The sequence below is a fragment of the Channa argus genome, chromosome 9, assembly GCF_033026475.1.
Source record: "Channa argus isolate prfri chromosome 9, Channa argus male v1.0, whole genome shotgun sequence".
NCBI classification, from domain to species: domain Eukaryota; kingdom Metazoa; phylum Chordata; class Actinopteri; order Anabantiformes; family Channidae; genus Channa; species Channa argus.
Window position 1 is genome coordinate 5,142,897 of NC_090205.1, and position 69,451 is coordinate 5,212,347.

The 69,451-nt window shown below is 40.3% G+C and overlaps 8 protein-coding genes across 17 annotated transcripts in view; 7 read left to right on the forward strand and 1 right to left on the reverse strand.

Annotated features, from left to right (window-relative positions):
• Positions 1-13,558, reverse strand: part of raph1a (Ras association (RalGDS/AF-6) and pleckstrin homology domains 1a) — a 58,010-nt gene extending 44,452 nt beyond the window's left edge. For 2 of the 5 annotated variants that reach the window (XR_010915172.1, XM_067515506.1), the window contains exon 1: positions 13,222-13,558. The gene's annotated coding sequence lies outside the window, so the exon portion shown is untranslated. The other 3 variants (XM_067515508.1, XM_067515509.1, XM_067515507.1) reach the window with 3 other exon arrangements.
• Positions 13,559-16,427: 2,869 nt separating this feature from the next.
• On the forward strand, positions 16,428-23,666 carry LOC137133504 (T-cell-specific surface glycoprotein CD28-like). Of its 3 annotated transcripts, none has more exons than XM_067517172.1 (6): positions 16,428-16,596; positions 18,553-18,667; positions 21,311-21,438; positions 22,332-22,476; positions 22,578-22,747; positions 22,830-23,666. In XM_067517172.1, the coding sequence occupies exons 1-6, from the start codon at positions 16,570-16,572 to the stop codon at positions 22,911-22,913; spliced, it is 669 nt and encodes a 222-aa protein (XP_067373273.1). In that variant the 5' UTR covers positions 16,428-16,569; the 3' UTR covers positions 22,914-23,666. The 3 variants fall into 3 exon arrangements, with proteins under 3 accessions (XP_067373273.1, XP_067373274.1, XP_067373275.1); XM_067517173.1 differs by having other exon boundaries at positions 16,447-16,596; positions 18,525-18,667; XM_067517174.1 differs by having other exon boundaries at positions 16,494-16,596; positions 17,420-18,667.
• Positions 23,667-32,569: 8,903 nt separating this feature from the next.
• cd28 (CD28 molecule) lies at positions 32,570-37,647 on the forward strand. The gene is made up of 5 exons (XM_067517340.1): positions 32,570-32,737; positions 34,494-34,744; positions 35,890-36,046; positions 36,359-36,501; positions 36,800-37,647. Exons 1-5 carry the CDS (start codon positions 32,665-32,667, stop codon positions 36,899-36,901), a joined length of 726 nt encoding a protein of 241 aa, XP_067373441.1. The 5' UTR covers positions 32,570-32,664; the 3' UTR covers positions 36,902-37,647.
• Positions 37,648-41,885: 4,238 nt separating this feature from the next.
• Positions 41,886-46,024, forward strand: LOC137133389 (uncharacterized). 4 transcript variants are annotated; one of them, XM_067516953.1, is made up of 6 exons: positions 41,888-42,086; positions 42,535-42,655; positions 42,870-43,078; positions 44,810-45,063; positions 45,341-45,406; positions 45,642-46,024. In XM_067516953.1, the coding sequence occupies exons 1-6, from the start codon at positions 42,008-42,010 to the stop codon at positions 45,735-45,737; spliced, it is 825 nt and encodes a 274-aa protein (XP_067373054.1). In that variant the 5' UTR covers positions 41,888-42,007; the 3' UTR covers positions 45,738-46,024. The 4 variants fall into 4 exon arrangements, with proteins under 4 accessions (XP_067373053.1, XP_067373054.1, XP_067373055.1 ...); XM_067516954.1 differs by having other exon boundaries at positions 41,889-42,086; positions 44,810-44,958; XM_067516952.1 differs by having other exon boundaries at positions 41,886-42,086; positions 45,341-46,024.
• Positions 46,025-50,458: 4,434 nt separating this feature from the next.
• On the forward strand, positions 50,459-51,717 carry LOC137132957 (trace amine-associated receptor 8a-like). Its single transcript, XM_067515993.1, has 2 exons — positions 50,459-50,736; positions 50,856-51,717. Exons 1-2 carry the CDS (start codon positions 50,459-50,461, stop codon positions 51,715-51,717), a joined length of 1,140 nt encoding a protein of 379 aa, XP_067372094.1.
• A 2,314-nt stretch (positions 51,718-54,031) lies between these two features.
• On the forward strand, positions 54,032-55,193 carry LOC137133355 (trace amine-associated receptor 13c-like). The gene is made up of 2 exons (XM_067516882.1): positions 54,032-54,204; positions 54,377-55,193. Exons 1-2 carry the CDS (start codon positions 54,032-54,034, stop codon positions 55,191-55,193), a joined length of 990 nt encoding a protein of 329 aa, XP_067372983.1.
• A 3,737-nt stretch (positions 55,194-58,930) lies between these two features.
• LOC137132958 (trace amine-associated receptor 13c-like) lies at positions 58,931-60,054 on the forward strand. Its single transcript, XM_067515994.1, has 2 exons — positions 58,931-59,091; positions 59,244-60,054. Exons 1-2 carry the CDS (start codon positions 58,931-58,933, stop codon positions 60,052-60,054), a joined length of 972 nt encoding a protein of 323 aa, XP_067372095.1.
• A 5,408-nt stretch (positions 60,055-65,462) lies between these two features.
• LOC137132959 (trace amine-associated receptor 13c-like) lies at positions 65,463-66,605 on the forward strand. The gene is made up of 2 exons (XM_067515995.1): positions 65,463-65,671; positions 65,789-66,605. Exons 1-2 carry the CDS (start codon positions 65,463-65,465, stop codon positions 66,603-66,605), a joined length of 1,026 nt encoding a protein of 341 aa, XP_067372096.1.
• The last annotated feature ends 2,846 nt before the right edge of the window (positions 66,606-69,451 follow it).

The window sequence follows — 69,451 nt, forward strand, 5'->3', positions numbered from 1 at the left end:
CCGGCAACACACACACACACACACACACACACACACTGGCTAGACAAGGCCAGCCGTCAGGTCACATTACGGCACGCCTTCCCTCACGCTGCCCTTGGGGTAAAACTGCAGCTGGCTTCTTTATTCAAATGGGGCACAAGCTGGGGGGGGGGGCAGAAAAATAGAGAAAAATAGGTTGTAGCTGATGTTGTAAATCTGAAAAATGGAGCTTGACTGAGAAAATGAATGAGAAATTAGACCCGCTACCCACAGAGCTACAGATTTGCAGGTCACGCACTGTGTTACGTGTTTAGTTTTTGTACCTGCTGATGTCACAACGGACGCTTTGGAGAAGTTGTGCAATATCTCCAAATTATGAGTTTGTCAGGAAGCAAAGAGGCGTTTACACTTAAAGGCAACCTAGTTGATGTGTCACGGCATTTCCTCTACATCCATCTGGCACCAAATAGATTTTCTGCTGACACGCTACATCTGTGCACAAGATTTCTTCAGTTAGGGTTAGAGTGTACCAGCACGGTATGTATCTGTCCATAAATAAATGAAGTACAATATCATTTTTTCCAGGAAAAAAAACCAAAACCATTTTCCTGTTTCAGCTCCTGAAACATGAACACTGATCACTTTCTACCTCTTCCACAATGCAATGCATTTTTTTTTTTTTTTTTAACTGCTTTCAGAAAATAATCTGCACATTGATCAATAAGACTGGTGTTTCAGTGAGCGCAACTTCACTACTTATTCCACAAATGGCATAGCATTGGTCAGTGTGGAAACCTCCAGCCGCGGCCATGCAGCCAACTGGCACAGTTAAAGTACAGAAGTCTGCGTCTGCATGGCTGACATCTGATGGCTGGCTGCTGATTGTGAAAACCTTGTGTCTTCAGTGTGTGGTTTCAGCATAACTGTGATCCTGCACACAAACCCTAAAAACCAAGTCTGGTGTGTTGAGAGGATTCCACATGATCACTGTTCAGATTACGAGTACACACACACACACACACACACACACACACACACACACACACACAGGTTGCAGTGGAGTCATTGCAGTGAAGTTGGAGTAATCACAGTCTGGTGCACTCGATACAAGGTCGCTGAGCTACTGGGTTAAACTACTGCTGGGAGGAAAAGGAGGAGGAGGAGGAGGAAGAGCTGCAGGAAAAATTAGTGACAGTAAGACTGACGGGTCGGCCGTGTCTGTAACCACTGCATAGTTTGGCACAAAACGCAAAGAATGAACCTGGGGTCTGTATATCTATATATAGATATAAAGATATAGAGAGAGTTTTTTCCCCCGCTTTGGCTTATCCAGTAAGTTCAGGGTCACCACAGGGGATCAGTGGTCCGCATGTGGATTTGGCACATTTTTACATTTAGGCATTTAGCAGATTCTTTTATCCAAAGTGACTTTCAAGCGAGGTACAAGGCAGCAAAAATAGAAGTCAAGGAGAAAAACATAAAAGCAAAGTCCAATTAGAAAAGTATTTACATTTCATGAGATGCAAGTGCAAGAAAGAGCCGAAAGGAAGTTCTTTTAATAGAGTTAAGTGCATAGGAAGGTGCAGAAGTTCTGTTTTCAGCAGTTTTTTGAATGTTGGGAGGGAGTTTGCTGAGCGTGCGGATTTTGGTAGGTCCTTCCACCATCGTAGGATCATTGAGCTAAAGAGTTCTGCTTGGTTTCTTCTGTGCGGTGCTGGGACCACTAGACGTCGTTCATTGGCGGACGGCAGCGGACGGGAAGAATATTAGACCTGAATGAGGGAGTTGAGGTAACCAGGAGCTGTTGAGGTGATCACCCTGTGGGTGAGAGACAAGAGCTTTGAACCTGATGTGGGCAATTACAGGAAGCCAGTGTAGAGATGTAAAGAGTGGTGTGACACGAGTTCTTTTGGCTGATTAAAAATGAGGCGAGCTGTTTTGGATCATCTGCAAGGGTTTGTCTGTGGATACCAGTGACCCCATTAACAAAGCGTTGCAGTAATCAAGACGAGATACGACCAGCGCCTGCACAATGAGTTGGGTTGTATATTCTGTGACGTAGGGTCTGAGCTTTCTGGTCTTTCATAGGTCTTTCTTTCCCTAGAGACTGAGGAGATTTGGACCTTAAAACCCCAGATTTTTGGCCGACTTAGTGGGGACAATCACTGTAGATCCACTGTTGATGCTGATCTTGTGTTGCGTTGAAGGTCTGGTTGGGAAGAAAAGGACTTCTGTCTCGGACAGGTTGAGCTCATCCAGGCAGAAATGCTTAATGAGACAGTGGAGTTGTCCGGTGGAAAGGACAGGAAGAGCTGTGTGTCTTCAGCATAGCAGTGATAGGAAAGACCGTGAGTGGATGATAGAAGGGATTTAGTATGGACAGAAAAAAGAAGAGGACCAGGAACTGAACCCTGTGGCACACCAGTAAAGAGGCTATGAGAGTGAGACCCCGCGGTCAGTGGTTGGCCACTCTACCCACTGAGCCACTGCCCCCCCATTATTTCTTAATGTGTTGCAAATATTTAGTTAATTTCATATGTACCGCATCTCTTGACATTTGAATGAGAAGATAGAAAACACTGCAGCAACTGTCTGTCCTCACTGTGACTATGGTGCTACAATCAGACAGTTAGCCTAGCTTAGCATAAAGCAGGGGAACAGCTACGGTATTTTGATTTTGTCCAAATGACACAAAATCTCCTTATGCTACAAACAAGATCATCACTGATTATTTTAAATGTATATACATGTATATTGGATTATATATTATTTTATGTGACAATGTTATAGTATATGAATGTGGATCCAGCAGGTGTTTGGTATTTTTGGTTTAAACAAGTAATCGATAAAACTGTTTCTGATTCTTGTTCTTTTAGATGCACTGATTGATTCTGCAGGTCTGACTGATACTAAACAAGACAACAATTGTCACTTAGGCTGGGTTGAATAATCACTATATTGTAGTGAGAATCAGTTTCCAATACTGGATAGTGTTTCTCTCCATCCATCCAACCATGTGAGCATCCGCCCACTATTCTGCCAACATTAAACACCCTCAGAGGAAAAAAAACCCCAAAACAGAATAATTTTGGTTCCTATTTCATGGCAGCGGCTTAAGAGTAGTATTTTCCTTTAACACACACACACTGACACCTACAGCAGAAGAAAGTTTCCACGTTTGTCTGTCCTCAGCTGAAATGGTCCTGCCAGAAACAACATCAGTGGTAGGAACCAGTGACCAATCCTTTCGACGTAAAACGGTAAAAGTGACCAAATAACGGCGACGTGCACATTCTACGCACATTTGTTATTACTTGTGGGCACATTTTGACCCTTGAACAGCCAAAAGCGACAACATTGCAACATTCACTGAGAGGATTTTGATATTGGAGCAAGAGGAGGAGGAAGAGACATGCAGTCTGTTACTGCTGAAGACCTGCTTAGACACACATTCCCATACGTAGACATGACACATATATGAAGGGCTTTGGAGCTAATGATATAATCACAGAGCAGAGAATGAGCAACCGAGTCTGACTCAGCTAAAAACCATCAGATCAGTGCCAGTTTCAACAAGTCCTCAGTAAAGACAATGGGCTCCAAGCCCGTTTCACCTCTCCAACACCTTTATATGCAGCAACAGCGTTGGCCTGTTGCTCTGTTGAGTATGTTTGACACAAATCGTGGACCATTTCACTTCCTACATGTTCTGGCGTGAATTTTGGATTTATCCCATTCATAATTCAAATTTACCACACAACTCTCTGACTGTGGACAGACAAAAGGGAAATCGTACTTTTTTCCTGCTAAGACATTAAGCATGATATGATCCTTTCCCACATGTCTTATTCTGTTACATGTTGCCAGAGAAACTGCCATTAAACCTGTGGAGTCTTTGTACAAAACTAAGAATTCTGGTTATTAAAAAATATTTGTGTCCCGTTTATAAAATGTGGCTCCTCCATTCATTTAAAGCGCTCTGTAACATTATGGAGAATATCCTGTGAGATTGCACTGTACCTTTTCATCAGCCTCTGGCAGGCAGAGTTCTCTTTGTTTCTGATTGTTTATCACGTATTGTGTCTTGTTTCATTTATTGTTGGTTTCTGTGTTGACTTGGCTGCTTCTTTTTTTTTTTTTTTTTTTTATTATGATGGTTTGTTTTTTTAATCTGAACCGCAGATGAAAATTTGCCTTAAACTAGTTATGGTGGGATGCATCAGATGGAAACTTTAAACTTTAATATTGGACATTGGCCATTTTTCAGAAATAATTAAAAAGAAGCATCAACACAACTTTACAGCTTGAGGATCAAAATGCCAGTGATTTTAACAAATTTCCCTCCTGCCAATCTGGACATACTGCATTGATTTGTTCACAGTGACTGTGACCCTTGACCACCAAAATGTAATCAGTTTATCTTTGGGTCCAGGTGGACATTTGTGCCAATTTTGAAGAAATTTCCTTAAGGCGTTCCTGGGCCACACCTTCCCAAATGTGGGACGGACGTATGGACAAACCCATAAACACGATGCCTCCAGCCACAGTTGGCGCCGGTGCAGAGTCATTACTCAGACATATTTTAACAAGCACAAGAAACACTTATGTTATATACGACTACCCAAAGGGCATCACTGTCTCCAAACTGTCTATTGTAAATAAATCTAAAAATCTGCTTATAAGTCTATAAAAGTGCTTTACTGAGGACAAACAGTACTGAAGACCTGTCACATCTTTAAGTTTTCTCCAGTATCACAGTAATCGTGACACAAATGGTGATCTAATAGTGAATAGGTAATTTTGAAGGCCAATTTGCCAAAAGTAAACAAATATAGGTTAGAAATACCTAAAAAAAAAAAAAGAATCTCAGTGCGTGTCCAGTAGCCACAGGTAGTCAAAGTACCCAAACCTAATACTGAGGTAAAGGTGCAAGTTTTCACCAAAACAGTAACTAACTAAATAACTAACCTCCACTAGCATATCAAAACCTTTATTTTAGTTGAAGTATAGGATTAAAATTTCAAGTCCCACATTTTAAACTTGTTCAAAATACTGGAAAAAGCTAATTAGCATCTTGTGGAAAAAGTTTTTGTACTGGAAGGATTAATCCATAGCAATGAATCATTTCATTATTTATTAATTAGATTTCGTATCAAGAATCTAAATCTACAATATTGATCTCTGACAGTAGCCTAAAACAAAAAATAGTACAGTAAAGTACAAGTACTGCACAAAGGAGTCAAAAGAAAAACTAGTAAAGAAGCCCTGAAACTAGTCCAAGATCTGAACTAGCAAAGCATTGCTCTGGTCAGGATTTCAATGATCCACCCCGTCACAGGGAGAGGTTTTCAGGAGCTGAAGAGTTTTGGGCAGAGTGCTCCTCGCTGAAAGACACCTACACAATAATTTGGTGAGGTGGGTGAGAGTATTCCTCATTCAATTTCCATCCCCACATTTTTCCAAACCAGTCAGAGTATTTGAGCTGGCGTCTCCCCAGTTAAAACTCAACCGCATTTGACTCTTGTGCAGTTACTGTGTAGGCGAAGTCCCACAACACGAAGTCAAATTATGTTCAGTAATGTCTGTATCTCAGAGGGGCGAGTGGTGGTGTAACTCTGAACCGTGACCTCCGTCACAGCTGATCCAGTCCCCTTCATCCACACTGAGACAAGAGTCGGCAGACGGCGAGAAGCCTCACATACTTTCCATCACTACTGGAGAGCTGTCTGGATACGGGAGGTATCTGTGGTTTGATCTGGACCTGGTTCACGAGTGAGTGTCTGTTTTCACATATGTAAGAGCCAGCACAGAAAAACAGTAGCTGTTCCAGGAGTACTCCAAGCCACAATGTTAACACACACACACACACACACACACACACACACAGGTTCAGTGTCTTAGTAAGAGCAATGGAAAACAGACCAGCTTACAGTATCAACGGTTTCTCCAGGCCAACGGACACCCACACACTCACAACTTACTGCGTCAACAGTTGCTTCCAATCAGCCGACAAACCCCAAACACACTCGCACTCTGTTTCACACTGCCACACACTTTATAACAACATCATCGCCCTTACACATCAATGACACACACAATAAAGGCTGCGTGGCCGAGCTCAGGGTATAATTAGTACTGCTTCCGTGACTTCTTTCACTGTGTTGTACTACTCTGAAGCTATCAGGTCAAGAGACACCAGCTTCACCCTTTCCGTCTGTAATTATCCCACTAATTCATACGTGTTGATTACAGAGTTTGATTTAATAACAGATATGTTGCCAGGATTAGTTTTTACCATGATAACACGATAAATTAGTGTCTTCCACTTGTGTTTCTCTGCTAACTGGAAAGGTTGCACTACATACAACTACGCCTGTTGCAGACATTGAAAGTAATCCATCTACCATATGTATCTGGTGAGCTAACCACTTCATCCAGCTTCATAATATGCAGCTATATTGTCTATATGATTAGTACTTCTACCTTTTACCCAAATACTTTTATTTTTACCTCTACTCTACATCATTTTGTACAACTATGCTCCTTAATTTATTTTATTTAGTTTTCATTCTGCACCTGTGAGCCGTGTCAGATGTCCATTGCCTTCCGAGGGACATTTGCCTGAATTTTAATTTGTTCGTAAGAGATTCGAATGAGTCCTTCACCAGTCCTAAGGCAAGCTGTTAAAACCAGGGGAGACAAAGTCCATCTGCACTGAGCACAGTCAAAAGGAGAGTCCTGATTCCCAGCTGCACAGCCGGCCCCTGCATCTCCACGAGGGCCAAGGGCCATACAGAAAGAATAAGAGAGAAAGAGAAAGTGGCTTGGCTGGAGTGATGCAGCTGAGAGGAAAAACACGGAAGGGAAAAATAAAAGAATTTAAAAAAAAAAATTAAAAAAAAAAAACTAAAAAGAAAAATGAGATTAAATTTTCCAAGGACGAGGGCTGTGCACAGCAACAGCAGCCAGAATGACTCTACATCTGTGTGGAATTAAAGAGAGACAGAGACGGAGGCAGACAGTGCTCCTGTTGGATAAAAACTGCATTTGAACTTTAGCTTTAGCAGTTTTCTTCATATTACAGGCAAACAAAGCATCCTGCCATAACATATCCAAAATGTAACACTAAAGGAAACTATAAAAATAAATGTATGTTTCTTTATGTAGAAACTATGTGTTCAATGCAGAACAATATCATTTCTGAATTGGACTGCTTGACTGAGAAATCCTAACACAGACCAAAATGTATTACTGCTGTACTCCTGCTAAAGTATTGAATGTGTAAAAAGTGTCTTTTATACTTCAGTTTTTAAAATTGTGTTTTTGCTGCTTGTATCAAATAGCTGGCTGGGTTTGTAAAAAAGTGGCAACTGTGACAATAAAACATTGCTACTAGTTTGTTTTCCCAAATGTAATTGTTGTTTGACCTCATCACAAAGACTATGAGAGGAATGTGCCAACACCAGCTTTCTAAATAGCATCCCCGACCTCTGAACCGGGGTTTACTGGCTGCACATACCATAGAAACGCACAAAACCTGTCCTCCACTGACTGGTGAAGTCGTATTAGCTTTAGAATTATGCTAAAATATTGAGGTAGTGTCTGTGAACTTCTGAGCATCGTGTTTAGTTTACAGATCAACAGGGGACACAGAGGTATCAGAAGTACTGTTACCTCATCTGGATACTCCATCAGTACTACTAGTGTCTGTGTGTGTGTGTGTGTGTGTGGGAGGGGGATAAACAAACACACACACACACACACAAAACTTTTTCCTCTCTTTTTTGGACCAATTGTGTGGAAACCCGTTGCTTTCATTACTTCCGCACAACACACTCATTGAACATTAATAGGATATAAAGGGATAATAGATACAGAAGCAACTTCTAATGCCAAAATCTGCAAAACACACACAGCTGCTATCACAATCTGTTTAGTCAACACAAAAGCACCAGGAGGCTCAATGTTTCAAACAATAGAGTGTGACCTTAAAATGTCTTTAAATAGCTTTAAACCACGATAACCAGTCGGTGACTTACACTTGTTTAGTTACTGCTTTGTCACCTTCATCACATTTGTGTTTATTTACATAAAAATGTTAAAGCAATGTCAAATTCACTGTAGGTTTTTGTGCAAAAACACTTTCTTCAGCTACTTTCAAATGAATCCAATCTCAACACGGCTTCAACAAGGCCATTGCAAATATGGAAACATAACCTGCTCGAGTTCCCGGTCCTAAGTCCAGGTACCTTACCTGGGGTACAGCCTATTGAATTGGGATTTGCATTTCCACAGCATGGCCAAAGTCCTGGGAAGGTTAAGCAAGTTAAACCATTGATGCTTAAAAAGTACAGTGGTTGTTTTTGTGTGTGTGTGTGTGTGTGTGTGTGTGTGTGTTTGCAGCAATCAATTTTGGACCATCGTTCCTCTAGTGAAAATGCAGGTGGACGAACTAAGTTCCTCAGCGTGTTGTGCAGTGAAAACCATTGCTTCCCTACGGCAGCCAGGTCAATAGCTAAAACCCTGAGTCACAACTAGAGCTGCCATGATTAGGTGGCAGACTAAGGTACGTCAAAAGGTTTAATTAAAACCAACTAGTTGGTAACTGTGATGAATGCAGGATTTGTTTAAGCAGTCGGTCATAGTTTAGTGAACCCAATAAACTGACAACTGACAGTGTGTTTGCACAGCAACTGTTATAACATTGAGAAGGGCTAAAACTTACTATCAAATTCACCAGGACAGATGAATATCAAAGTATGAAGAAGCTGGTTTATCTGCTACTAACTAAAATGACTAAATCTAGACAAACAGTATGTAAGAGACTAGTCATACTAGCTTAAATGAGGTAACTAAGCCACGAAGCCTTATCCGCCCCTGTTCTGCTGAACTAGACAGATAGATGTGCATCATTGCCAGCCAGGCAAACTTGTCAGCAGTGCAACAGACACAGCCATGAATGGAGAGCACACACACACACACACACACACACACACACCCCATCTCCAGTTTCTTGCTTCCAGTCCTAATGCTTTTAATGTGTGTGTCTGCAGGATTAGCACTGACACAGCAAAACAGACTGCACTATAGACAACAGTACTACACAGTAGTGCTGCATTACACTACATACACACCACCCTGCAGCTGAATGCGATGCACTGTGTGTTACTACTTCTTATCCAGGTGTGAAATGATGATTCAAGTATGATAAGTACTGTAAATGGTGCAGCAGGGAAGATTTCTTAGGAGCCAAATGTTAAATCTCATATGTTTGAGCTTTCTTGAACGCACCATGCCTCCGCACAGCCCCTATTGACAAGTGCATTCAAATGCTAGAGCTAATTTATCTTTCACAACAAAAGGAAAATCTTCTGTCTTCTGTCTTTGTCTGTCCCAACCCATGGGACAAAGAGGAATTTCCTGCGAAAAGGAGGGATGACTTTTCCATGCACTTGGCGAGAGATGGAGGCCGTAAAAAAAAAAAAGACAGACAGAAAGGGAGAAGAAAACAACACCACCATCAGATGGTGACACTGTTTGACCTCTCGCAACCACCAGTGAGAACATACCGGCAAACTGCACCACAGCGAGCGGTACAGATGTAACCAGTGCGTCGAGTGTGAGGTTTACAAGATGACTGCAGAGCTGCCAGAGGAAGCATACTACTTAATGCTTTCAGGCCAGTGGATGGATGCTGATTCTTCTGTTTCCCACAAGAGACATGTATCAATTTAAGTGCCCCTGCACAAAACAGTGACATCCTGAACAAATCGAATGGCTCTGGATCCACAAACATGCCCATGACAATGAACAGATAGATCTGATAGGACTTTGCTTTGATGTTTTCTCCTTGACTTAGATTCTTGCTGCCTTGTACGTCACTTGTAAGTCGCTTTGGATAATTTTTGGATCTGCTAAAATGACTAAAGCTGGACTGAGCTAGGAAAAATCAGGAATTCAATCTGTCCTCCACATTTTGTTGACGTTTCCAGTGTTTTTCATTTACTTGATAGTGGTGATCGAGGAAAGACCTAAAGCCCTTAGAGAACAGCAAGGATTCTTGAGCTGGAGGCTATTGCTTTGCCCCAATTTCCTAAATTCGATGCAGGTTTGGTGGGTGCATGGTGTCTTTATAAGGAAACGGTATAAAAACAATCCTTAAAAGTGCCAGGCTTGATTTCCTACTAGTTCCCACAATGTTGTATTACAATGCTGTGCAAGAAGAAAAATCACAGCTGCAAAGATTAGGGAAAAAAATGTAGATGGGAATAAAAAGACAGTCCCAGGAAACCATGAGAAAACAAAACAGTAACACTGTTGGACTGTTACATAATTTCCTGTTTGTGCAGCGCAGCACTAAAATCACTACACAGTGATATACAAGAAAAAATAACCTTTACTACAATTTGTGCGCAATGTAAAAATCGGTATTGAGGATGGAAACAAAATCCACTGAGAAAAAACCGGGAGATGAGGCAAAAGTGTGAGAGCTTAGCTTGTTGCCAGAGAAAAGATTTGGGGGCAACTGAGTAGGACGGCATCATTCTCAGGGAACCACACGTAGCCCCAGCATTTTATCAGGTAACCTGATAATCTGCAACAGGTCGAAGTCACTAAATGAAACGACTACCTGCGTGCATAGGTAAGGTTTTACTCTGCAAAAATGGACGACAAACCGTGGTCTTTCCTGTCCGTCTTGTTGATCAGCGACGAAAATCTCTGGGGCTGGTCCACCCTGGTTAATGTCAACCACAAACTACAAGCGAAGCAACAAGTGTTGGTCCAGGGTTTTTTGTAATGTAGGGGATGTTTAACAGTGATGTAAAAAAACCAAAAACCAAAAAAGATGCAGGAACATCATCGGCTGTAGAAACACCTGTTGTCAACGGGTGAAAACAACGTTTTAAAGTTCAACCAGCTCATTGCAAACACTGCCTCAGATGAGTGGCTCAGGCTGCTCAGACACACTGAGAGCAGCCTTCGAGTGGAAGTAGGGCAGTTTTTTTTTTTTTTCATACTTCAGTTAACCCTGAACACTATCAGGAGATACCGAACTGTGCCCCAGTTTGCAGCAGAGTGGGTTTCAGAGGTGGGAGGTCTCCGGCCTGTCAGATTGATTACACGTCAACTCTGACGGCCATCGTTACACATTACAGCACTGACTAAAGGTCTCCTGTCACTAGGGCTTGAAGAAGGATTCTCCAAGCAAAGTACTTAAAGTTTGAAATGTTTGTTTAAAAAAAATAAAATCTTCACGAGCAGATCAGTGTGATGTACATCAATACACTGTGTGTCTACATCAATATCAATGCAGAAGTGGAACAAATTGAAGTCTTGGGGGAATTGAACTGAAGGCACTGATCCGTCTATTTTTATAGTATATGTGTGTGTGTGTGTATTCCCATTTTCCTTAGCAGTGAGGAAAATGGAGCAAGGAGCATATGGTTTCAAACAAAGATGGTGGACAACTAATCAATAGTGAGGAAATAGACATTAGCCGGAAGCTGGGGGTTTTTTTTGTAGAAGATGGATCTCAAGACGAAGATGGTTAGACTTATGCGGACTCTTGAGCAATGCTGGTATTTGTGTCCACACCAGGCGCGTTTTCACTCAAACACATACAATTTAGTTAACATAGAACACAGAGGAGCCTACAGTGGGACATAGGATATGAGGAAGCTGCCGTTCGAAGAACCAACATTAGTGTCATCAGTGGCCAAGACGTGTTTGTTTTTACTGGTTAGATCATGAAAAGGTGCTTTAAAACAAGTTGATGGAGCACACACACACACACACACACACACACACACACACAAACCTCTAAAATGCTGCAGGTGGCGTTCAGGCGTAGCACTGATGTGGCAGATATTGGTTATTTGGTTACACATCTACACACACACACACTACAGGAGGAGTGACAGGAGAGCCAACAAGTGGACTGGGGTTCAGGACTGGGGTTCAGGACTGGGGTTCCCTCGTTAAAACCACCGTTTAGAGTCACTTTCTGCAGGGCCGAACATTCAAATACTGCACGTCGTACAGCAAAGAATCATTTAAACGTCACTGTCTGGTTCAGTTGATGCAGCCAAACAAAAGCCGACTGACCGTACTCACCACTACAACAACCTGAACCCTGAACATAAACGTGTCCTTTCCACTGCTGAAAGTAAATTAAGAAACAACAAAGAGGAAAAATGGCAGAAAGACGTCAGAGTTTACCTGCAACATATCCGTCAGCAAGTCAACATAGGGCTAGACAACCCTGGCCCCCTGCCCAACCTCCCGCTGATTACCTGGATCAGGTGTTTTCAGTCACTCAAAAGCTGGAAGATACCATCTCAGATGAGGGTGGAGTGGGGGCAAGACAATGTTCCAGGCTTGTTATTGACTGAACACAACTGATCCAGGTAATCAGCAGTGGGTAGGGCAGGGATGCTTGGAAAACAAGCCTGGCAAACTCCAGGACCCTGATTTAAAGAGATCTGGACGATAGACCAGCTGATCGGCAGGAAGACAGACAGTCAGAAGGCCTGCATGTCTGATGACGCTGAATTAACAACGAGACCCGCTTATTAATTAGACTAATATTGAAAAATAACAACTGCACACACTGACGGAGTCACGTGTGCAGTGCGTGAATCTGGAAAACCTTTAAAAGTCAGTGAGGCAGCTGCGGGGGGAACACGCCCATGGCGCTGTAGAGGCTCCATGAACGCCACGCCTTGCCCGTGTCAGCTCGGCACGCCTGGCCTCCGGAGCTGCAGCACGAAGCGCAAATATCCCGAGTGGAAAGGCGCTGTCAGCCGGCTGCTGCTCCCCGGCGAACCTGCGCATCCAGGCCGGGAGTGTGCGCTCTGCAGGCCCTGCGGCGTTTAAAACAGCGCACATGCACAATGGGAAAAAAGCGCGTCCAGACACATGATGCGGTCACGGCTGATATGCGTTCAAGCAGCTGGAGTGAATGAAAGCCCCCATTTTTCTGTGAAGCTTCTCTGACACCCCCACCGCCAGCCCTTCTCCTTTCTCCGCACACACATGCAGCCACTAACCGGATTAATTGGCTTCTATCGCAGCGGATGTTCATTAAAGGTTCCGCTGTCTGTTCGCGGCGCACAACAAAGGTAGAAATGTGTCGGTTTCGTCTGCGGGGATCTGGATCCCGGAGATGAGCCGACGAGCCGGATCACGGTGACTGTGCTGGGACAGAGATGCGTTTGAGTGAAGGGGAATCGGGCGACTTACTGTGCGGATCCGGGAGGTTTCCAGGAGGAAAAACCGCAGCCAGAAGCGGGGAGACTGCGCAGGTGTGTCCGGCGGGAGCCCCGCGCTGTAACAACCGAGGCCTCGTCCGGATTTCTGCCAGTTTAGTCCCCCCGATATCCCAGATTTCCCTGATTTCCCTGCTGCCACTGTGAATCCCTACACGGCTGACACTGGGCCAAGTTAGAGACAGGCAGAACAGGTGACTTCCGGGAGGGAGTTTCACAGTAAAAGCACCTCTTTGTTTTAACTGGAGCTGTAAAATAAAAGCACAAATCTTATTTAACATAACCAAGAGAACTTTTAAATAAACTAATTTAAATCATGTAGTATTTTATCTACATTGTCATAATATCAAAGTAACATAACGCTGCGTGTGTTCAATTTATAATTATGCCAATTTTTTGTGGATTAAATAAATAGCCTGAGCTCCATATTGTAAATGGAATTATTATAATTATAACCTCTTTTTTTGATCCATTTAAATGTACAATAGTGACCACTAGTGTAGTTTTATTTACAAAAAATATTTTTAAAATAATAAAAATATTATAGCTTGATGTGAAAAAGATGTACACACCAAGCAATCAGATACTGAAGACGTCATAATTAATGTGTATTTGTGTATCACAAAGCTGTTTTTGTCTACTTCCCAGTTTCCTTTATGACTTCACATTCTCTCTGTGTATTTACTGATCCTCCCGATTCTTATGCTGCAAACTCCTCCTAATAATAATCAATCAATACTTTATACAAATGACAAGAGGAAACGTGGCTCCAACCTCAATTCTGAAGATGAAACTGCCTCACTTCCGGAGTGTGAGTGTCTGCCTTGATGCATCTCCAGCTCCACATCGGATCCCAAAAACCTCAGCGGGGGCGCGCATCCGTGTCCTGCGCGGTCCCGGCGCCTTGTTTCCTGTCCTGCCCAACCCAGAAATCGGCCTCAGCCAATCAGCCCTGATGAGGTCATTCAGTTCTATTCTATGTTATTCAATTTATCTTCTGCTCTGATGGGAAAGTTGATGTTCTCTAACTGCCAACCACAACCTTGACCATCACAAGCAAGTCTGAACGCTTGTAATGGGACTTGTGAGTTGTGAGGACTGGTCAAAATGCCCCCATAACTATGGCTTTTAAGTGAACTGTATAAGGGCAACCAAAAAAAGACACACACACACACACACACACACACACACCTTATCCAGAACTTAAACCGCTTTTTCCACCAAAGTCTGACCTCTAGTGGCCTGTGTGGGTACAGACACTTGTTACAAGTGGTGAAAAACAAGCACCATCAGCTGGGTCTGTCTCCATCCAAGCATTACACGTAATAAATAAAGGAGATGTTCGTTTATTCATTTACAAGAGGAGATTTTCATTTTGAGATATTCCAAATGAGATATGAACCAACATTGAAGGCCACTGCATGCTTGTGAACATATTTCATATTGTATTTGTTTTTTTTTTTTCCTTTTTCACCTTGTGAACAAAGTCAACAATATAAAATAAACTGCTGTGTTCAAAACTATTGTAACATCTACGTTCTGCTGCAGCAGACTGCCGACCTCCAGAGATGGAACCAAGTACATTTACTCAAGTCTCGTGCCAAAGTATTGCTTTCATTTCAGTTTTACTTTTATTCTTTTACAGTTCAGAGCGACGTTTTATTTCTCCCAAATCTGTCAAATAAAAGGGCTGCCTGAAATGCAGTCGGTTAATAAATTATAATGCGTTTTTATGAACTTTTTATGGCAGCTAAACTCAGCAGCTACTGTTCTTCCACACCAAATCTACATAGTAACATTACTAGAAATTTCCACCATTTTCATCTTTTGTCAAACAAATCTGGACCAGAGCATCTCATTTCCAAAAATATACAATTATTGCATTTTTGCAATTTTAGTACTTTCTTGAAGAAGTTATAGTGGTTTGTGTTGTAGGAGTATTGGTTACACAAATACTTTTGCGTTTTAGCCGCCAGACTGTCACAGACATTGTAAATACATCAAAATACAATATATTGGATGCAGCACACAAAGTTGGTAAAGCAAGATAAAAAGAAACTGGCCTCTGCTACACGGTATCCAGGCTCCTGAGACTGAGAGTGATGCCGTTATTTAACGGTGGATACAAACCTGCCACCCAGTGGCTTACGGATGTGTTTGAATTACTTCAAGGTGAGAAGATGCGCTTCTTGTCTACAATATTCAAAACAAATGAAATCAGCGGCTTTGTCCTACCATTTAATGAGACAGTGGAACAGCTCCGGTTGTCGAATTGGGAGCCTCAGCAAAGTGGAGGAAAGATGAGAGAGACGGCAAAAAAAAAAACAAAATATATGTAGAGAATCCACTTACAATTAGTAGCATATTATGATCACGTTGTTTTTTTGTAAATGGGGCCTGTTGGGCCCTTGGCGTGGAAACACACGGGAATCCCTGGTTTAACATTTTGGGGACAACTTTCATTAGTGACCGTGAGAGTCAAACGTCACAGTGAAATAAACAGTGCTTATTTTTAATGGCATTTGAGCTGCATTCCTCAAAAGGTTCAAAGTCTTCGAAGTGCATCCATTAATAATAACCTTTTAGAATAATGTTCACCACTTGTTTTAATACTGGTGCAATATACTAAGGTGGTTTTCTAATGGGTTATCTTCACAGTTAAAGTGAAATGTGAGGGCTGGAAACACACGGCAGGAGAAGCCAAACAGCAACCTTAAATCCTGGGTCACCCGCGAAGAAAACATATCACACACATGCATATGAGTGTGTTGAAGGTATCCTGCTGCAGAACAATTGGGCAGAGAGCAGTCAGGAAGGAAGCGGAGGTGATACAAGCTGCAGCTGTGAACCACAGGGCTAACAGCGCGTTTGTGTGCTGCGTGTTGCACTGAGTAGGTGGGGACGATCATCGCACAAAACCTCATGGGTGCTGACCTTTTCACTGCAAATTCATAAGGATAATTCTGATGTAAAACCTCGACCGCAGCTTTCAATCGTCCTAAGGTTAAGGCACAAACAAGGACGTCATTATTTGCCTTATTGTAAAAACCTGCCTTTGACAGGAGCACAGATGAAACGCGCAGACACAGACACACACTGAGAGGCTGAGAGGCAGTTTGTCTGGAGGTGCAGTCAGTTGAAATGGGGCGTCCCCTCTTATCTGAATAAGAAAGAAAGAAAAAAAAAAAACGGAAGGAAAATTTCCACTCCAACCAAACCTTTAAACTGTTGTTTGCATCACATCTGACTGAGCCTTCACAATCTTTCCAGCCAACAGCCCAGGTGACGATCTCTCATGTGTTTGTGCAAAGCAGTCTAATGGATGAGTTGTGTTTCCCCAGGGAAGCAGGTAAGATTTTCACCATCAGGAACACAGTTCGTCACCTCGAATATGATCCATGCGTCACAGTGGCTTGTGCGAAATCAAGCAAAAAAAAAAACCAAACAATTACATTAAATTGGTTACAAAGCGAAAGTGCGGTGGTCTGACGTGGTCTCCTCGTTTGACCACAACCACCGTTTAATGTACAAGCTGATTCACAGCTGTGATCAGGCAGAGACACAGTTTTAACACGTTTCATTATTATTATTGTTCTTACAGAATTTGGTTTCCTACTTCAGTACTTTAATTTCATGGTAAAACAAGACTTTTTATTAACATTGTGTAGTAGCAGAGTTCATTTCGAATGAATCTGTGAAGGACACAACATTGTTTTATTTTTTTAATCGAAGCAGTCCAGCGTGTCAAGGGAATGGGATCCAGAAAACAGCTGGTGGGCGGAAAGTGTCTAGTTAGTCCAGTCGGATCTTATTTTTTTTGTGCTACTGAGCCCTAAAAAAACTGGGTTATATGTTGCTTTCCAAAATCCTAAATCGGGGGACAAATCAAAGAAAACATTTTTCATCATGACATTTTGTCCCCATTTACTGGCAGAAATGAGCTTCCATAGCTTTCAGTGCTTAGTTTAATTAGGCAAACGCTTTTTCTAATGAGAGATTATTGTAAAAATGAAACAAAAATTGTCTTTTCAAGTGAAATCGGACCTTTCTGAGTGGAGTTTGGATGTTCTCTCCATGCTTGAGCATGTTAGGGTAATTGGTGACTTTAAATTGCCTGTAGGTGTGAATGTTTGTCTGTCTGTGTCTGTTTCTCTTGGTTGGCCCTGAGATAGACTGGAGACCTGTCCAGGGTGGGCCCAGCCTCTCACCTAAAGACAGCTGGGATAGGATCCAGCCCCCCGTCGGGACTCTGAACAGGATAAGCAGTTACAGATAATGGATGGATGGATCTTAAAACTGAAAATTAAACAAATTAAAAAAAAGCTGCTAATTCCTTATTGTAGACTTCTCATATTTGAAACATGCTTCTCATACATGTACTTTTATCTGACACTTTTCTGTCACTGTTTCCTCCTCCATGCTTCCTGATCTCCCCCAGTCACCACACACACACACACTGACTGACTGGGCCCCACCGTGTGATGAGGCTCAGCCACACTCAGCTGTTTCCTCCTTGTAATTAGTCTCTTATAGAATAACAGGCACCTTTATCTGAACTTTTTTAAATTTCGTGTTTATCATCCTGTTTCCCTCCACACTGGTTACTGTTCTCTGCAGGTTCACAAGAATCACACTGTGACTTGTGGCAGACATTGTGCAGACTTTTTGTCCTGATTGTTTTATTTTAATGTATTTTTTCTTTTTCTGGATGACAACCCGTCCTAACACTAGAGAAAGATTTGAGACAAACCCCCTCCCATATATCAAATATGACATTAAAAGCACAAATTATAACAGATTGCATGAAGTGATTTACTGTAAACGTCTGGCAGTCAATTTATGTTCAGCCCCAAAAACGTTTCTTTAAATTATGTGAGGGGCGGGAGCAAAATGTGGGCATTTTTGTGGCATATGAGCCCTTTTGATAAATGTGTGTGCGTTGGGAGACTGTTTTTCTGTCTTGCGTGGTCATGGATGTGCATATGCATAGTTATGCTGTGCATGCATGTGTGTTTCTAGTTGTGTGTAAATGTTCATATACTTTTTGTTCAGACGTTTAATGATCATACGAGTGTTTGCAGGTTTACCTGTGAGCCTGCATCTGTTTGTGTTGCACATGTGGGTACACTGTGAATAATTTGGTTTCACAGCTTCACACAGGAAGTGTTCCAATCTGATTCAAACAAAGTCGCACATTTCTACTTCTCTGAACGTTACAGTTTTATTGCACAGATATGGCTTGTGTTAAAGTTTGCCCCCTGATCTCGCTGCACTAAGGGTCAATCTCAGTTTCCTGACTACACAGAGCTGTCAGACGCACCGATCGGCAGTGCCAGACAATCCAGAGGACGAGATGACGGCGTGGCTCCTGTGGATGGTGTTGGCTTGTCTGAGTGATGGAGCAGTCGCAAAGTGCTCGGGTAAGAGGAGAACATTTTGGTGAATCCGTCCTTTCAGATATTTTTCAATCAACATTAGAATTTTCAGAATGAATGCGAGGAGGAGGAAGCAGTTAAAATAAAAGGGTCGTTGGGGTTATTTAAACATGCACAGTGCGAGTGTTCTTCATTAACTGCACCATGGTAGTTGAACTACAGCAAAGCTACTATTGTCTAGAGCGAAATACTGTAAAGCTCCTTAGAAATTGTAGTTTAGTTCGAACCAATGAAAACAATGATCGAAATGACATGTGATACGAAATTATAACAAAACACAATGAAAAATTGTTGTTGACAGGTCAGATATATATGTATAAAGAAATAAAAGTAGGATTACTCAGTGAACCAGCCTGCAACAAGGTGTCGGAACATTTGTTGATGAATTGAAAATCTCCGTACTTAAGATCGACGTTTAATATCATCAAGTGTAGTTTAGCAAATTCAGATACAAAACGTGAGAAACTATTGACAAACGTCTTCTCCACTCGGGTTGAAAATCCAGCTGGAAAACTCCTGAGACACAAACCCGTCCTAAATAAAATGTGGGACAGAATTACAAGTACTGTTGTATTTTGATGGGATTTTGCATATATTCTGAGGGCAACTAAAGCATGGACGCGTGTCCATGTGTGCTCGTCACATGGACAGTGTCTGAAGCTTTTCCTTCTAGTGTCCGTAGTTAACTGCACAAAAACATATTGAAAAAAGTTGTTGAACTACTTGAAGGATAAATGTAGTTTAACTACCTGCAAGCTACTGCAAACTGTAGTTAAACTACTAGTTTAATTCCATGTGGCTCATTTCTCCCCAGCACTGACTGCGTGAACCATTACGTTGCTCGAACAGCTGCCTAAACTAGAAAAACGAGTGGAACAAAGACAAACATCTTCATTCTGCAACTTTTTAAAGCAGTGGGTGTTGTAGTTCCTGATATATATATATATATATATATATATATATATATATATATATATATATATATATATATATATATATATATATATATATATATATATATATATATATATATATATAATATAAATGATCTATATATAAATATGTAAAGTAATGTAGGGCTCATAGCTACTCATAGAAAAAGAAATATGAAAGTGCATCACGCTAAAGTTATTTTTAGATTGACGCAGCAACTATTGACAAGAATCAGCCTGAATCATTTGACTTTGGCTCTACAATAAATAATTTCCCTTCTGGTTCCTTCTAACCACAGTCCTGCGTAACGTGCATTTCAATTCACATAGGCCACTGATTGTTTGCAATAACTTGGCCTTATATTTACCATTTGGTTACTTTTGGTTACCATAGTGAAAAGCTACATTTTGATGCTTTATTCTCATCGAATGAACATGAAAACAACAACGCAGGACGAAAAACCCATTTTAGTTTGTTAAAACTAATCGGTGTTTTTTTTAAAAGCTGTTCCAACTCATTTCCTGTCACCTCCCCACTGTCCCTGTCTAATAAAGTCAAAATATGTCAAAGACAAAACAACGTTGAACGCAATTGTTCCAATTACATAAATGAAAATATGTCGGGATTATTGCGTATAAGAATTTAGGGTCTAAATTTTGATCCTTTCCCAGTGTGGGGACGTGGGTTACTTATACTTATACTAAGTTTTATGTCTTGAGTGGATTTTCTTTTTTATCACTGATGCAATAATGTGTGTGCATTGTTTTATTCTTGATTTGGGTGGAGGAATTTTTAATTTATGACATAACTACAGTGGCAACTGCAGTTTTTAAATAAAAGTATTGAAGTAAAAACTACTCTGTTTCTTACTCAATTTATTAGAATACTCCATAAAGTCCAGTTCATTACAGTTATATTATTATTATTATTAGTAGTAGTAGTATTAGTATTAGTGTTAGTAGTAGTACCTCACTTCAAAACATTTAGAAGCGAATATCTTTGCACCGCTGCAAATGCTGGTGAATGATTCTGTGTCACTTCCACAGAGCTTCTCCACAATAAGATTCTGTGGGTCGTATTTCTATTAGATATGTTTTTAACAAGTTGCTGAGAACTGGAAACATGAAATCATGACTAAAAACTAATCCACGAACCACAGACATGCATGCAGATTTAAAACAGACCTGTAGAATATTCACTAATTCCCTAATTAAATGAGACAACAACGGTGACCTGCGGTTACACGATGACACCATTTACTGATTGACTTTGTAATTTATCTGACACTCAACGGCTTTTTGCTTAATCATGGCCTATAAACCACATTTCAGCTTTCGGTTCCTTCTTCCAAGAAAAGAGTATCATGTCATCAGGTTCAACCGTTCAACTGAGGGCTCCTGGTCTTACTCCATCTTTTATTAGTGTACAAGTTTACGCTTGAACACATGAAACAGTTCCGAGCAGAACAGGACTGACCTTACTTTAGGTTTGTGAGTCATTCGCTTATTCTACACATTCTACAACTGCACCAGTGTGAATGATGGCGATTGATGTGTTGCAGCTTTAAACCTACTGTTCTTCCCACGACCAATGCCAAGTTACTATCAGTGAAACTAGGCCCGTCATCTTTGTATTTGTTTGTAGTATTGTTCATTCCCTGACTATCTGCTTCTTGTCTGTGCGTTTGTCTGACAGTTGAGTCGGTGAACGAGGGATCAGATTTCAGGAAAGTGTCCTGCCCGCCGCTCATGCCAGGGCCCCAGCAGTTAAAGTACCTGCTCCTGTTCAACGACAGCAGAGTCGCCCAAATGCAAATCGAAATGGTTAGTTCAAGTGTGTCTACACGTCGTTACACATCTAGTTTCAGCGTTTGCCAGATTTTATCGACTCCAAGAAACAAATGATATAAATGTAGGAAACTGCACTATTCTCTCCCTGTGCAGAACCACATTATCATATTATACAAGTTTTAGCAGGATTTACTGAACCTTACTGACAGGTTACAAGAACTGATGCACTCAACCACATTGGGAAGCCACAAGATCTCACCTCTGCTCCTGTGCTGCTCAGCACTGAAACCTTGCGCAAGTGGGGGCTTTTTGTAGATAGCAAGCAAAAGAAGACATGGACGCTCCACATGACGAGCGACCACTTGATTGGCAGCTGAAAACTGGAGATTAGGCCAGGGTGGTGTTACTCTTTAAAGACTTAGTCCAAGAGGTGTAATAAGGCTGGATGAGCAGCCTGTGACTCCGACATCACAGCTGGACGCATGTGGGTGTCTGTGATGTGGCACGTTGCTGTTCGTCACTGCCGCACAAGGCCGATGAAGCTGCACGGTGCCGCCACCAGCCGGCAGTGCAGTCGAGTTTTTTGGACGTCTTCACGGAGCGAGTCAACAGTAGCTGTAAATCCTGTGGTTGCTGAACGCCAGGTGTTGAAATTTGCTGCTGATGTTTAAATCGTACTCAGGATGTGGTTTATCACGTTGGAGTGACTGAGGAACATGTGACATTATATTACACTGCGATAAACAAAACATACATTTGCTGCATTTCTGAAGCACGTGAAGGAAAATATTATATGTAACTTACAATTATGAAGACTTCATTCATTCCTAAGGGAAATTCACTCATTTGCTTTACATCTCATTTATCATTTGAGTCTCTGCAGTATTAAAAGCCACCCTTGTTTTCTCTTTCCCTCTGTGGAGCAGCCTGATTCTGCGGGAGGTCAGTTGTCCGCTAACTTTGATGTCACAGCCAGTCGAGATGGGTTGTACGTCTGCAAGATGGAGGTGACTTATCCTCCACCATTCAAAGAGGACTGTCACTCCTTTCAAGTCAAAGTGAACAGAACAGGTGTGGTCAAAAACCTGAATGTACCCCCAGTTGTATTGTGTTTCATTGGATTTATATGGCGTGTGTGATGAGGTTTTTTTTTTCTTCTGACTTATTCATAGAAAAGCAGCATGTCGTTGCAATCAGTAGCATCAATAGCACAACCCCACCAACCACCACCCCCACCTGTCCAGGCAGGTCTTCATTCATACCCGAGGTGGTGCTGTATGCAGCATGTGGTGTCTTATTGGTCTACAGCCTGGCTGTCACCTGCATCACCATTATTACATGGGTAAGATTGAAAACAGGGAGCGTAAAGGTGAGAGTAATTCGTCCGCATTATTCAAATTCTTCTCCTTTCCTGTGTGTCTCAGAGGAAGATGAAGGAAAACAAGGAGGACACGTGTGTGTACATGAACACCAGACCCGCAGATCCCAGGAAAAACTACAGAGTTTAACAACCATTTACAGCAGCTGGACAGAGTCGATGCAGCTAATGAAGCTATGGATGTTTTGTGGTGATCTTTGGGTGCAAATCTGAGCACTGGGGCTGGAGACGGTGGCACTTGCATTAAACTACATGAACAAACTAATGCATTAAAAACAGGACTACAACAAGCAGCAAATGCAGCAGTAAAAAACTTTGGCTTTGGCCTTCTCTGACTGGCTAGAAGGACGAGTCTCACTCAAATTTACGCAGAGGTATTCAAATGCGCCGGTAAAACCTTCACTTGAATTATTGAGGTTTATCCTGGGGAAGATTTCAAAAACTGAGACTGTTTCAGTTACCGATGTGGCTCCCGGGCTGCTTTCTATAGTTTGACCTGTGATGGACACGTGACTTTTTCAAGCAATAGTGAACAAACCAAATTGCAATATTTTATATCAGAACCGCTATGAGAATGTGAACAGTCAACATAAATAGATTGAATCTGACCTTAAATAATTAATTTAAGGGGAAATAAAGTCGTGCCGGCGTAATCAAATCACATGATTGGTTCAGTGGTTAGCATGTTTTAATGTGGCACATTATGTCAAAATCAATGGCTTCAAATGATCTGTTTGACATGTTCCCCCATGAAAAGCTGAGATGTTAATAATATGTGTGTTGCCTTATTTCATCAGCATGAATTAAATACTGTACAGAGCTACTGAAATACGTCATTGTGTGCAATTGGTTCAATAAAAATGTGTTTTCTGCTCTTTAGTAACTGACAAATGAAGAGTTTTCTTATGTCATTGTGAATGCGAAGATTCATCTCCAAATCTTCTTTTTGAGTGGTTACGTGTCAGTGTAAGATGTAAGATGGAATTCTTTAAGAGGTTGCAGCGAGACATGAGTAATTTGCTTTCACATTTAGTCAAATTACATCTCGAATAGTTCAGAAATGTGTTGTGCATTAGGTAAATTGCTTGCAAGAAATGACTGCAAGAAATTTTGCAGATATGAAAATGAAAAGTTGTGTGGACCATAAAACATGGGTTACCATAACAAAACCCAACTGTTCTCATATCATGGTAGGAAAGAATCTGATACCAAGCTGTCGCAAAGCAGAAAATACAGTAGCTACAGTAAATGAAAATGGCAAAACGTCTGCAGCTGCAAGATAAAAAAAAAAAAAGCACAATTTTCATTGTAGAGCATTTGTTCGGTAATGAACGAGAAAACGTCCTCCTAACCAATGAGACAGGAAGGTGGAGGACAAAAGTGTTCAATGGATAGAGTGGACAGGGTAACGGTGTATGGATTGTTGGTTAGACAGTAGTGTCCTGGTTGCTCAGCGTGCTTTGTTTTGTCCTAATTAGCAGTGTGAGACGATGCTCTCTGTGCTGCTGGGGACATGCTGTGGTTTTATGCCAGTTTAAATGTTCCTTAGGAAAAAAAAACCAAAAAAATCTCTATGTAGGAGGTGTTAAAGCCACAAAAAGCAGGAACTGGTACTTTTGAGAACCGTGAACCTTTTTAAGTGTGGTTTGTTCTCCTCATGCTTGTGTGGCTTTGCTCCAGTTTCTTTACTCTTGATTAGCTGTAGGTGTGAATGTGAAAGTGAATGGTTGTCTGTGATGACACACGATGGATGAATGTTTGACCCCTCGTCACGGACTGTGTTCAGGTTAAAGGTTCCTCATTTTTACCCGTAGGTAGATTTGTCTCACAGTTTTGAGGGAGGCAGGTCCTCTACACAGCCAGCTCCTGCTTTTACCCCTTGGTACTAAAAACCTGTATCCAGAGGGAAGCAGCTGAAACTCGGAGGGCAAAGGGTGCTGTCTGTCCTTAAAAGTGCTCTGGGACACTGTCCGATGTACAGGGCGTCTAGGCTGTTCTGCGGCGGACCAATGAGTTTACGTGCCCATTTCTTCTTATTTCTTATTTTTAACAGAAACAATCCCAAACCATGAGACCAACGAAAAGGACAAAAGAGATGCAATAAAAGCACGAGAAAAGATTGACATCATTGTCTTGTCAATGTGAAAGTATGAACAGTGCAGGCGTTGACACCTCAAAATTGAATTTTGAATCAATGTTGGTTCCAAGGTATCGATATGACTCAACACATTCCACTGCTTGACCCTTGATTTATGTGACATCTTGTGCGCGAGCTGTTTTTCTAAAGTCAATCACCAAATCTTTTGTTTTTGTCACATTCAGGAGCAGGTAGGACTCCATTCACACTTACTCTCGGTCTTCTCTTAGTTAAAAAGTCAAAGACCCAGCCTACAAGATTAAGATCAGGGTTAAAATGTTCTAGAATGTGGGGTAAGACTGTGTTAAAAGCAGATGAAAAATCAATAAAAAGAAGTCGAGCATGGGAGCCGCTTCCTTCTAAGTGTTTAAGAAGCAAGTGGAGCAAGTGGCATCTTCTACTCCCCTTTGTGGCCTATAAGAAAACTGCATAGGGTCAAGTTTATGCTCCATTTTCCTCACAATCTCTGACCTTCATTTTTCAAAAATATTCCTGACAAATGATGTCAGAGCAAAAATCTTAGGTCTCTTTAATTTAGGGACTGGCCCAAAGACCTGTCAAATTAGACGGAAAATATGGAACTCGGCTCTTTTGCAACATGTTTGAGTAGCCGGCCACAAATGTTATCTGGGCCACGACTTTAGCTCCGTCTTGTTGACGTGTTTTTGTGCTTTCTCAAAGTGCTGGTTATCTTCCTGAACCTCGGGCGGCGGTGGTGGGCAGTGGAGGAGCAGCGGCCAGTGAGGGAAGCAGCAGGTTGATTAGGAGAGAAATGGCTGCTGCTCCTTCTGCCTTTCAGTTGACACGTCTCTGTGGGTTTTGTATTTTAATGTATGTAGTAGAAGCAGGTGCTTAAATGCCCTGAGGTACTGTTTTTTACTATGATTTTGGTTTGTTGTGTGGTTACTTCACATTTAGGATACCCCCAGCCCCCTGCCAGTGGGTGGCAGGTCTCCCAGCCATAGTATGACTATTTGTCTTTTAATTTTAGGATTTTCATATTGTTTTGTTTTTATTAAATAGCCGTTACGGCAGTTGACCCACACTGACTGTTGTGGCCTCTTAATTTATACATTTAATCTTGACTGGGCATCTCAGGATACTCAAGGTCACATTAGTAAAATTAGAAGAGTCAAAGCGAGTTTAAAAGCAATTAGGAGCATTTGCCAACTGTCTGATTTAAGACCCTCTAAAGAAAGATGTCTATCATAACTTTGATTTTGGAAGCTGCTTATAGCAGAAGGAGCCCAGTTTTTGTCTGGCCAGTTTTCTCTGTATCTCAGACTTATAGTTCTTTTTAGCCTTCAGGATTTCAATTTCCAGCATCTTGCTAACTTTTTGTGAGTTCAGATAATGATCCCTGCTTAAAGACACACTTTCCCCCCCCCCCGTATGTGTAACTTCACAGACTTGTATACCCAGCGTTTATTATTTGGGAAGTTATTTGGGAGTTTAACCTGCTTGGATGGTATAATCAGGTCCCTACAGAAATCAGCATGAGAACACACAACATCGGTCAGTGCATCTAGATCAGGTCTTTAAACACTTTCCAATCGCTGTGATCATAACCCTCCTGGAGACTTAATATGGATTCCTCAGTCCAAGTCGTTATCTCTTTTTTCTTACCCTTCCCTCTCTTAAGAACAGTCTTGTATGAGGGCAGCAACTGTACAGAGTTATACTCTGAAAGGCCCAATAGAGGGAGGGGAGATGACTTGTATGAATCCTTCACTTTTCCGTAGCAAAGGTCAAGTTCTTGTCTTTAAAAATGTACTTCTTTTTAGGACAAACATGATTAAAGTCTCTCAGCATGAAGTTTCAGATTGCCTGAACTTCAGCTTAGCGGTACATGGGATGAGAAGCGCCGAAGCCGTGAATAAAAAGGTTGCTGTCGGAAAGCAACGTCTAAGAGCCAGCCCCTCAGTCTCTGAAGGCCTTCTGGAAGCAGACATTCCCCTGAAGTTCCTCCACCTTGTTCTTTAGAGACTGGACGTATAACAGAATGACAGAAGGCAGTGGGAGCTGCTGGGTCCGCTGCTGTTTCCTGAGCTGTTGTCAGATTCCTCCACGTTTCCTTTGCTTCCTAGAATAACGTAGAATAACGATTAAAACCATTTAGTCACACAAGAAGCACTTAAACATAATACAAGAACAGCAGAAAACCCTTAACACTTAGCAAACATGGCCCACCGCACTCTCACTCGCTTGACCAGCGTCCTCCTTGGAAAACCGAATGTGTAACAATCAAGAACGAAGCTGGGCCTGGTAACTTGAAACTCCTGTGTACATGTATACAGCAGAGTAACCTAGTTTCTCCTCCAACTCTGACTTTTTCCATGTTGCAGCAGAGCGACAGCACAGGAGGAGGGGAAGACACACACAGCAGGAACTGTATGAATTTGAAAAATCTGCTTTGACCAGAAACGAGATGCTACAAGGCAGCGCATTAAGAACATATCTAAGGAAAGCGATGAACAACTTCCACACAACCTCCTCTCCATCACAAAGCCGTGGGAAAAGGACAGACTCTCAGAGAATAAGAGAGGTGAGGCAAACCGCCTGGGTGCTCAGGTGCTTCAGGAAAAAAAATGAAGCTTGTTAGAGATGCGCAATGATATGCGGCTTTACATTATGGGCTTAATAAATGGAAAATGTACGCTGTTTTAATTCACTGTGCACTGCATGGCAATGAAATATTACGTTTTTGCCAGAAGAAACAGTTTGTTGGACGCAAATGTCCTGGAAGGTTTGGTGGAGCTGATGCCTCAAGTGTGAAAATTAATGAACAAATCAATCAATCCGACTTTATTATACATAGCACCTTTTGTCAAACTAATAAAAGAAAAACAAAGACGAGGAAACATTACATTTCAGTGGATGTTAAAGATTCTAAAAGTCATGTGCAAAAGTTAGTATCTGTTACTTTGAAAGGGCAAAACGACATATTTTAATTCTTCTGAAATTAATGGATTGTTTAATAACTATATCATTGGGGGATGCAAATGTTTGCATTTTTTTTTACGTTTTCCTTATTTGAATGTAGTTTTTATAATAAATTTGACAATTTTAGTTTCTTCTGATGATAAAACATTTGTACTAGCTGAATGTGCAACGTCATTGTTTTAGGTTTAGGCTTAAGTTACATTGAAACAGCATAAAAAATAAAAGGGCCTAGAAGGACAAAGAGGAAAATGAAGTGTCATGGTCACAGTGTGCTTCCTGGTTTTGGACTCTTATTTTGTGGCCTCTTTTCCCTACTTCCTGTGCCTGGTTCCTTTTGCCCAGCTTTACCCTCGTTGCCCTTCATGGTTTGCACCTGTTCCCTCCTCTATTTTAGTTCAGTCTTCCCCTCACTCCCCTGTTAGATCCTTGTGGTCACACTCGTTATTATCCTCACCAACACCACAGTAGACTCTGGACTTTTGGTAAAGCCTGAACTTCTGTTTCTTGGGCTCTTGGGAAATCTGGACTCTTGTATCTTGGACTTTGGTATCCTGGACTCCGTGTTTTCTGCGTGGTTTTGATCCTGGTTTTTCATGTTTAGATAAGCTTGTGTGTTTTTCCAGTGTTTTATGCTTAGTTTGTTTGTGTCTCCCCTTAGTTCCTGTGTTAGTTTCGGTGCTTCCCCCCAACTCTGTTACTTTGGTATCTTTCCCTTCCAGTGTGTTTTAAGTTGGGCTCCATTTTACTTTAATCATTATTACGTGTGTTCATTTGTTCAGTAGTTTGTGACCTTTTATATTCCTGTCAGTCTCCTCAGTCTTCCCCTTGTGTTTACCCGCTTTAGTAGTTTTATGTTTATCTGTGCCTTATTTATTTAGTAGCCTTTGTTTGTTCTTTCATTTCCTAGTCTAACTTGTCCCTGAACCTTAGCTGTGTTTATTTTGGTAAATTCTGTTCCCCTCTTGTTTTCAACGTCCACTCTGTCATCTTAGATTCTATTAAGTTAACTCTTTTCATGTGCTGGTCCTGTTCTGAATCCGGATTCTAGCATCCTCCTGTTAGGAGCGACTTCTGTTCGCCATTTAAATCCCTCTCACAGTCTCTTCACTTGTGTCCTCACTTAACCAAAACTGACAGTAAGAGGAAACTTGTCACTTGAGATGAGATAAGAGCAGGAGCTGAGTAGAACATAACTATGAAGACGGATGAAATGACACAGCAGATGGGTAATACTCAGTTCTGGTTGTACAGGTCAAGTAAGACCATAAAGCCCAACACTTAGTGTTTTAAACAGTCGCTTTTCTGCACTGTGACCTGTCACTGTCAGTAGCAGCCGACGATTCTGCACAGTCTGAAAACGCTGTAACAGCAGAATCCTCTGCTTCTCAAAAAATAAAGCCAAGTTTTTCTTTTGAGATCCAGTCAGTTTCTTAGATCTCAATGATTCTAATGCACGTCACATAACACAATCTGTTGAGCCTGGATGGGGATAAAGGCAGCTACATTAAATATGAGTTTTATAGAAATAATGTCGCGTGAAATCATCTCAGTACGCAAAATAAAAAAATTGTTAAGCAATGTGGAGACCAGTGCAGGTCTCGAAGCAAACCACCAAACTTAATTCACCTAAACAATATTGGCTCGCTTTTGTCTACGATATTACAAACTGAAAGGATGGTCTGAATATATTGTCTATAAGGTGAAATTGATCACACAGCTGTACAAAGACCATTTCTAAATATATTTGGGACCCTGTATAAAACTAATAAAATCATCTGAAATTGCAAACGTTGGGAGTTGAGTAAAATGCTAATACAAAAAAAAAAAAAACTGAAGTTGAAACCTCACAACTAATAAATTGGTAACAGGTTACTCTCATGATTCACAATTTGAAACAAATTTGGGGATTTCATCATCCACAGATCAAAATATCTGAGCCCTCAGGCAGCGGTGCATTAAAAACAGAAATGATTCTGTTGTGGAAATCATTGCTGGAGCTCAAACGCCTCTGAAAAACACTCCATCACATCATGTTCTTCAAGGCAGCTGTGACAAGTTTGTTTTTCTTTTTCTTCAGATGAACCTGCAGACAGAAACTTGGTCATTGATTCTACTGATTTTCCTCCATGTAAATTCTTCAAAAGATAATTGGAAACTATCAGACTAATGTCTTGTCTCATCAGTGATTTTTTTTTTTTTTTTTTTTTTTTTGTATGTTATGTAAATTACGCTGAATCAGTTCATGAGATTTCCACACATGTGGAGACTGGTTGAGCAGCAGCTTCTAATTACTGAAACAATGACTGCAGCAAAAATAAGCCACTGTTTTCCGGGTGACTGAACACTGTACTGCTGACTGTAACTTCAGTCAGATCTGTGAGAACAGGGCTTAACCCCCGAAAGTGTTTCCAGGCAGATGTGACGTCAGGAAGATTCAGAATCTCATCACATCAGCGCTTTCATTGTGTTCTGCACACACTATAATTAGATATTTTCCACTGTTTGCACCTTTTCATTGCATATTAAATGCATTTGGGCATGAATAAATGCATGCGAGCAAAGATGAAACTGCAAAAATGAATCTAATATTCCAGAGATGAATAAACTGATGAATTAACAGATAAACTCGGAATTTACCATCAGATGCAAGATCTTGCATCAAGTTAATTTGAGTAACATCAGCATTATTTTGAAGCATTAATGTGCATCTAAAAACAGGCTTTTGAAGAAAGAAGAAGAAAGACAATGGGAGAGCATTGGGTTGGGATGCAGAAGGCCGCGGGTTTGAACCCAGCCACCAAAGGCCGCACTGGTGCCGGTCCCGGGCCCAGATAAAAATTGGAGGGTTGCAGCAGGAACTGTGTAAAAACTGGTGCCGTTCCCTGAAAGGACACGCTGAAAGCTGACGATCTTAAAATTTACAACTGATGCTTTTCGTTCTATCAACGAGCCGCATAGAACAAGGCTTCGTAGTCTTTTAGTGTTTTGATTTTTAGCTTTTCATTAAACTGCATCTCACTATGTAACTAACTAACTCGTTAGTTTAGCTTTAGGTTTGGACTGATTCCAGACAAAGATCCCAGTGTTATATTATAATTATGACAATGTTTTTTTTAAAACAAAATCTCCCAAATAGTTAAAAGGCATCACACTCCTCCTGTATATGTGCTAAAGTTTACCAAATGAGGATCTTATTGAGTGTTTAGTAATTTGGGTCCTTTTGAGCAGTTTTTACAAAACTTTACAAATTTATATCTAATTTGTACATGTTCAATGTTTTGTTACTCTTGTTAGTGACTCTTCAACCATTTGTGGTCATAATTTGTCCATGTATGGTTTCACAGTGGCATGTTTTAATATTTGGCAGGGCTGTGGGTTTTTCAGGTGTGAAATGATAACGGAGGCCCAGCAGATTCATGATTCTTTGCCTTGTCTTTTCCACAGTCGGTCGAAAATGTGACTCTTCAACTGAGTGTCAACCAGGAAGAGAACAGAATGACATCAAGTAGAGAATGAGTAATAAATATTTGAATTCTTTTTATTAAACTGTACTGTGTTGTTCCTCGGAGGTACATAGACCCTCACTGTTGAATTAAGTCGGAGGACAACATCAGGCTGTGACCTGTCCATTTGAAAGAAAAAGACGGACAAATGTCGTTGCCAGTTAACTGACACGAACATGGATCTGTAAGTCAAACCAACAATCTTCAGGAGTTTCCAAGTAGAGTGTGAGAAACGGCTTGAATAACTGGATTTAGTGGGTATGAGCTGTAATCAGCGGCTGAGTTATAGACCAGTAGGTACCTGCTGCACGTGACAGCGATCATATCGACAATTAGACTAAACTGCCTAGACTCAGACTAAATTTCATCAAAATTCATAGAAATGCAGCAGAGTGATCCACAGGAATTTACAGCAGGAAATTACACCCTGAAAAAGTTTCCGTGCATACAAGTCATCTGTACCACGAGTTATTCATTCAACCATTTATTATTATTTATTTCATTATTCAAATGTCAGTGTTGTTATTCTTCTATTTTTTTTCCAAATTGCAAATAAGATTACAAGCTTCTTTCTCTCGAGGTTTTGGATAACGATGAAAGATTGTTTACAGCTGTTCTTTTCGAAACGTTAAAATCGACACTTCAAACAGTTTTCTCTGAGGTCTTTCTGGCTGCTTATGACAACGATGAAAAAAAAGTCTCACCCCCATCTCTATTTGCATTTTTTCCAGTGTTACCTCAGAGGGAGTCTTCCGAAACACAAAATTAGTTTTCTTTTATGTGCTTGAAGTGAATTTCTTATGAATTCTTTTGAAGAGGTAAAAGAATTTATCTTTTTTTTTTTTTTTTCTTTTGTGATTTTAATTTTATTGTGACTTATTCCCTTAAAGATTAAAACACAGTCAGTGCAACTTTTCAGCTGTTTGTGCCGACATCTCTTTCATGCAGGGGAGAGAAAAAAAAAGAAAAAGGGGAAAAAAAAAAAAAAAAAAAAGTTAATAATGCTGAGATGGAGGTGGATTCATAAAAATTGCTGAAATTTGTTCTTCTCATCTCTTCTGCAGCCGAACCACAACGTCTTAAATTTCACTGTCTCCCTTTACCGGCAAAACACCATCGTCACTTCCTGTGCTGGCACGAAGTTTCCATGACAGCTGAGGGTAAAGCTTGACTATAAAGGTGAGTTTCACTGTTTTTGAAGTATTTTAATGAAATTTGTTCAGTGAGAGGGTGTGAGCTCACAAGCGTTCTGTCAACTGAAGTGACTTTCTGTGTAAGCTGTACTGAGATACTGTAGGATGTTCCTGACTCACAGTGTGATGGGTTGGATTGTGTTGACAGTCCTGAGTCTCTGCCTGCCAGTGTGGAGCGGTGAGTATAAACACTTTTACTGAGCTTAGGTCAAAGTAGAGACCACATCCATACCGTGGAAAAGGGGGACAGAGGTTCCATGAAGTATTATGTGACACGTTTAGTGATACTGTTGTTAAGTTCCTCGCTAACTAGTCTGTAGTGTACGAAATATTCAAACGGTTTGGTACTTTTATGTAAAAGCACCAATGTAGAAGTAAAAGTTCTGCATTCAAAATGTTATTTATGTGAATGTTTAATGTTGCAGATGGTAACGATGAAGCTTATACACAGCATGTGAAAGTTTTACAAACAATTATACTGTATTTGGTTTTATTATTTAGAATCTGACAGGTAAATAGACACTTTATCAACTTTATCAAATACATGTGGTAAAGTGACAATATACAATAATTGCTTCTGAAATGAATATTACTACTAATACTTAAATATTGTATAAATACTACCAAAACTGTACATACAGTGGGAACAGTAGCTTACTTTACACCATGTAAAATATGAATATTTACATTATTTGACAGGAACAAGCTTCACACAGTACAACTTGGATAAAGGGATGTTTCACCCATTAGGAACCATCTGCTTTAATGTGGCACTGAACAAAATAAGTGATGGTTACACTGAACCAGAGCTGTAGATTGTTGAAGGCATAATGGGACAGTTTGGGGACATTAGATTGTATGTTTGTAGCTGGAGCAAATGTTATGTTCATATTCAACTGACCTTCATAGATAACTGTCTGGATTAGAAAACGATGCAACATATTTTCTGAACAATGAAGCTCCACATTAATGGAAACAAAGCTATTGTGACCGACTTGTCAACTGAAAATGGAATTTGGCTGCATATTGAGGGTTTAGTGAGAAATGTGATCCTGAGGAACATGAAGCTATTAGCACAAAGTCTGGAAGCAGGAGCAAAGTGTTGGCTGGTTGTGTCCAAAGTTACTCCAAGGTTTGCTTACGAGTACGAGCATGAAAACTAGTTTTTATTAGTGTGAAAACAACAATTTTATGGACGGTTATGTGCGGACTGTTGTCTTTGGACAGCTTGCATGTAGCTGCTTTTTGCTAGGTTCTTGCTAATTAGCAGAGCTAAGCTAATTAGCTTCATATTTACTTCACAGAACAAGAACGTAAAGAGATATAGTCTTAATAATAACTCTAATATAAAAGTTATTTTCTGATGACGCGTGTGTTTGAAAACCAGCAGTGTCAAATGTTGACCTTTTCAGACTTTTTCATGACATTCTGTTGATTTCTTCCAAATTTTGGTTAATAAAGCTGCGTGACTTCCGCTCGTTGTCCGTTTCCTGTTCTCTTGTCTGTTCTGGATCATAGGGGTGATAACGGTGGAAACACTCGGTGGAACGTATTTGGTTAGCTAGCCAGCCACTGCTTCGACTACATCGAGGAGTCACGTGTTTTGTGTTTAATGTTGGGAGCGTGTGGAACGTCTGCAGAGCTGCTGCGTGCAGCCAAACCACAAAGTTTCATTTTTTATGTCTTCATGTGTGAAACGTTGAAGTAGCGATGTGTGGGCCTCTGTTTTTCTTTGTTTTTTTTTTTTTTTTAGAGGCCATTTCTCACAGAGCTGCACAGCGTAACAAAAAGGAATAATCACATTTAATAAGTCATCTATACAAAAGTAAAGAATCAGCCTGCAGAGGTCTTGTCCATGTCTTGGAAGTCAAACTTTCAGAAGACACAGGTAATACCTGTCTCCACCTAACCGTTCCTTTTTTTTTTCCTGTCAGCTGTGAAGGTGATCCAGCCGTACAAAGTAGTGAGCACCACTGGTACGGCACAGGTCCAGTGCATCATACAGCCTCAGCCTGCCTTCGACTACATCCATCACTCCTCGATGGAAAACCATGGATACCCTTACCCTGACCCCGAGGAGATGCGTGTAACTCTGCTGAAAGGCCTCCACGGCACCCAGGAACTCTGCTGGTCTATCCCTAACCTCGCCGAGCAGGGAGACAATAGTTCGAAGGAAGAGGGACAGGTACGTCTGTGGATGCTTGTTTAACTCAACTTCAGCTAATATGATGCATTTTAACACCACTTTCTTACTGTAAGAGGTGAAAATCAAAATGACTTTGAATTTTTCAACAGAGACACTGTTTGTAAGGAGGACATTGACTAGAAAGTTAATGTCTCTTTACACACCAGTTAAATCTCGTGAGTGAATACATCATGCAACATCTGATGTCATCAACAAAGAACATCAACGTTTGTTATTGCTTATTGTTATGGTTATTGTTATTGACCCAACAGATCATCTGTTGTCATCATATGTTTTATTGTTAGTTGACCTCTAGGAGCAGAGGACGATGTCCACGTAGGATGGATGCAAATGAAAGAGTCTCTATCATTTATTGTAACCATGACAAAAAAGTAGAGGTATTCTACTCAGAGATGGTCCTGAGGGTCACAGAAAAGGCTGGGGACTAGTGACCCATGTGACCAACCCTAATCCTACCTGTAGGGGCTTCAGCATACGTAGTTACAAAATGAACGCAGAGCTAAAATCTTCGTTAGGTTCAGACACAAAGAAATCAGAACAAACCCCTGTCGCCCACCCATCCGACCCCACTCAGCTCTTTAAGCACACTTTGAAATATATGGGCTAGGGCTGCTAGTTGTTGTCTCCCTGTCGGGTCTAAGGAATAGATCGGGCTGCAGCGACCCTGGCCTGACACAATTGAGCTGTTTTCTCTAGCACACGTACTCAAACAGGAGCACATGTCCCCCTAACAAGGAGGCTAAAGCCAAAGCCCCAATGTCCATAAAAGGAAAGTTCATTAGATATTACAGCACAACATAATTTCATTGAGGAAAACAGAGCATCTGTGGCATAAAAACACGTCTACAGCTATTCAAATACAAAGTCTAATAAATGTTGGGTAATATAATAAATTACCACATCAAAAGTCAATTACACACCTGCCTTCAACATTGGCTAAATGTATAGTTTTCCTTGCGAAACATTAGATTTGTTATAATAATCTGCGTTTGCAAAAGAAACAATTAACTAAACTTGTAAAATAAACGTAGAGCATAATGCTTTAATGAACATAATTTGATAACTGCTGGGGTCATAAGTTACAAGGGTTGTGAAAATGTTGCATGTGGTTTGATGTGTTTCAGGTGCAATGCTCCGCTCAGGTGAGAGGTGGCGCTGTGGAGATGACAGTGTCTGGACTGAAAACCACAGACACAGACGTTTATCAGTGTATAATCGAGGTCTTCTACCCACCGCCATACCTGCGGCTGCCTGGCAACGGCACACTCATTCATGTCTTAGGTGAGAGAGGCTCACATGCACGTTTACCCGCACACAGGGGAACGGGACCCTCCCTCTTCCTTTACACTTATTTTCAGATGGTTTTTAATTCCTTTTGTTTCTGTTAGAGGTCATTTTGGTCAATTTTGTCATCGTTTCCCGCCATTGTTCATCTATTTTGAGTCTCTTGAGTCCATCTTTTTTTGGCGTCTTTGAACTGAGCTCTGTTAAAAGAGACAGTAAGTTTAGAGGTTGTGGTCCCCTGTGCCTCTAAATAGTCCATCCATACTTTTGCACTGAAGCATTTGTTTCTTTGGTTTGGTTTCTCCACAGAAAGCCCTGACTGCCCTGAGAGACAGATTGCACACCAAAGTGATGAAGACGAGGGTGATGAGGGGATGGCACCAGTCAGCACTCCTGTGGTTGTGCTCGTCGTACTGATCGTATTTGTCCTGATCGTTATTGTCTATTTACAGGTCAGAGCCTTATGATTTCTTTTCTACTCAGTACAGTTGTTGCATTATTGTCATACATTTTGTTGTTAATTATTACTGGCAGTTTGTCCAGTTTTGCCACCGAATTGTGGCTTAAGTCGTGTGAAATGTGCACTGATAAAACTGTCTTGTCGGTATATGTGCTTTTGTTTGTGCACTACGGGTCTTGTAATGTTTCAACGAGAATAATTGTCAGTAGTTGGTAGCGTTACGAAATCGACGCACTACATTATCACATTGTTCTGCGCTGAAGCTCAACCTGCGGGTTTTCCATCCACAGATTGCCCAGTGCCAACAAGGGAAGAGGGAGATCGTTCGGCAGGTGCCTGGCGGTGCTCACAAGGTGGACGCCGTCGCCTGCTGTTATGAAAATGTTGCGTGAAAGCGAAAGCAGATTGAACTGCAGCATTGTATCTACTGAAAAGCATTAGAAGACCATCAATTCTGAATAGACAGGTAGAGCTAGATGCAGGTAGGGTCATTATTGGCCGTTTATTATATATCACCTATGACTGAGGTTGAGCTAAAAAAAAAAAAACATAATGACATTTGTGTGTCTGTTTCTGTTTTACTTTTTAAGTAAAAATATAAATATATAAAAATATATGTTTACATTGTGGTAAACTGATGAGTTTCTGGTGACGGACTGCAGCTGGGAAAGCTTGTAATGCTATGTGCCAACTACTGAATCCTTTCATGTTTAGTGACCTAAGCAGTCCAGCTAATACAATACAATGCAAAATGCATTATGTGATTGAAAGGGTTTTATTGTTTTATTTTTTTTTTTTTGCTTGTGAGAATATTGATAATATTGATGCTGATAGGTTTTGTTGCCATAGCAATGTTCAGCAAATATTCATGTTGGATATTTCAATAAAGTTTAAACTGTTTTGTGTAATTGATTATAAACATGAGCAAAACCCTATTCCAGATTCTGTGGTGTTATTTCCATATTTATATTTCAAGATCCAATCTTCAAACTTCAATGTACTGTATGTACACAAAGTTGTAAGAACAACTTGACTGGCCTTAATAGACAAGAAATTACAAGCTATTAATATGTTCTTCAAACTACATTATCAGTTTTGTAATTGACTGAGAAACATAATTGGCTGTTTTACATTTCTCTGTATGAAACATTTCTTTAACCATGTATATTTGAGATGAAACATTATATATCATGATTTTAATCCAAATAATCAGTTATCAGTATTATCGCACAATTGTGAAATGTGCTGTGTTACACACACACACACACACACACACACACACACACACACACACACACACACACACACACACACACACACACACAGTTTATCTTCTTTGTTGCATTTAAGTACATACTTGCAAATTCCAGCCTCCTCGCTCTCGAATGCTGACGTACAAACCGAGAAACTCAAAATTCAGTGGGGTGCTCTCGCTTTCGTTGGCGGTACCCTTCCATACCAGCATCCTCCGATTCAAATCTGTACGAGTCTGCAGCCACAAACAGACCGCAGCTCAGCATGGTGTCTGTAGCCTGTGAGACAGTTGCTAACTTTAGGCTGGACAGTGTATTTAACCCCTCAGGGCGTCACTGACCATGGATTTAATGAGAATTATAACTCGGAAACTTGACTTGATTACTTGAGATCATTTTAGAGAAACCCAACCTAAGCACTAGGAGACGGTGGAGAGGGAAAACTCGGGAAGAAACAGGCTCAGAGTGGGCGACCGTCTGCCTTGACCTGTTGGAGTAAGAGACAGAAGCAAAAAAAAAAAAAAAGCAACAGGAAACAAAAACCTTTCATCACTCATACTGTGTACAAATTGATCAATGTGTCGCTTGTTTCACTCAACACTTTAATATTGTGACGATGCAATTGCAGCACTGCAGACACCAGAGGCTGCTGGTGGGCCGTTAGACGATCGCTCTGTGTAAATGTCAAATAAATCCTTACCCACAGTTCACCCACACGTCACCACAGTGAAAGTGTCACTATAACTGTAGACATATTAACCACAGAGGTATCCACAAGCAGCCGTACGTATGAAAACTCATTAGAAATTTTCAGTTTTTCACTGGGCGAGAGGCAGGGTCCACCCTGTCGAGACAGGTCTCCACTGTACACCGAAAGACAATAATAATAATAAATAAATGGATTTGCTGCGGTTTTGTTCCCGCAGGAGGAGCCAATAAGCTGATTCAAGTTGTGTGTTGATGTCACATGGCTTTGTACGTATAGTACATGTGATTATTGCTGTAGTGTTTCCCTGCTGTTTGTCTGCAAAGCAAAGAACTTGACAATCTGTGACCTGTTTGACATAAAATAACGGAAAGCAGACTGAAAACCTGGCTGCCCAAAACTAGAGGGGCTATTTCAATATGGGGCTTGTTATGTACTTGTTCTCAGAAAGGCAGTAGTGCGAGTGTTCATGAATAAAAATAAAAAAAAACTAAGAAGTGAAGGATGTTTAACAAGTCACGTGAATGTTTGCTTCTAACATTAGCAGCAGTTGCTGTATCCATCAACAGAAATGTGCTGAATTAGCTCCAATAACTAGCTGCTACGCTTTGGACATGCAGTCAAGGAAATCATCAGCACTGTTGAGCATCTTTGCACTCATACAATAATAAGATGCACGTGTTTGTGTTCTGTTTCTAAGCCATTTAGTCACTGTTTTCATATGATGAAGTTTAACATCAGCTTCAGCCGGCTTTATTGTGAAAGAGCATGAAGTCACCACATCTCGTGCATAGTTAAAAATCTTTCTGCATAAATAACTTAACTGACACGAATATTGTCTCGTATGACTGTGACTGTTATCTAACATCATCAGAACTAATACATTTTTTCATTTCAAACCATCCAGCAGCTTTGCTCTTTCTCGTACTTGCATCTCGGGAACTGTGAACACTTTTGTGATAGGACCTCGCTTTAATGTTTTTCTCCTTGACTTAGATTCTTGCTGCCTTGCACCTCACTTGTAAGTCGCTTTGGATCAAATGACTGAATGTAAATGTCAATGTTATGAGGCTGTGCATTAACAGCACTGTCAGCATCTCAGCGTACTGCGTTAACCAATCATCAGCATTTCTGTGCACATGGCTGCTGCTTGAATCAAAAGAAAATCAAAGAAAGCAAACCGAATAAAAACTGCAAACTGATGTGCTACTACTACACTCAGGGCTTTCTAGGTACGAGGTCCTAACCACTCCACCATCACGCTGCCTGCAGTTTGCCAAATAGTTGTCAGTAAAGAAATGCGGATCCAACCGACTAAACAAAATTACTTTGCAAAACCCATGTGGTCAGCATCGCCCATAAAACAGCTCATAAGTGGTTATCGCCCTAATGTCATTGCTGCAGTGGCGTAAGAACAAGGAGCCTTAAAGAAGTGCAGAGAGGGACTTGTGTAAAAAACAATGGATTGCACAATAAAATCAAGGCCACTGAAAAGCAAAAGAAAAACCCCCACGAAGAAGGACAGTGAATTAGCTCAGAATCAGCTCATCTCGTGAGAATTCAGATGGTTAATGCTCATTGTCTCTGTGGTTTCCATGTGTCTCATGCGCAGACATTTGAGTGAAGCCTAAACCGTAAAAAAACAGGATGTGGACAAAGATGCTGACTCCAGTGAGGTCAGAACAAAAACACTTTTTTCGGAAAAAGACACTAAAAGCCGATAAAGATCAGACATTACATAACACGCATGGAAAGCAGTGATCAGTTTTCTCAGTGAGGATTAAGTAAGTACTTTAAACTTATTAAAATAACGTCATCTACCATTTTTCTCCATTTTTTTTTTTCTTGTTTTTTTTGGGGGGGGAGGGGGGGGGGGGGAACTCATAATCTAGAAACACACACACAAACAGTGTTCATTAAGAAGCTGGACATCATTTGTGTGTCTGCGCCCAGGTTTCAAGTTTCCCCTCAAGTTTCGTTTAACCATGGTCGACTTCTAAACTTCATACCAGGGCTTTGTCAGCACGTGTGGTCACAGCCTTCTGGTGTAACTGCAATTTCATCACTTCACTTCTGAAATGAGCAGCAACTTTACTAAACTGTTGAGACATCAGCGCCTGAACTGCAGTCATACATACTGAAACTATGTAATGTGGACAGAGACCTGTCTGCCTGTGTAATCAGAACGTCTACATAACACACACATGCAAAGTACATTTTTTTTTGATCATCTTTTATTAAACTACAATTTTAAATGCAGAGCTGTCACTTACACGCCGTGGCACATGGATACTTAAGGGAAAACTTCCTCCACCACTGGTCTTACTGTAAGCCACCTCACTTCTACCTGCTGCGTATGCACAAAACGGAGCTTCAAATATGCAAACACCTCCACCTGCTGTGGAAAACCTGAGATTTATAAAAACGATGTGAGCGGAGAATGTGTGTACTCGTACCGAAACTCAAAACATGTGTATGAACTGTTGGAAGCTTTGGAAACTTAGTGACACACATGGTGAACTGGAGCACTGAAGCCAGAGTTCAAGTATGATCAGTCTGACAGGTTTGATATTCATCCACCTCATATCAAACCAGTGATTCATCCACAATGAGACAAACATTCGGGCCATGCAGTGATATGAGCCAATACAAACAGGGGCCTTTTATAATCGTGGATTGAATATTAACTATCTTTAAAACCTGGCACTGGCTCATCCACACACGTGGTCCTGTCACTCGAGCGGGTTCCGAGTGAATCACGCCGTGAATTATTTTGTTGCCGTTTCTAAACACATGTCAGCATGTTTCCACACATACAAGTGCACGGTGACGAGCATCAGTGTCGCACCGCCACTTGCCAATTCATACTCATCTCCACCTCTACTTAAAGTCATTATGAGACATTAAGATCTGCAGCAGCTGAGTTGTGTAGTTTCTAACCTGCTGCTAGTCTCTTTGGGTGATTTGAATTCACCCTTTATTATTAATTACGGGAGAGTTTCGGACTCACTGTTCACAGTTTCTCAGGAATCATGGTAGTGATGAAAACATGCTACAGTGGACGTTGCATTTAAAGAGCAGACATTTGCTAGGAAAACTGAATAAATACATTATCGCTGACAATTCAAAATCCGAAAAAAAAGGACAAAAAGAATGAATAGTTTTGATTATAATCCAGTTCATAATTTCCTAAACTGAGGAACAGCTGCTTATTTAAAAACTCTTGCAGACATTGAAACAAACACCTAATGGTGCCTCAAAGAATATGATCCCTGTTGTGCAGGAAGTGGTGTGATTTAATCTTTAATCTAACGAAAAAAAAACAGAGAGCAATGAGAAGATACTATATGACGAGTGTCAGCTACAGGAAAAGGTTCCTCCCACGGAAACTAGAGAAAGAAAAACACCTTGGGTAGCATTTAAATAAAAAGCTCAGCATGAGAGCGTGGTGTGTCTGACTGTGTTGCTATTTGACATCGGTGTCTTTGCACCATCATGGTTTTCTGTCCATATTTTCTTCTTTTTTTTTTTACCTCAGTATGAGAAGAAGCAGAAACGCTGAGATGATACCGTCCAGCTTCAATATCATCATCACTATTTATCTGAGCCTAAGCTACGGTAGGACAACATATCAACTACAGTCTACAGGAACTGACAAAGCTGTTGGTTTTATTTCAAACTTTGAATTTGTACCTGTATAGTTTACATTTTAATTTAAAAAAAAAAAAATTGTGTCCACACTTTATTTTGTGTATTTCAAAACCTGTTTTCTAAAAAAGTTGGCAGTGTGGCACTGTGGGAAAGGCTAATAATATTAGAAGGTAATGATTTTTCAAAACCCGTCTTTGATTGAAAATACTCATGTTTTAATTTAATGCCAGCATGTTGCACTCTGTAAGCGTTGGTGAGGACAAATTGCTTCAGTTTAGTTTGGGGTTGGGGAGTTGCACTATACCAACACTGTTTACTGATCCCTATCTAAAAACCAACCAACAAACACAAATCAAATGAGGTGAACCTCTTCAAACATAATGAAGTGTCTAACTGAGTCCTTTTGTTTCATCAGGTTTTAAGGTGATTCAGCCGCAGAATCGGACTGTAGATCCCGACGGGTTAGTCTCAATCAGCTGTGAACACAACGCAAACGTCACATCGCTGATAGATGTTCGACTCAACCGCATATCGCTGTATGTATCCTCAAATTAGCATTTGATCTTCTGTGTCTGATTCTGTGTGTACTCGTGACTAAGAGTCCCGTAGATCAACTTGAATGACTGTATGTGATTTGTGCACTGATCAGCTGGAAAAACATCACCCAGCTCTTTCTTTATTGTCTACTAACCTAATTACAGACCAAAGACTTGATGCCGTGCTCTAACATACATCCTCATCTGTTCTCAGAAGGGACAATAAAAGGACACTGCTTTGCCAGAAAGCAATGCACGGCTGTGAGAACGTTCTCATACATTCAAACAATCCCCAAAAGTGGCTTTTCATCCTACTCAACGTTGGCCAAGAGGCCATGAACACGCTGTACGAGTGCGAGTTCACGCTGGTTGAAAATGATCTACATGAGACCGAGACAGGAGAACCAACCAGACTACTGCAGGGTACGTTTGGATGATTAGTAATGCCTATAAAATAAAACGTGGATGTGCCTTTTTTGACTTTTGTATTGTCCAGGAAGGTGCAGCATCAATGGTGCAACTACTAAATGCAGGAAAAGGGCAGAAGTCTCTGACTAAATTACACAGTGAGCAACTATGGGGCAACATTATTGCTTATTTGGAGCCTATTTGTGTCCAGCAGCCACGTGCTACCTGCCTCTAGCTGCTATTTAGCTGCTGTGGGGTTTGTACCTATAAAGACCCATTACATTTATTTTTTATTTTTTGTCCTGTAGCATTTTTTGATGTTCCACCTCTTATCCAAAAGGCCTTTGTCGTTGGTGAAGTCACATGCATTAGTCTGATAATGGCAACTGCATTGAAAACGTTTAATACGTGGTGTTGAAATCCATCTCTTCTAATGAGAGAGATTGTTCCCGTCTGACATAAATAGATGACTTAACCCCTCTCTCGAAACCACCAGTTTCCATGTCCGTAATGTGGACATTGTTGTCTTCAAAGGAGTGACCCTAGTATTTGAGATGCGTATGGACAAAGGAGTTTGTCAGGAACTCCAGCGACATACTGGACTGATAATGTTGTCTTGTCTGTTGTCTCTGTTGTGGACGTGATTCTGTTCCTCTCCTTGATGGAACACTACAGGCCGGTGTTGTAGGGTTCTGATTACTCCCAGTCTGTGCTCCAGAGGACTGTGTGAGTAAAATGGTGTGTGGGGGTTTTCTGTATACTTCAACGAAGCCATAAGGCTTCTGTCTTCCTCAGTGCGTACTTCACAATCCAAGAAGGCCAGCACTTCCCGGTGACACCTTCTCATGTGGACAGGAGGTTTTCTGTCCTCATCAAGGCGTTTTGTGAAAGTTGCCACCGCTTGAGTTTTAATTTGGACCCAGGTTTCAACCACGTACCTGAACCAGTGGCTTGGTTTAGTTCCTGTTAAAGAGCTCAGGGCTCCTCTTCTTGTAGAGGTTGGTCAAGACAAGGGTCCGGACAGGGAGGACCATTATTTTCAATGAGGCCTTAAGGAATCAGACTCTCTGACAAAATAAAAAGAAAAAAAAAAATCAGATTCTGAGAAGTGTGTTTATCTGATGTCTGATTAAACATCTACATATTTGCATCTTTCCTGTTGTGTCTGTGCTTTTCTTGTGGGAGCAAACAGGGGCTAACCACATACGACTGTAGCACTGCTCGACTTTCAGCAACATCTGAACATCCACAGAGGCTTGATGAAGGAGACCACTGATTCTTTGTTCCCCTTTGAGTATTAACCACTTACTAAATAAAGCCTACAGATGTTTCTTTTTCTTTTGAAAGAACTGCCTTTGGGCAGCAGGGTGGAAGAGTGGTTAGTGTCGCTGCCTCGAGGCGGAAAGGTCCCTGGTTTGAATCCATGTGCTGGCTGCAGCCTTTGTGTCGAGGATGTACCCCACCTCTCGAAATGCTAACTGATTTCTGGCATTTAGGGTTCATAACTACAACACTCTATACGGAACTAATCATGATTTGTTTTCAAGTTTTCAAGGGCTTTTTACTCTTTATTTTATGAATATTTAAGACTCGAGTTTTATAAACATTCATTTAGATAAACTGTAGAACACAAGTCACTGCTAATGCTTTAAATGTTCACTAGAAACATTGCAAAGGAAATGGCCAAACACACTGAGACGTTAACCTGAACAACACAAACAGGAAATAACTTTACTATTTTATTAGGTCAACAGGAACCTGATCAGGACTGTGCACCTGCCTCTCAACTTCCACTTGCATGGCAATGTGGTCAGCAAATCTGGATCCTGATTGGTGTGATGGCTCTGATGTTCCTGTGCATCTGTGTCATGGCCTGCCTCTATGTCAAACTCAGGGTGACTGTCTGTAGGCCTAGCAACACCACACAACACGGGAAACATGAAAATACTACACAACTTTATGAAGCACACTTGGACTGCATTTGGTTACCATCTTACCATGTACCTATTGTAAAAAATGTGATACTAATTCATAAACCTTTATTGCATTTAGTGATAACTTTATGTGGACGTGACTTAAACACAGTCTGAAGTTGGGTTTGAGTCATTTTGTCACACAACTGAGATCATCAGCGCTATGAAATATTTCCCCACTGGTGATTTTTTGACTTGTTGCTGAGCCAACTGATTATTTGTCAGATGGCTGACATCAAAATACTTTAAAGGTCATGATGATATCAATAAACAAGTAATAATATGGTCCGTATCCAACCTACAGCACACGACTGGCAGTGAGCAGCTGTGTGAATCAGGACTCCCCCAGACCGCTCCTCCACCTCAACATGTAACCTCTTATAAAACTCAGAACCTGCTTTTACAGCTAAAACACTTTTATGTTTACACTTATAGTAACAATTTAGCAATGATGACATTTTTTAGAATGTATGAGACTCCTTCAGTAACAGCATCCGTTGTCTATAACATCACCTGCTTGTGTTTTATATTGCTCTACATGTTATTAACAAAAAAAAACAACATACAAATGTTTTTTTGTTTTTTTTTGTCACCATGTCTTTCAGAGGAGCAATGAAGAGCCTGAGAACTGCATCTATGTGGAAATGAAGAAAGCTACTCAGCCCAGGAATCTGGCTTTGGAAAGTTCCATCTTTGGCTAAGCGACTCGTCTTTCTTCACATCTGGCCCCGTTCTGAATGCACAAAAAAGGAAAGCATCCACATCCCAGGCAATTCTGAACGCTCGTGACATGATCATTTTCCAGCAGCTGGTATCATTGGCTCAAACTTTTGGTCTTTGATGCACTATTGAGTCTCAACAGCAGGGAGAGACAAAGACAAGTCTAACGTGATGATGGTTTCTGCTGCTGCACTTCTGTTTGTCTCTGAGTTTACTGTTGCATGTAATGAGGCACCATACAACTGAATACAAGCTATTTTAATGTGTACATGATGTTTGTGTGTTTGGTCTTGTGTAAAAAAATGTATACAGCGAAGGCAATGAAACTGTTTCTGCAGCACTGTGGAAAACACACATAAAAATGGTCTGGATGGACCTAAAACTGAAGGGTGTGATGAGAAAGATGAGACATGCAACAGTCCTTTGTTCTTCCAAACTACAAGACACGTTTTTTAATGTGAAGCCCTAAGTAAAAGTCATCATACAGATTTGAGGCAGGTTCCCTATGTTCGTTAAAAGGCAGGTATGGCTAAGAGCATCGTCCACTACATGTTCTGTGTAGCTGCATGGTTTAAGGACAGCAGCAGGTTGCGTTCAAGGTGTAACACCAACAATAGACAGTAGAGGGAGACACCAGCTTGGGCATCGTTTCAGCAGCGTTCTGTCACATGCGATAATGCTGTGAGGCACAAAAACCAAGTTCTGGTGCCTTTCGGTCTGTAGCTATCTTTATCTTTATCTTTTAATTGTCGATTAAAATTAATAATTGTTTAATTTATCTTATAATTATCTTTTGCGACTATAACTTTCTTTTACAGTGATGGTTGGAAGCCTACATAGCGCGAACACAATGTAGCTCGAAAAGTTTAGTAATTTATATCTACATTGCCATTAAATCAACAAAAAATAACAAAGGAATATGTTTAAATGTTTTTTAATTACATAAATATGATACCTAACCTATTCACATAGCTTAGAACTCTTAGCTAATAGTAGCATTCAGTGTTTAATTTGCATCACCAGCTCATTGGCTGCAAAGCATTTTTAAAGTTTTAGTTACAAAGTTATCATTCTTATTTAACAGGACTTTGTGTCTAAACATTTGGAAAGTAGCTTAAATTACTTTTGGCATGTGAAACATGGCATTTGTACATTTGTTTGGTAACAGTAAGGAAGTGAAGCTGGTATTTTATTTACTTAGCATCTTGGATGGAAAGTACAAGGACTAAAGCTCCACCTCTCAGCACTATAGCCATTTGTTTCTGTTGGTCACTGGTGGTTCCTCACTGCAACAAACAATCTTCCTGCAAGACAGAAAATAGTTCTGCATTCATTCAGTAATAAAATGTTTATGGGACACCTCAGTTACACACAAGGCCTGTTTCTACTTTATTATGTTCACTTCATGGAGGCTTTGCATGTGGAAAACTTTTTGCACAGACTGCCAACACGCCAAGCAAGCATTTGTTTGAGTCCAGTATCCATCGCTGATTCTATGTTCATGGTTAGTTTGCATTCTTTCTGGAATAATGTGACAAAAGCACATGCTGTTTTGTGGATGACGTGAAGCATGAGGTCCAGAAAGTTTACATTGGCACAAACTGTAGAATTATTAGAATTACAATTATTAAGTTTGCTGAGTGCTGAGTTGCATTGCTGGTCTCGTCAGCTGAGGTTTGCAGCATGTGTTGATACGTTCATATTTTTGCCTCCTCACTGTTTGCATCATCTGTTGATGTGATGTCGTACGTTTGCCTTTGAACGGGGATGTTTTTTTAACACCTTTGATTGGAACGATCCCTCTGAGATTATGGTTTGCAGTCATCTGACAGCAACAGAATGAGAACGAGTCATAAGAGTCATTAGCTGGAGGAAGATGTTGCTTTGTTCAGTGGGTCATAAAAATCCAGTCTCATGGGTTTTGGCTTAAGCTACACAGAGAGTAAAACATGTAGTTTCAACTTCATACTCTATTAAAATGGAAGCAGGGGGATACAAATATATTAAAACAAAACAAAACAAAAAAATCATTAGCATAACGTTACAAGTACCAAAACAGGAAAAATGTCCATACTTTCACTTTATGGTTAACAGGAGTTCCAGATTGACAGCTAAGAAAGAAAAAAAACATAATTCCTATGTGGTGTAGATATATTGCATATTAAAAAATTATTATTTACTATTTCTAAAATCTGGTTTTCATTAAGTTATTACAGGTTAAGTAACTACATGGACAAAGATTAGTTAAAGGGTCTAAATACTTTCTCAAGTGACTATAAACATATTTTTATTATGTGACCTTTAACCTCGGAAGTACCATCCAGTATTGAAAGATGCCTTCGCCCAGCGACTGGCCTCACACGAGGGCGGATGTGTTCTAACTTGAGAGGCTTGACTAAGTGTGGCTCCGTTTCACCAGCTTTGTTGCCCATAGCATGCGATGCAATAAGCATATTACAGTCAAGAAGTGCAACGGCGCAAAGTTGGTGAAACAGTTGTTTGAGTGTAAGAGGGCCGATGAATCAAGTCATCCTGATGGTACAGAACCTGACCCAAAATCCCCCTCATCTGATATTACTGAGCACAGTGCTATGACAAGGAATTCAACAGGTAATGTTTAGCAAAAATTTGGCCAACTAGTATTTGCATTTGCTAAATGTAACTTTACTAAAGTGTGGTGCTTGTGACTTAGACTAGAACCTCAGTGTCACTGAGCTCTAAACCCCCCGTAGGTGTGAGTGTGAGTGTGAATGGTTGCCTGTCGGTGTATGGCTATTCATGTTTGTTTTATTAATGTGTTTTAATATTCTCCTTATTTCATCCATGTGCTCTGGTCCATACATGTTAGCTTTGCTAAACAATTTTACAGGAGGATTTTACAAAGTCCAACACAAATATTAGTTTGTTTCCGATTCACGAATAAAAAGCTGATAGATCAAATCCCCCTGCACAGGTCAGAACAATAGAAAAAGTAAAAGTAAATTTGATAGATTCCAAATGGATTTAGGTTATAGACTGTTGATAGTTTTTGATTCTCAACTGAACTTTGAAGTGGGTTTTTCGATGAAGGGGGGTTGGAAACCACGATCCTCATTTATTAGAGTTCAGTTGCATTTCAGGTGGAAACATTTGCAAATACGGTGGAAAGCAGGAAAAGTTTTAGCTCACAAGTTATGTGTATATATTACATGTGTATATAAAAATAACTCAACTTTCTATTAACAATGAAAAAGTTTTCCTGTAAAGGGAGTTTTTCCTCTCTGCTGTCACCTAGTTCTGGCTTAAATGTTTGCCTTGTTTTGTTGGGAATTGGTACTATAAAAATAAAGTTAAATTGAACTGAGTTTAACTGAAATTGAAGTGAGTTAAGATCTTTGTTGGTGTGTGTTGGATATGTTCTGTAATGTATCCAGGTCTAAATCTGAAGGATAAGCTGCAACAACCAGACAGGCACAATTCCTGCTTTGGAGACCACGTATTTGTTCCTAACGACATTACTGATTAAATGTCATCTTTCTGCACTGTAAAAACCAAACACCCAGACTTTCAGAGTGTGTTATGAACAAGCGTGTGTCAAAATTGAATTAAGCACTTTTCATTTTAAGAGTCAAATGAAAGTGGATAATCTTTGACCCTTAGGCAGAATTAGACAACTACACAAGGGTTATTGCAATAGACTGAGTTCCGCTGTGGTATAACACTGATAGGTCCAAGCCAACAGGGAGACTCAAAAATGTAATCAACAATAAGAGTCCTGCTCCTAGATTGAGTACAGCACACAATAGGTTCTAACCCGGAAGTCAATATTTAATATTCAGATTGTTTTCGCTAATGTTTTTTCTGTGTTACTGTCAGATTTTCAGTCATGTGTAAAACACTTTGGATTGGATGCAGCACTTTGGTGATTATTCTTGAACATGCAATAATGTCAACACTGCAGGTTTTATTGTATTTTTGAGGCAAAATCGAAAACTCAGTTGTGCAAAAGGTGGCACCCCCCCTTAAATAATGTAGAATTATCTGTACTACTTCAATGTGGAAGAGATATTATGTTGATGAAAAGAACAGCTTTACTCTTTTTGCCATTTCAAAATAAAAGCACCTTTACAGACAACTGCATGGTTCAATGCTTCTCATAATGTGAAGAGGTACAGTTAAAGGAGATAAAGGAGAGTAAGGCTCATAAATAAATCTGATAATATTTACATCTATGCTCCATATTAATATGACAGTTTCTACAGTGTTAATGACAGTAACAGACAATTTCATCCATAAAGTATAATCTGGGGTCGTTGAAGTCCTTCACGACTTCCTGTAAAGTGGGGCTAAGTGTAATCGATTGACTTGGGTTAAGTTGCACATTGTAGCTTTACATCAAGTATCTTGGTGTATCATTTCTGAATGAGTGTAAAATGAGATTAATAGGTGGATTGATGCAGCTTCAGCAGTGAAGGGGACATAGCTATTATGTATATATTAAAAACCTGTGAGACTCAAAAGATTTTTACATTTTGAGTTAAAATCTCGTTTACATTGAACATTGTACAATTGGCACAGTCTGTCAAAAGGGAAAATTATGCTTTGTTTTTGCATAAATACCACTTGTCAACATCTTGGGCATGACCACAGGCAACAGTCCATCCCAACGAAGACACGTGGAACAGAACTCTGTTCCTATGGAGACATAGGGACAGCAGCAGAGATGAGAGGGAGGGCTGAGTTGGAAGGGGAGAGATACGATACATATTGGACAGAGAGCTTCCATCCAAAAGCTGCCAGAACCCAGCACCGTCTTCACGCTACTGAGATGGAGACCTTGGAGGACCCTGAACTCTGCTTCCCACAGCTCCTCAACGCCTCCTGTGTGAAGACAAAGCGTCCTCACTTCGAGGCCATGCTGACTTACATTCTGCTGTTCTCTGTCTCTCTGCTCACAGCGTTTCTCAACCTGCTGGTCATAATCTCCATCTCCCACTTCAAGTATCTAAATGTTTCATTTATTTATTAACGTGGCAGATAGTAGATTTAGCTTATCATGATAAAGACACTATGGCTTTCCAAATAATATTTCTGTATTTCACTCTTTGCACTGCTGTCTGAATACCAATTGCTATTATTATGATGATGATGCTGATCTTTCTCTCCAGGCAGCTCCACACCCCCACCAACCTCCTCCTCCTCTCTCTGGCTGTCTCAGATTTCTTTGTGGGCCTCTTCTGGTTGTTTCAAATTATGCTAATAGACGGCTGCTGGTTCCTGGGTGACCTCATGTGCACTTTGTATCAGTATTTCGACTACATTATTTCGTCTACCTCCGTAGGAACCATGGTTCTCATATCTGTTGACCGCTATGTGGCTATTTGTGATCCTCTACATTACGCCACCAAGGTCACTCCAAAAGCAGTTAAGCTCTGTGTTTGTCTGTGTTGGACGTGTTCTGTCATCTTTCAAAGTCTAATTCTGATGGATAACCTTCAACAACCAGGCATATATAACTCCTGCTTTGGAGAGTGTATCATTGTTATTAACTACTTTTCTGGACTTGCAGATGTTATTTTTTCCTTCATCATTCCCATCACTGTCATCGTTGTCCTGTATATGAGAGTGTTTGTGGTGGCTGTGTCTCAGGCTCGAGCCATGAGGTCTCACATTGCAGGTGTCTCACAGTGTTCGACCAAAGTAACAGCTAAAAAATCTGAACTGAAAGCAGCCAGGACTCTTGGTGTCGTGGTAGCTGTGTTTCTAACATGTTTCTGCCCATTCTATTGTGTTTCACTGACAAGCAAAGATAATTTGATGAACACATCAGCTGCTGCTTTCGTAATATGTTTGTACTCTTTCAATGCCTGTCTAAACCCTGTGATCTACGCCTTTTTTTACCCCTGGTTCAGAAAATCAATGAAACTCATCCTTACACTTCAGATACTGCAGCCTGACTCCTGTGACACCACCATAGTGTAGAGAGACACTGCATGGTGCCCGAGACCCCTGCCACAAACAGCTTTACCTACATTATGAGTCAAAGCATTATACCCACTCAAAGATCATTTAAATAACATTCATTTTAATGGTTCATGCCAAAGTCTGGGATCATTAGAATGAAAAACATAACAATTTGCTACACATTCTTGTCCACTACTGTTCATGGTCAACAAAATACATTTTTATGATATTTTAATGACATAGAGGAACATTAACAACAAAATGATAGTAACTTTGCGAAGTTCTTCAAAAATGTCAATACTGTTGTTCTGACAATTGCCAACAGCAACTTATAGGACAACTGCTGTATTTGTGGTTCATTAAACACACAGCAGCAGAAATTATAACTATTAAAATCTCAGGAACTGACAGAACATTTCTGTATGTCTCAAAACATAACATGCTCATCTTTCAAGGTCTTGAAATTCATGAGACTAGTCAGGACATTTTTATTAAATGTTAAATTGAAAACTCCTAAAGGCCAAATGTATTTTTTCCCTCATGTTAGTTGGGATTTCCCAATTGTTGTAAAGGGCAGTTCAGAGACCTCAGCTCTCGCCCTCTGTTGCTGCTTTTGGGGGATATGCTAATAAAAAGATGGATGGAATACTGTTGTCCAGAGGAAAACTAAAACACCTATTACATATCTGCTTAGAACATATTTGAGTACTGTCACAGTTTGTGAGATTTCTTTACCACCAGTTGTCTTTTCAGTCAGGCTGGTTGTCGATGTGCAGTATTATATTTAGAAGAAAACATTTAGAAAAAAAGGCTAAGTAATAAAAAAATGAAACACTGAAATCTTTTTTTTTTAGAAAAGTTCTGTTGTCCAAAAACCAAGTCATGGGAACTGTCTGTAGACCTCCACTCCAGTTTGGGGAGAGGCACTCAGTGGGCTCAATAACTGTAAAATGTATATACCTTTTAACAATTGCCCATCAAACTGAATATCCAGACTTTATCAGACCTTTATGGCAGAGCAGTAAGGCTGGAATTCTCCAACTGTCCAACCAAAGTCCTGACTTAAACCCCACAGAGCAAAGTAAATGAGATTTTTTATTTTTTTGCAAAAAAGTTTTAAAATATAATTTCATTTCGTCATCGCTCACTCCCAGACATCAGGCTGCTGTCATTTTTGTGTGAACCGGGGAACTTGAATGAGTCATAAATCACGGCCGACCTCGTCTCCTAAACATTATGCTTTTAGCAACAAAACATGTTTTGCAGTGAACAATTTCGATGTATTGATTATATCAGGATGTTTAGCATTGCAAAATTTGCCTTTGCACTTTAGCTTGTTAAGAACCGTTTATTAGATGGGTGACAAATATGAGAAGGTTATGTAATCTCATCGTGAACCATAATGCTAGAGAGACACACACAGAATCTATATAAAGTATGATGTTCACCACTTCGCCTTATAAAGTCAACATAAACAGAAGGTTATGACAGCTCACTAAGAAGCTGTTTATGAGTCCACAGATTCAGTACTGTGGGCTGGAGATGATGAAAAGACTGTGACACCTGGTGGCTGAAAGGAGAAAGTTCAGGGCTAAAACAAACTGCATTCTTAGATACTGTGCACGATACCATGTTAGCCTCCGCAGGCAGAGGTAGAAGGTGCAAAAATGTCTGGGTTAGTGCTAAAAACGTGAAAGTGAATGCAAACTCATGTGCTAAACTCTAAACATCTTGTTACTAATAGTCGTACTCATGTTTCTCAAGAATATTTTGAACACATTTAATATTTGCAGCTGACATCAGCAAAAATGGGGGGTTTATATACTTTTACGTTACCTGAAGTGCTCTTTTTTGGTTTTACAAAGTTATTTGACCTTCATATTCCTGTTCAGGCTCTAGAGTCTATGTTTTACTTTCTGTTTGGTGACAGTGTCTCCGTTTGTAAAAAGTGGTCGTCGGCATGTTTGTTTTGGCTGAACAACAAGCGGGAATTTCCGTTTAATCTGGATTTGCTTAACTGCAATGGATTGATTGGGGTTTTACTGTTTAGCAACTTATACCACAAGCAAAACCGTTTCGTATTGGTTTAGTAAAACATGAAAAAGTATGACACTAAATACAATCGATGGCTATAACTGTAAATACAGACCATAGTCATCCCTGCAAAAGAGGAAGATGAGCACAGAAGTCATTGCGTAACAATCTCTGTGGAGAGGAAAAGAATTGCAGAGGTAGAAGGGGAGGAGGGCCGAGTAGAAAGGACAAAAATAAAGCAGCTATGTGATAAAAAGCTTTGTCCAAACGGAGCCAGAACAGCTTCTCCTCTCCGGTGATGGACACTTTGGAGGAAGCTGAATTCTGCTTCCCAGAGCTCCTCAACGCCTCCTGTACGAGGCCACAGCATCCTCAGTTTGAGACTCTGACTGCTTCCATCCTCCTGTTCTCTGTCTCTCTGCTCATTGTGTCTCTCAACCTGCTGGTCATCATCTCCATCTCCCACTTCAAGTAGTCAGTTTAATGAGTTATGATAAGAATGTTGTGATTTGTGCTACAGAGAATTTCTCAATGTGCAAGTGCTTTTTTTTATTCGAATACAATGGTTTTTTTTTCAGCCTTTGCCTTTCATAGAAAATCTGATCACTAATCACTTTTATAAATAACTGATCTTTCTCTTCAGGCGGCTCCACACTCCCACCAACCTTCTCCTCCTCTCTCTGGCTGTTTCAGATTTCTTCGTGGGCCTTCTCATGCTTTTTGAAATTATTTTCATAGACGGCTGCTGGTTCCTGGGTGACTTAATGTGTGCTCTGTATCAGTATCTACCATACATCACTACCTCTGCCTCAGTAGGAACCATGGTTCTCATATCAGTTGACCGCTATGTGGCTATTTGTGATCCTCTACATTACTCCACCAAAATCACACAAAAAACAGCTAAGCTCTGTGTGTGTCTGTGTTGGATTTGTTCTGTTATCTATCCAGGTCTAAATCTGAAGGATAACCTGAAACAGCCAGGTAGGTACAATTCCTGCTTTGGAGAGTGTGTCATGTTACTAAACTACATTACAGGACTTGTAGACCTGATCATTTCCTTCCTAATCCCCATCACTGTCATCATAGTCCTGTATATGAGAGTGTTTGTGGTGGCTGTGTCTCAGGCTCGAGCCATGAGGTCTCACATTGCTGCTGTCTCACTCCAGCGTTCAGTGAGTGTAGCTGTTAAGAAATCGGAGCTGAAAGCAGCCAGGACTCTTGGTGTTGTTATAGTGGTGTTTCTAATGTGTCTCTGCCCATATTACTGCGTTTGTCTCGCAAGCAAAGACACTGTTTTCAATGCTTCATCTGCTGCTTATATAATATGTTTGTTCTATTTAAACTCCTGTCTGAATCCTATGATTTATGCTTTTTTCTATCCCTGGTTCAGAAAATCAGTGAAGTTTATTGTGACACTAAAGATACTGAAGCCTAACTCCCATGAGGCCAACATACTGTAGAGACACTGCATGGCGCCTGCTTTTCAAGCACAGAATCACGTTACAAGTAATGTTTTTGATTAAGGAAACATCTAATCTGTATGATAGAATGTCACTGTTGCAGTATATGTAGATGGTATTTTGTTAACGCTACAATGTCTTAGACAGCCTTTAATTTTAAAATCAAACCTGAAACTACGTGAGGTTTGTTTATTTCCTCTTATTTGGGGGCCCCCCACCTTAAGGCCCCACCTCAAGAGTGCAGACTGTATCAGGGTTGCGATGCATTGTGTTGAGTTTGCCATTTACTCAATTAGAAAATAAAATAAATGTTCAGTTCCACAATTTCTACACATAAATGTAAAAACACAGGCGCAGTTTAAATGCACGTATGACATCTGGGACACACAGACATAGTAGATAGTACAGAACCATCCTTGTCAATGTGCCAGAAACTTGTGTGTGAAGCCCTTCAAACACATTTGGATTTGGACACATGCCCCTGGAATAGAGTCCGACTTGACCTCTGACTTCTAAATGTAATTGTAAATGTTATCACATGTATGTTTTTTATGACTGCAGCAGGCAGAACAAATAAAGACAATCTTGACTGATCTTGCTGTAATGTGGTGGACATTGTGGTTTGGTTTTCAACTTGCATATACAATACTTCTTTACACTGATGCATGACAGTCAATGCAACACACAGTAACAGTAGAGGACACGAAGTCTCTTTTAAAACCCCTATAGGTTCATATAATGTTTCACATTATGGTAATTCTTCACATTTCTAGATATGTCAACAGTACAATTCAGTCTAAAAGGGGTAACACACATTTGTGCCCAAGTGTCCATTCCCTTAATTTAAAAGTTTTTTTTTTCCAAAGTAGACTTTTGTGCAAACTTTTTCCCTGTGCAAACTTTTGCTCTGTTAAATATTCCCTTGATTAAATAGTTACAATTTGACTTTAAATTAAATGTTATGTTGAAGAAAAAACTCTGCTCTACTTTTTTCATTTCAATAAAAGGGGTGTTTAAAGTTTTTCAATTATTTTAAATTATGTTAAATGTATTGAATGTTTCACTATATTACACATACAAAATTTAACAGAATATAAATTTGATGCATATAGTACTATAGTGCTTTTTAAAATACAACTCACTGCCAAATTACATTTTCACAATAGATAAATAAAATTTTTTTCTTGTAAACCACTGATAGTGTAACAAGAAAGAAATATGCCGCCATCCACAGGAACATTTAGACAAACAATGGGATTTTATGTTGTATCTGGTCTGGCCGGGGTCCAGTTAAGTGTAATAATGAGTTTAAGAGATTTTGTGAATCGGGGGTAAAAAAGGCCATAGATCAAGGGGTTTAAAGAAGAGTTAAAATAGAATAAACATGTTACAAAGCCAGCAGGTACAATAAGACCTCCAGCACACAAAGAATGCACACGGAATTCACACAGCTGAGGAAAAAAAGATTGAATTGCATTTTGTTCAACCTTTGGTATTTTTCTTGCTTTTAAAATCTTTGTTCCCCGTCTAATTTTCGGGATCGATTTCCCTTCATTTAATTTAAGCAACGTCAAAACAAAATCTCTTTAGCCAAGAGGTAATGAAATGAATGAGCAAACCCTGGGGCTGTGTTGTATTGTAAATACTGCCCGTATAAAATAATTTTTGTTATATTGTAATAATGACTACATGGTTGTGCAACTGTGTGTTTATGTGACTATTTCACAAGAGCCCTAAACCGAAGAATTGTGGTGGACGGAGCAGCCTTTCCCTCTGTAACCATAGTGACCCTGACATAAGCCCCTTTCACACGTGCACTGGAATTATGAAACCCCGCTGACTTTGACAAGAGATGGTGCATGTGAGAACGCAAATGTCTGAGTGAAACGCTCCCGACATTATCCGCACTTTATCCTTCTATCCCCCTAGTTCAATGTATGTATTATGTTCAGCTCTGTCTCGAATTGTCAGAAGGCTCTAAAGCAAGCGAACGGGCGCGTTGATGACGTTTTTATCAGTCCGCCACCATTGTAGCGTTTTTTTTAGATGCATGGCTCCGATGTGCTGCAAACCAAACACTGCATCTCTCACTCCAAGGTTTTTCTGTTGATAGGAGCAGGAATCCTATGTGAAATAGGCTGTAGGCTGTAAAGACAACAAGATAAGTGGCTAAAGACAATGGCTGAATGGAACCATTGCTCCCTTTTTTCAGTATTGGGCCTAAAAGTAACGTGAGAGAGCTCAGGAAAATGAGTTCAAATAAAATATTGGGTTCTCCTTAAATGTGCTTTAATTGGATTCCTACTTGTGCTAAATACACAAAAATTACCAGAGCGACAGCACAACTGTAACTGTGCTAAGCAGCGTTTGTACAACGCTTAGCTAACTAGCTTAGCTTCTAGGCCATAGTTAGCACACAGAGCCGCTGGCTAGTTAGCTAATAACACCACCCACAATCTTCCTGTTACACAAAAACGCAATATGCTGAAAAGTCTAACGTCTAACGGAGTTTTCTGCTCACACACACATTTGGTTGTGTTCTCCACTCAACTCATTGAGACCATCTACCCCCGTGTCCATGAGGCTTTTATGTTCCCTCTGTAATTTGGGTTTTTTGGAAAGTCACCATTTTGACTTTCACCATAAACACTTTTACAGTTTTCTGAATGCTTAGGAACTTTCTTTGATACTGTAAGCTATACACAATAAGCACTGAGCTTTACACCAAAATACATCTCCTGAAAACACACAGACCATCAATAAATAAAGCACCAACTGCACATCGACAGTATAAATGTGTGCAGGGTTTAGCAGTTTGCAGCAAAAAGCTTTTTCATAGATGTAGTAAAACACACATATACAAATCTGTAAAGTCTGGATGTATATACTAAACAAAACACACTATTCATAAAAATATAGGAGGAAGTTATTTAGTTTTTAATCAAAAAGTTGTTCAAGCATTCAAGCTCGCTTTTCCTTCTTCTCCTCCTTTTACCTCTTCTCGTTCTTATCCCTCTGCATCCAAATGCTTGTTCTACTCAAGCACCGATTGGTCAGTGAACTCATTATCTAAAAGTTATTTCATACGTGAACAGGCAATTGGCAAAAATCGCATTGGGATTCTCTCACGGGTGCAGTGTGTTTGGGCTAGTAGTCAGTCCTCATCTTGGGAGAGTGTATGATTATGCAAGTCAATTTTGGTCACCTGATGCACACGACAAATATTCTCTATGTATCAAGATATAAATAGCATCAACTGAAAGCTGAAATGATTAACTTTGCCTTGTATCCATCTTTTGATCTAAAACTCTCTTCAGTGTACAGTAAAAACAAAGGACTTAGCCTCGATGCCTTCACAACAGCCAAAAGACTACAAATTACTTTAGGATTTATTTATCTCTGATGTTCAGAATGATACTTGTACACTGCAAATGTCTGCACTTTTATAATGTTTTTCTACCTGAGTGGACAAAGCACTTTACAGTGTTACTTATCACACACACACACACAGACCACACAGTTGCAAGGCACAGCACGATCCACAAAATTTCAGCAAGTTACCTGTACAGCAAAAAAAAAAAAAGACTAAATGATTATGATGTCAAGAGAAGGGTCGAGGGACGTTAGTTTCTAAGTAAGGGAGACTAAAGAGGAGGGACTAAAAACTACATATTATGACAGAGAGCTTTGGTCAGAGAGCTGCCAGACTTCAGCAGCTTCTCCTCTGTCTGATGACGATGGAGGAAGATGAACTCTGCTTCCCACAGCTAAACATGTCCTGCTGGAAGACAAAGCGTCCTCTCTCTTACACTGTTGTTATTTACATTGTTCTGTCCTTCATCTCCCTGCTCACTGTGACTCTCAACCTGCTGGTCATCATCTCCATCTCACACTTCAAGTACACACTTATTTATTCAGTTTTTAAAACTAGTAGCTATGATGACAGAAATAATTATGTCCAAATCTTTACCAACAATGAATGAATGTGGTTGTTGATGTGGTTATAATTTTAAATATTAATAATAAATGTTGCTCTTTTTCCTTTTCCAGGCAGCTCCACTCTCCCACCAACCTCCTCCTCCTGTCTCTGGCTGTCTCTGATTTCTTTGTGGGCCTTCTCATGTTGTTTCAAATTATGCTCATCGACGGCTGCTGGTTCCTGGGTAACATCATGTGCTCTCTGTATTCTGCTTTCGACACTATTGTTACCTCTACCTCAATAGGAATCATGGTTCTCATCTCAGTCGACCGATATGTGGCTATTTGTGACCCTCTGCATTATTCCATCAAAGTCACTCCAAGAAGAGTTACAGTCTGTGTTTCACTGTGTTGGATCTGTTCTTTCTTTCTTTTCTGTGTACTGATGAGAGATCATTTGAAACAACCAGGCAGGTATCATTCCTGTGTCGGGGAGTGTGTGTTAATCTTTCAGTTTATTGATCATATTGTAGCTCTTATTTTTTCCTTCATTGCTCCTGTTACTGTTGTCATAGTTCTGTATATGAGAGTATTTGTGGTGGCTGTGTCTCAGGCTCGTGCCATGAGGTCTCATATTGCAAATACCACACTCCAGCATTCAGTGAAAGCTAAGAAGTCAGAGATAAAAGCAGCCAGGAGCCTTGGTGTTGTTATACTTGTTTTTCTGTTATGCATCTGCCCATATTTCAGTGTCGCACTTACAGGCCAGGACACGTTGCTCAATGCTTCATCTGCTGTCTTTATAATATGTTTGTTCTATTTTAATTCCTGTCTGAATCCTATGATCTATGCATTTTTCTACCCCTGGTTTAGAAAATCTCTTAGACTCATTATCACCCTGCAAATTCTGAAGCCTGGCTCCAGTGAGACCAATGTGCTGTGAAGCGAGGAAATGTGAATATACACATTTATTGATATGAGACCTAAAACTCAAACCAAATAAAGAAACTGCAATAATATCTTCATTTACGGGCCATGATTTACAGTTTACATCTTTGTAGTAACACTGTACCTGCACAGTACATACGGAGGCACAATATGCTTGAGGACTAATGGGGTAACAAGTTGCTAAATGTGTTTATACTGCAAGTATTTTCTAAGTAAGGGGTATCTATTGTAATATTACATGGTACATATAAGATGCTAATCTGCCCAGTGAGAGCAATGTAAAGAGAATTTATTCTGCTGGTGTTTTCTAAGTTATGGCAATACTATGTGCTAGATACCTAAGATCTGGGAGCAAGTTCTATAAGTTCTACAGTGTACTCCAGGTGAAGTATTCTTAATTGCATTAAAAATATGCTAGAAATTCACGTAGTATGTTTCCAGAACATCTTGCACTTTAAGATGTTACTGAAAAATGTACTTTATATACCATGTATGTGACAATATGCTTTATTATGCTTTGAAGAAACATACTAAACATTAACATGTCTTTAGCAAATTGTGGCATATTTTCAAAAAGTCTGTCATAGATATTAGCTTAAACGTTGAGGTCAGAATAATTGACCGGCTATGTGGGAGTACTGACTGTCTGCTTTTCACGTTGCTTGATTTCTCCAAATTATCATGATATAGAGCATATTTTGGTGTAAATCTCAGTTTATTAGTAATTTTATCCACCACAATAAGTATGTGCCCTTAATCCATTTCTAGACAGGGTAGACGACCCCAGCTCTTGTGCTAGATGCCATAAGTACAAAAATATCACAATTAAGTTCACAAAAAGATATTCACACACACACGCTCCGCCCATTTTTGGCCCTTGGTGGCTGGGTGTTATGGGTGTTATGGTGGGATTGTAGCCTGTGGCCCTCTGCATTCCAGCCCACTGCTCTACCAAAGAGCCACCATGGCTTCCTTTAGGGTATTTTTGATAAACACATAAAAAATCCATGGAGGTGTTTTATCGGTTTAGAAGATTTGTGTTAATATTTTGAAGATCAGATTACATTTAATGATCAATTCAGGCAGAAAATCTGGATAGCGCAAACTGTGCAATTAAGCTCATCCCCTGAGTTCAGCGTCGCCAAAGTGGATCATTGTCGGCATGTTGATTTGGCACAGTTTTTACGCCGGATCCCCTTCCTGACGCAACGCTCCCCAATTTCTACCGGGCTTGGACCAGCACTGCACTGCTGGGGATGGGAATGGGCTGTTAGGGGTTCAGTGTCTTGCCCAGAGACACTTTGACATATAGCTACAGCATTGTATAATCAAAAAGAAGGAAAAATTTAATATAATAGTATTTTATTCTATTGGTAAAATGAATGATTTAATGATTTAATTATGATTAAATTGATTTAATTATCAACAAGTCACACAGATAAACATGTTCCTTATAGTGATTAATGGATCGATGAGTGGACAAACATTACAACATGGAAGCAAACATGAATACGATTATCAAATAAAGTTCGACTTGGTAACCAAACACCAACAGAGACATGACAGTGAGTGTGGTCTACAGAGAAATGGAGGAGGATCATTAGTTTCCAAGTAACAGTGAATGTTAGAGGAGGAACAAAGAACAACATAAGTTATATGACAGAGCTTTGCTCAGACTTCAGCAGCTTCCTCTGTCTGATGATGATGGAGGAAGTTGAACTCTGCTTCCCACAGCTCAACACGTCCTGCTGGAAGCCAAAGCGTCCTCTCTCTGTCTCTGTTCTTATTTACATTGTTCTGTCCTTCATCTCTCTGCTCACTGTGACTCTCAACCTGCTGGTCATCATCTCCATCTCACACTTCAAGTAGTCACTTGTTTAACTTAATTATAAAACTGGTAGCTGAACAGAAAGAAAAGAGTTTTCCTAAAAATACTTTGAATTTGTTACAGTTTTACTCTGGGTTTACCTACTGGTGTGGTAATTGATTTTCACAAATAATAATAGATGTTGCTCTTTTTTCTCTCCAGGCAGCTCCACACTCCCACCAACCTCCTCCTCCTCTCTCTGGCTGTCTCAGATTTCTTTGTAGGCCTTATTGTGTTGTTTCAAATCATGCTCATAGACGGCTGCTGGTTCCTTGGTGACTTCATGTGTGCTCTGTATTATGCTTTAGACTACATTATTACCTCTGCATCAGTAGAAACACTGGTTTTCATATCAGTCGACCGATATGTGGCTATTTGTGACCCTCTGCATTACTCCATCAAAGTCACTCCAAAACGAGCTGGAATCAGTGTTTCACTGTGTTGGATCTCCCCCCTCTTTTTTCTCGGTGTGCTTCTGAGTGACAGCTTGAAAGAAATAGGAAGACGTGCTTCCTGTGCAGGAGAGTGTGTGATGGTCATTAAATATATCAATGAAGTTGCAGATTTCATTTTTGTCTTCATTGTTCCCATCACTGTTATTGTAGTCCTGTATATGAGAGTATTTGTGGTGGCTGTGTCTCAGGCTCGAGCCATGAGGTCTCACATTGCAGCTGTTTCGTGGCCGAGTTCATCAGGTGTAACTGCTAAAAAGTCAGAGATAAAAGCAGCCAGGACTCTTGGTGTTGTTATTGTTGTGTTTCTATTATGCATCTGCCCATATTTCTGCGTGGCTCTTACAGGCCAAGACATCCTGCTCAATGCTTCATCTTCTGCCTTTTTAATGTTTTTGTTTTATTTGAACTCCTGCCTAAATCCTATGATCTATGCATATTTTTACCCCTGGTTTAGAAAATCTGTTATTCTTATCATTAAACTGCAAATTCTGAAGCCTGGCTCCTGTGAGACCAATGTGCTGTGAAGAAACACTGTTGAGTGACTGAATGGGGCCTCAACTCTGTTTAACTGTCAACCATTCCGGCCAAAAGAAAGAACAACATTTATTTAAGAGATGCTGTGACATAACTAAAACCATGTCAATAAACAGAAATAATTTTGTTTAATTTGTTTTCATGAAAAGCCTGGAATCTGCTCTGAATCTATACTATTCTAATTCAACACATAACGTCTCCTACTGTACCACTAACAGTGGTTAGTGACCAGTTTATTTTCTTTAATTCTTTAATTCCAAAATAAATACAACTGGGACACATGTACCTTTTTCTGTTGTGATATTTTACACTTCTCGACTACTAACCTATAAAATACAACTAAAAGTATGTGGACGGCTAGATGTTACAGTATGAATCAATGGGGATCAATAGTTGACTCTGTTGGAGGTTGTCTGAAATATGATGGAGCCTGAAGGAATATGCTGAATTTGCACATCTTGCCAAACTAAAGCCACAACTTTCTGTAGCTTGTGTTGACTTTTCATGAACCATCCTTTACCATCAACCAAACAAATCACCAGGTATTAATTACATTTTAATTTAAAAACATTGTTAAATGGCCATTTGGGTGAAGCAAAGGGGGAAAGTTCACCACCACTAAAACACTGAAGTCAAAAAGACAAAATAACATTTAAAATGTACATAATTGTAAATTTAAATTCAGACTTGAATAATCCTGACCTGTCCTGTCTCATTGTCATATATATTCAGTAATAATAGGCCAGTTATTGAAGTCACTGCTGTCTAATGTATCGTGAGCTCTGCAGCAGTGTTTCTGGTTTGTTTCAGTTCTGTCAGACTCAAATCTACTGGCATGCTATATTCCCCAAACAACCTTCCCTATGGCTTCACACCACACAGGTCAAAATGGAAAGAGTGTGGCACAACTGCGAACCTACCAAGACATGGCCGTCCACCTAAACTGACAGGCCGGGCAAGGAGAGGATTAATCAGAGAAGCAGCCCATGGTAACTCTGGAGGAGCTGTAGAGATCCACAGCTCAGGTGGACTATTAGTCCACTATTAGTCGTGCCTCCACACGACGTACCTCCAGAAATCTGGCCTTTATGGTGGCAAGAACAAAGCAATTGTTAAAAGAAAGCCACAAAAAGTCGAATTTACAGTTTGTGACAAGCCATGTGGGGAACACAGCAAAACCTGTGGAAGAAGGTGCTTTGGTCAGAAGAGACTTGTTGGCCTGAATGCAAAACGGTATGTGTGGTGGAAACCTAACACACATCACCCTGCACACACCATCCAGACCGTGAAACATGGTGGTGGCAGCATCATGTTGTGAGAATGCTTTTTTTCAGCAGGGACAATGAAGCTAGTCAGAGTTGATGGGAAGATGGATGGAGCCAAATACAGGACAATCTGAGAAGAAAACCTGTTAGTCTTCAAAAGACTTGAGACTGGGGAGGAGGTTCACCTTCCAGCAGGACAACGATCTTAAACGTACACCCAGAGCTACAATGTGATGGTTTAGATCAAAGCATGTTCATGTGTTAGAGTGACCCATTTAAAGTCCAGACCTAAATCCAACTGAGAATCTGTGGCAGGACTTGAAAATTGCTGTTCACAGCTGCTCTCCATCCAATCAGACTGAGTTTGAGCTATTTTGCAAAGAACAATGGGCAAAAGTTTCACTCTCTAGATGTGCAAAGCTGGTAAAGACAAACCAAAAAGACTTTATTTCAGCTATAATTACAGCAAAAGGTGGTTCTACAAAGTATTGAGTCAGGGGCTGAAAACATATGCACTCCACACTTTACAGATATTTGTTTGTAAAAAAAAAAGTAAAACCATTTATAATTTTTATCAGAGTATGATAATTGTATCAGAGTACCATGAGCAGAGATATGAACCAATGCTGACATGATGAAATGGGCACGAGGAGCTTAACAGAAACATGGACAGTCACCTGGTAGGACTAGAGATAAGCAAGCAAGAGTGAGGACATGAACTAAAGCAGACTAGGATTTATACTAGACAATCCCAGGGAAAGGTCGGGGACCACACAACACGGAGATTCATAAAGCCATGAGCAACATGAGCAAATGACACGGAACCCTAAGTTGCTCCTGGTGGGTCAGGGGAGCACCTTGCATTGCAGCCTCCATCACTGGTGTGTCTCTGTTTGTGTGAATGTGTGTGAACGGGTGAATAAGAAGTAACACTAAAAAGCAAGCGGGAAAGATTTAAATATGTACTGAGGAAAGACTGTGGCTTTAGAAAGATGCCTACACTCTACCATCACTGACTAAAGACATGCTGGAGGTTATGATTTAATTATCAACATGTCACACAGATAAACATGTTCCTTATAGTGATTAATGGATCGATGAGTGGACAAACATTACAACATGGAAGCAAACATGAATACGATTATCAAATAAAGTTCGACTTGGTAACCAAACACCAACAGAGACATGACAGTGAGTGTGGTCTACAGAGAAATGGAGGAGGATCATTAGTTTCCAAGTAACAGTGAATGTTAGAGGAGGAACAAAGAACAACATAAGTTATATGACAGAGCTTTGCTCAGACTTCAGCAGCTTCCTCTGTCTGATGACGATGGAGGAAGTTGAACTCTGCTTCCCACAGCTCAACACATCCTGCTGGAAGCCAAAGCGTCCTCTCTCTGTCTCTGTCCTTATTTACATTGTGTTGTCCTTCATCTCTCTGCTCACTGTGACTCTCAACCTGCTGGTCATCATCTCCATCTCACACTTCAAGTACACACTTATTTTATTCACCACTGAGAGAAGAAGAGATTTTCTAACAAATGGTTTTAAATTTGTCATGGTTTGATGTGCAGTGCATAAGATTAATTCTAACTCTTCCGTCTCCAGGCAGCTCCACACTCCCACCAACCTCCTCCTCCTGTCTCTGGCTGTCTCAGATTTCTTTGTAGGCCTCCTCTGGTTGTTTCAAGTCATGCTCATAGATGGTTGCTGGTTACTAAATGACTTCATGTGTGCTCTGTATTGTGGTTTAGACACTTTGATGACCTCTACCTCAATAGGAACCATTTTTCTCATATCGGTCGACCGATATGTGGCTATTTGTGACCCTCTGCATTATTCCACTAAAGTCACTCCAAAACGAGCTGGAATCAGTGTTTCACTGTGTTGGATCTGTTCTGTCTTCTATCTAAATCTTATATTGAAAGATGACCTTAACCAACCAGGCAGATCTAATTCCTGTGCTGGGGAGTGTGTGCTAAATTATAACCTTATTAAACGTGTTGCAGATCTTATTTTAACCTTTATTTTTCCCATTACAGTCATAGTAGTTCTTTATATGAGAGTATTTGTGGTGGCTGTGTCTCAGGCTCGAGCCATGAGGTCTAATATTGCAGCTGTTTCACTTCAATGTTCAGTGAAAGTAGCAGCTAAAAAATCTGAATTGAAAGCAGCCAGGACTCTTGGTGTTGTCATAGCTGTGTTTCTGTTATGTCTTTGTCCGTATTTCTGTGTCACACTTACAGGCCAAGACTCTTTGCTCAATATTTTCTCCACTGCCTTTTGCGTATCTATTTTGTACTTTAACTCCTGCTTAAATCCCATTGTCTATGCTTTTTTTTACCCCTGGTTTAGGAAATCTATTATACTTATTGTTACTCTGCAAATTCTAAAAACTGGCTCCTCTGAAACGAATATGCTTTAAAAACAGAGCCTGGTCCTTATTCTGTTAAAGAATGTGTTTTTGAGCATGTTAACATTGAGAGGACCATGTAATAGACCTTAAAGTTAGACTAAATAATTACGCTAAAATAGTTTTTTAACTAATTTGCTCTTGTTAATATCTAAAGGTGCCTCATAGTGTTTATGCGTCTTTCTGAATTTAAAAATTCAATTAGGGCATTTCGTGCTACATTGTGAAAAATGCATTCTATTCTCAATAGGAGCATCAACACGAGTTCGTTTAACACTTGTCCAGCAAACAGAAGGAGCTGATGAACTTGTGACATGAAGGCAAACACAGGATATACAGTCTCTAAAAAGGAATAAGCAACAGAAAGCACAACTGTATTAAAGTACATGCAATTTTTTTTCAGGTTACTGTATAACATCACAATCACCAACAGTGTAAGCAGAGAGAAATGTTAGTTTTTCAAAGACTGTGCTGTCCATCATACTCGCTCAATAAACAGCTGCAATCACTTTTATTACAGATATTTGCTTTTGTTGTACTCAAGTCGCACTCTGGAGCCTGTGTCTTCAACACAGTTTGTCCAACCTGTTTATTTTTTTGTTATATGTCGGATCGAATATCATGTAATCCGGTTAAAAATAATTTAAATAATGTAAGATGGTCGAGGTTAATATGTTATTGATATTATAATTATACACTCTCAGGTGTGTTTTTAATATTTGATTTATATCTATTGTAAAATAAATAACCTAACATTAGTGTTATGGGGTTTAACATACATAGCTTCACTCTTCTGGAAAGTCCATCCATTGCATTTTGCAAACTGGCTTTAGAAGCTGGCCAGTAATATTTTGACATTCATGTCACCTGGATCCGTCCTAACTGAATTTTGTGATTCCTTGACTTCTCATTTATATATTATTTAAGTGACAACAGCTGGTCAAACGTTTCCATTGTAATACATTGTCTAGACGTATTTGGATGGATGAAGTTTTCTACAGACATGCATGGTCCCCAGATGGTAACTTCTAGGTCTTTGCTCAGTCCCCGATCATTCGTCTTGCACCACATGATGTTGAGATTGAGGATTTAGTGAAATAGCTGAAAAACTAATGTCAGAATTGTTTTGAATGCACAAATTCCTGGTCACCACAGGCCGAATTATAATGACTTGCAGTTGTGATCCTACAGTCTGTTGGGGCCCAATAGGGAAAAGTTTATGCAACATAAAGATAAGATATGGAAAATACACACATAGGACAGTAACTGACAGTAATACACCATAGTAATTTGAGCAAATTTCTTTGCATCTGAATTTCATAAGCTAGCATTCATAGCTTAACAGTTAACTTAGCCGGACACAGCTTTAATCAGTTTACTACAGAAAAAGTATTGTCCGCATTAGCTGATTATTTGTTCACACTGAATTGTGCTGTCAGGATCACGAACTTCACTTCCTCCTTCAAGACTTTTATTTTGCAACCACTTCCTGTTTCCTGGTCCCGTCACATTTTCCCCGCTTAACTAATCATCGGTAATCTGTTTCACCTGCTCTCACCACTCAGCTCATATACCTCCCCAGTTCCCTCACAAAGCTGCCAGATCATCTGATTTCTCACCGCAGCTTTCCAGCATTAATCTAAATCATCTTTACCCAGACCAATTCAATTTCAATTCAACTTTATTTATATAGCGCCAATTCACAACAAAGTCATCTCAGGGCACTTTACACAATATAGTCAAGATTATAAAGATATATAAAGAGAACCCAACAATTCCCCCTGGAGCAAGCCATAGGCAACAGTGGAGAGGAAAAACTCCCTTTAACGGAAGAAACCTCCAGCAGAACCAGGCTCAGGGTGAGCGGCCATCTGCCTCGACCGGTTGGGGTGAGTGGAAAGGGGAGAGAGAAAAGAACAGAGCAACAAAAACCAACAACAAAACATCGGGCAGATTGGTAGGATCAGTAGCTTCATGCTGGAAGACACACAGCTTCAAAGCCGGGGGACACCTGCAGAAAGGGACAGAGAGAGGGGGACAGAGGAGGACAAAGACAACTACGGGAGAAAACACACAGAGTTAATGACATACAGTGGTGACAATAACTAGCATAACACTACATCTTCCCCAGTGGTCCCTCCTCCCACCAACTCGCTACCCTTTCTTCATGTTGCTCATCTTCACCACATCTCAAGTGTATCTACTCTACCAGGCCCATACTCCACTCTTCCACATAAGAGCCTTGCTTCTCCTCTAGACTCTGCTCGTCTCCTCACTGACTCTAGTAAGTTTTGTTTTTCATGTTCAGACACCATATCCCACAAGTCACTGTCAAGATGCTCGTCTTCGTGTCCTCTCTCATAGACTGGAGTTCAGCAACATGTAGCGAGTTGGAGGACTTACTACATCTCCATCCTGTTTTGCCAACTATTATATTTTAAAATAAACCTTATTTTAAACTGAGTAGTTGTGTCAAGCACCTTATTGGCTCCAACCCTAAAACTAGTATTTTATACATGCGTTACTTGCAGCGGAGTGACAGTCGGCTTTTCTTAGGGAGGTCTGAGACTGCAATGACAATTCGCTGTACATAGTTTAACTTTTGTCAGTCCTCAGAGGCCCCCTACTGCTTTAGGTTTTCTCTCTTGTGTCTTTTGTTCTTGAAGTTTAATCGGCTTCCTGACGTATTATTACTGTGGTTTTGTTCTTGTGTTGATTAATCCTGGAAACCCATGCAACCAAGGGGAGAACATGCAAAGTCCACACAGAAAAGCCGCAGTTGGTCATTGGGACATGTTACGCCCTTGTCTAGGGGGTGGGGGTGCAACATACAAAGATAAATTGGGCTGTTCCCTCTC

What these genes read in the sequence shown, in the direction of transcription:
- LOC137133504 (XM_067517172.1), top strand. Translation starts at nt 16,570, where the DNA reads ATGAGTTGTGTTTCCCCAGGGAAGCAG. An exon ending in CCCAAATGCAAATCGAAATG is followed by an intron (nt 21,439 to 22,331) that starts GTTAGTTCAAGT and finishes TCTGTGGAGCAG; the next exon opens with CCTGATTCTGCGGGAGGTCA. An exon ending in GCATCACCATTATTACATGG is followed by an intron (nt 22,748 to 22,829) that starts GTAAGATTGAAA and finishes TGTGTGTCTCAG; the next exon opens with AGGAAGATGAAGGAAAACAA.
- cd28 (XM_067517340.1), top strand. Translation starts at nt 32,665, where the DNA reads ATGTTCCTGACTCACAGTGTGATGGGTTGGATTGTGTTGACAGTCCTG. An exon ending in CTGCCTGCCAGTGTGGAGCG is followed by an intron (nt 32,738 to 34,493) that starts GTGAGTATAAAC and finishes TTTTCCTGTCAG; the next exon opens with CTGTGAAGGTGATCCAGCCG. An exon ending in CACACTCATTCATGTCTTAG is followed by an intron (nt 36,047 to 36,358) that starts GTGAGAGAGGCT and finishes GTTTCTCCACAG; the next exon opens with AAAGCCCTGACTGCCCTGAG.
- LOC137133389 (XM_067516952.1), top strand. Translation starts at nt 42,008, where the DNA reads ATGAGAAGAAGCAGAAACGCTGAGATGATACCGTCCAGCTTCAATATC. An exon ending in CGACTCAACCGCATATCGCT is followed by an intron (nt 42,656 to 42,869) that starts GTATGTATCCTC and finishes ATCTGTTCTCAG; the next exon opens with AAGGGACAATAAAAGGACAC. An exon ending in TTTGGTTACCATCTTACCAT is followed by an intron (nt 45,064 to 45,340) that starts GTACCTATTGTA and finishes TCCAACCTACAG; the next exon opens with CACACGACTGGCAGTGAGCA.
- LOC137132957 (XM_067515993.1), top strand. Translation starts at nt 50,459, where the DNA reads ATGAGAGGGAGGGCTGAGTTGGAAGGGGAGAGATACGATACATATTGG. An exon ending in ATCTCCATCTCCCACTTCAA is followed by an intron (nt 50,737 to 50,855) that starts GTATCTAAATGT and finishes CACTGCTGTCTG; the next exon opens with AATACCAATTGCTATTATTA.
- LOC137133355 (XM_067516882.1), top strand. Translation starts at nt 54,032, where the DNA reads ATGGACACTTTGGAGGAAGCTGAATTCTGCTTCCCAGAGCTCCTCAAC. An exon ending in ATCTCCATCTCCCACTTCAA is followed by an intron (nt 54,205 to 54,376) that starts GTAGTCAGTTTA and finishes CTTTCTCTTCAG; the next exon opens with GCGGCTCCACACTCCCACCA.
- LOC137132958 (XM_067515994.1), top strand. Translation starts at nt 58,931, where the DNA reads ATGGAGGAAGATGAACTCTGCTTCCCACAGCTAAACATGTCCTGCTGG. An exon ending in ATCTCCATCTCACACTTCAA is followed by an intron (nt 59,092 to 59,243) that starts GTACACACTTAT and finishes TTCCTTTTCCAG; the next exon opens with GCAGCTCCACTCTCCCACCA.
- LOC137132959 (XM_067515995.1), top strand. Translation starts at nt 65,463, where the DNA reads ATGACAGAGCTTTGCTCAGACTTCAGCAGCTTCCTCTGTCTGATGACG. An exon ending in ATCTCCATCTCACACTTCAA is followed by an intron (nt 65,672 to 65,788) that starts GTACACACTTAT and finishes TTCCGTCTCCAG; the next exon opens with GCAGCTCCACACTCCCACCA.